The sequence below is a fragment of the Chiloscyllium punctatum genome, chromosome 34 (assembly GCF_047496795.1).
Source record: "Chiloscyllium punctatum isolate Juve2018m chromosome 34, sChiPun1.3, whole genome shotgun sequence".
NCBI lineage: Eukaryota > Metazoa > Chordata > Chondrichthyes > Orectolobiformes > Hemiscylliidae > Chiloscyllium > Chiloscyllium punctatum.
In genome coordinates this window covers 66,802,311-66,874,399 of record NC_092772.1, presented here as the reverse complement: position 1 = coordinate 66,874,399, position 72,089 = coordinate 66,802,311, and the positions used below count along the sequence as shown (strand labels likewise).

At 41.3% G+C, this 72,089-nt stretch overlaps 1 long non-coding RNA gene across 3 annotated transcripts; it reads left to right on the top strand.

Annotated features, from left to right (window-relative positions):
- Window positions 1–16,038: 16,038 nt before the first annotated feature.
- On the top strand, window positions 16,039–46,637 carry LOC140458920 (uncharacterized). Of its 3 annotated transcripts, XR_011953746.1 has the most exons (6): window positions 16,039–16,094; window positions 16,807–17,022; window positions 17,134–17,240; window positions 22,698–22,823; window positions 29,267–29,375; window positions 36,226–46,637. It is a non-coding gene; the product is annotated as an uncharacterized lncRNA (long non-coding RNA). The 3 variants fall into 3 exon arrangements; XR_011953747.1 differs by lacking the exon at window positions 22,698–22,823; XR_011953748.1 differs by lacking the exons at window positions 22,698–22,823; window positions 29,267–29,375.
- Window positions 46,638–72,089: the final 25,452 nt, after the last annotated feature.

Sequence of the window (72,089 nt, the reverse complement as noted above, 5' to 3'; positions counted from 1 at the left end):
TAATACGCATACACACACATACAGAGCGAGTGGAGGACACCCTCACAGACTGCAAGAGGGGCACACACACACACACACACACAGCGAGGGTGGGACATTCACACAAACAGCGAGGTTGAGACATGCAGACACAGCGAGGGTGGGACATGTGTTCAGAAAGCGAGAGGGGACACACACACACACAGCGAGGGGACACACACACACACAAAGTGAGGGAGTGTGACAAGCAGACATACACACACAGAAACACACACACACACACACACACAGAGGGAGGGACACGCACACACACTGAGGGATGGACATGATCACACACAGCGAGGGAGGGACAAACATACACAGTGAGGAGAGTTACACACACACAGCGAGGGAAGGGGACATACACGCATACACACACACACAAACACAGAACAATGGAGGGACTCGTGCACACACAGGGATGTGCGTCCTCGGACGTGTAATCGTCCAGCTCTCACTCCAGTGTGCTCCCTCACAGGGTCACCGTCTCTGTGACTCCCAGACGTGTAATCGTCCAGCTCTCACTCCACTCTGCTCCCTCGCAGGGTCACCGTCTCTGTGACTCCCAGACGTGTAATTATTGTGGTTCTGTTCACAGAGTTGGGAATTTGTGTTGCAGACGTTTCGTCCCCTGTCTAGGGGACATCCTCAGGGAGCCTCCTGTGAAGCGCTTCTATGATCTTTCCTTCGCCATTTATAGTGATTTGTATCTGCCGCTTGCGGTTGTCAGTTCCAGATGTCTGCTGCAGTGGTCGATATATCGGGTCCAGGTCGATGTGCTTATTGATTGAATCTGTGGATGAGTGCCATGCCTCGAGGAATTCCCTGGCTATTCTCTGTTTGGCTTGTCCTATAATAGTAGTGTTGTCCCAGTCGAACTCACGTTACTTGTCGTCTGCGTGTGTGGCTACTAAGGATACCTGGTCGTGTCGTTTCGTGGCTAGTTGGTGTTCATGGATGTGGATCGTTAGTTGTCTTCCTGTTTGTCCTATGTCGTGTTTTGTGCAGTCCTTGCATGGGATTTTGTACACGACATTGGTTTTGCTCATGCTGGGTATCGGGTCCTTCGTCCTGGTGAGTTGTTGTCTGAGAGTGGCTGTTGGTTTGTGTGCTGTTATGAGTCCTAGTAGTCGCAGTAGTCTGGCTGTCAGTTCAGAAATGTTCTTGATGTATGGCAGTATGGCTAGTCCTTTGGGTCGTGGCATGTCTTCGTTCCGCTGTCTTTCCCTGAGGCATCTGTGGATGAAATTGTGTGGAGTTTGACCCCACCCCGCAGCTCACCAACAGGATAAACAAGACACTGAGAAACCTACAATAAAAACGGACAGATAACCATGTTTGACCTACAGAGAATGAAAACTGAAAGCAACAACATCCCCAGATTCTATGGACTACCTAATGTGCACAAACCAGACATCCCACTCAGACTCATATTATCACTACCAGGGACACCATCACACAAACTGGCTAAAGAACTACAGCAGAAACTGAAACACCTGATCAGCGGATCCAGACACTCTGTACAATCGACACAGGAATTCTTGGACATCATCAGAAATATACACATAGAAAAGGAAGAAACCATGGTCTCATTCGATGTAATGGCACTGATCACCTCCATCGACAAAACCCTAGCCAGAGAAACAATAGCCAACCTGCTGGACATACAGAACAGACAACAGGACGGTGAACCTATCAACAAAGACGGCATACTCAAACTACTGGACCTGGGCCTCACAACACACTTCACATTCAACAACCAAATATATGAACAAATCAACAGCACCCCCATGGGCTCACCCATCTCTGCACTCATAGCAGAAGCGGTAATGCAAAGATTAGAACAAACAGTCTTACCACAAATTCAACCCAAACTCTGGGTCAGATACATGGATGACACCTTTGTAATCATTAAAAACACAGAAATAGAGAACACACACCGGATCATCAATGCCACAATCACAGGAATCCGATTCATGAGAGAGGAAGAAAAGGACAACCAACTCCCATTCTTAGACGTGATGGTACAGAGAACAACTAACGGAGAATTCACCACAAAGGTTTACAGGAAAGCCACACACACAGACCAAATCCTAAACTACTAAAGCAACCACCCCAACACACACAAACGAAGTTGCATCAAGACACTGTTCAAAAGGGCCACAACACACTGCAGTACACCAGAACTACAAAAAGAGGAAGAAGAACACCTATACAATGTATTCGCCAAAAACGGATACCCCCACAATTTCATTCGGGATTGTCTGGTTGGATTTGCTCGACGACTGTCCTCTGATATTGATCAGGGCAGTGCAGATGATGTGGTTTATATGGAGTTCATTAAGGTCTTTGACGAGGTCCCACACGGAAGGCTGGTCCAAAAGGGAAGATCCCATTGGATTTAAGGTAAGTTGGTAAATTGGGTCCACAATTGGTGGAGGGTTGGTTTTGGGATTGAAAGCCTTTGCCCAGCGGGTGTACCACAGGGATCTGTGCTGGAACCATTGCTGTTCAACATGGACATTAATCACTCGGATGTGAAAGCAGAAGGTAACATTAGTAGGTTTGCAGATAACCTGAAAGGTGAGGGTGTTGTCCACAGTGAGGGGGATGGACTCAGGCTGCAGTCTGATATCGATCAGATGATAAACTGAGCAGAGTAATGACAGACAGAGTTTACTTCTGATCACTGTGAGGTAATGCACTGTGGGAAGTCTAATAAACGAATGATATACATCATGAATGGTAGGTTCTCCTGGAGAACTGAGGAACACAGGGACCTTGGTGGGCAAGTCCCTGGATGTCTGAAGGTGTCAGCACAGGTAGACAGGGTGGGGAATACACATGAACTGGGAGCAGGAGGGGGACCCACATCTGGTGGGGAACGTTTCTGGAGCTGCTCGAGAGGATTTAAACTCGTCTGGCAGGGCTGGGTGACCCCAAAGGGTCGTAAGGCCAGAAAGAAAGTTGAAGCTGGTACAAATGTTCAAGAGAGGAATATAAGGAGACAAGGGAGGGCAAGGACATAGCAGACAATGAGGGAAAACTGGTGGATTAAACTGCAGTTATTTCAATTCAAAGGGCCAGACAGATAAGGCAGATGAACCCAGAACATGGATGGGAACATGGGATTGGGATCCCATAGATATTACAGAAACACAGCTGAGGGAGCAACAGGAGCAGCAGCTCAATGTTCTGGAGACAGATACTACAGGAAGGATAGAACAGGAGGGAAAACAGGAGGAGAGCTGGTGGGTTTGATTGGGGGAAAACATCCCAGCAGTACCTAGAGGGAGGATTCATGTAGGATCGCCCAGTTAAACGATATTAGTGGAACTGAGAAATAAAAATTGGTCGTTAGTTTTCTACGGTCAGACTACAGCGATAGGCAATGGGAGATGGAGGAGCAAATATGTCAGGAGATTTCAGATATCTCTTAGAATAATAGGGTTGTAATGATAGGGGATCTTAACCGTTCCAAACCTGGACTGGGATTGTTACTAATTTAAACATTTGGTTAGAAGGAATTTGTTAAGTGTGTTCCGAAAATGTCCAGTCATTATGTAAGTGGCCCAACTGGAGAATGGGGCTAAACCTGACCTCCCCAAGGTCGGGAACGGGACTGAGGTGTTAGTGGGGGAGCACTTTGGAAACTTACCACAACTGTATTAGTTTGAAAATAGCGATGGAAAAGGACAGGCCTGGTCCACAAGTTAAAGTTATTCAATGGAGCAAGATAGTATTAGACATGAATTTTTAAAGTAGATCTGGGGAGGCTATTTGCAGATAAAGGGAAGTCTGGCAAGTAGGAATATTTTAAAACCGAGATAAAAGGAGCGTTCAGCGATAGCATGTTCCTGTTAGTGTGCAGCTCAATGCTGACTGAATTAGGAAACACTGGCTGAGTTTCAAGGCTGTGGTCAAGAAAAAGGAGTCACATGTCAGATATAACTGGCTGACTCAAGTGAATCCCTTCGGGAGCATCGGGGCTGTAGAAGTACACTTAGGATGGAAATCAGGAATGTAAAAAGGGGACATGAGATAGCTTTGGCAGAGAAAGTCAAGGAGAATCCAAAGAGACTCTACAAGTGTATTAAGAGCAAAAGAAGAGCTCGGGACAAACCCGGTCTCCTTAATGATCAATGAAGGCAACGATGTGTGAAACTACAAGATCCAAAACAAATATTTCCCTTTGGAACTTACTGTGGATAAAGACTGGGGCGCTCAGGGAAGTAAACAGTGTTTGGCCTGACCACTATTGGAATACTGTGTGTAATTCTGGTCTCAATGCCATCGGAAGGATGTCGTGGAACATGAAAGGGTTCAGAAGAAATGACCAAAGATGTTGCCAGGGTTGGAGGGTTTGTGCTTCAGGGAAAAGCCTGAATAGGCTGGGGCTGTTTTCACTTGAACATGGGAGGCTGAGGAGTGAACCGATAAAGGGTGTTTAAAATCATGGTGGGCATCGACAGGGTCAATAGACAAGGTCATTTCCCCAGGCGAGGGAAACTTTTCAAAGGGGTCTAAAGGACAACTGGCTCCCACAGAGTGGATGGAATAAGCTGCCAGAGCAAATAGTGGAGGCTGATAGAAATACATTTAAAAGGCATGTGGATGGGTGTATGAATAGCAAAGGGTTCAGAGGGATATTGGGAAAATTGTGGCAAATGTGACTAGAAACGTCATGCAGGAGTTGGTCCGAAGGGCCTGTTTCTGTGCTGTACATCTCTATGACTCAATGTCTTGAAATGAAGTCCACATTATAGAAAAGGAGGTGCTGGAGGTTTTAAAACACAAAGGTAGATAAATCCCCAGGACCTGATCAAATGGAGCTCAGGACATTGTGGGAAGCTGGTGAAGAAATTGTAGGGCCCCTAGCAGAGATATTTGTACCATAGAGAGCTATGTGTGATAGGCTGTTAGACTGGAGGGTGGCATTGTGGACAGTGAAGAAGGTTTTCTGAGATTACTAAGGGATCCTGATGAAATGTGTGAATGGCTGAAAAACTGTAGATGGATTTCAATCTGAATAAATGCGAGGTAATGCATTTGGTACAACAAACACAGGCAGGGCTTATACAATTAATGGCAAGACCTTCAGTAGTGTTGTAGAACAGAGGGACCTCAGGGTTCAGCTACATAATTCTTTGAAGTTTGCAACATGGAGAGACAGGATAGTTTAAAAAAAGGTGCTTGCCTCACTTGCTTTCATTGCTCAGTCCTTTGGATATAGGAGTTGGGAAGTCACATTGAGATTATACAGGCCATTGGTGAGTCCTCTTCTGGAATACTGTGTCCAGTTCTGGTCGCCCAGTTATAGGAAGGATATTATTCAGCTGGAAAGGGTTGGGAGGAGATTTAAGCCAGGGAACTACAGACTGATGAGCGAGACATCAGTGTGGGTCAGTTGTTGGGGTCATTCTGAGAGGTAGGCTGTCCATGCATTTGGAAAGATAAGGCCTGATTACGAACAGCCAGCATGGCTTTGTGCGTGGGAAAACATGTCCCACAATCTTGACTGGAGTTTGCTCAAGATGTGACCAAAAAGATAGACGAAGGTAGAGCAACAGACGTTGTTTCTGGCTTCTGCAAACCCTTGGTCAGGGTGTAGCATGATACATTGGTTAGTAAGGGTAGATCACAAGGGATCAGGGAGAGCTAGCCAACTGGATACAAAATGGGATGACAGTGGGAGACAGAGGGTGGGGGGAGAGGGTTGTTGTCCAGACTGGGGCCTCTGACCAGCAGTGTGCTGGAAGGATTGGTGCTGGGACCACTGTTGTGCACTACTTACATAAACAATTTTCTGAAAATATAGGAGTCCCTGTTAGTATGTTTGTGGATACCAAGATTAGTGGAAGAGTGGGCAGGGAATATAGTTATCGAAGGGGATGGTAATCAACTGGGCCAAGGAATGAAAGATGGAATTTAATTCAGGTATTGGATTTAGTTAAGACAAACCAGGGAGGACGAACACGGGTAATGGTTGGGCTCTGGACAGTGTTGTAGAAAAGAGAGAGACCAAGGGGTGTAATTACATTGTTCCTTGGACTGGCATCACAGGGCAACAGGGTGTTGAAAGCGGCAGTTGGCACACTTGTACTCAATGCTCTGATCAATGAAGACATGAGTTGCTGATATTGGTAACTCTGTCGTCAATATTTCTCCTGGGCAGAGGAGGCCACGGGGTGACCTTTGACCATGTCGGGTCGATGTAAGGTGAATTGCCAAGGGTAGGTGAATCCAAAGCTAGAGGCATAAACGTGAGGTGAGAGAGCAAGGATTTAAAGAGGGAGCTGAGGGGCAACATTATCCACAGAGGATGGTGCATAGACAGAATGAACTGCCAGAGGAGAAAGTTTGAAGGGATATGGGCCAAACACAGGCAAACGTGACTCATTCCATTTCGGAAACCTTGGCCGAAGAGTCATGCCGCACAGAAAAAGACCATGTGTCTCCAGTTATTGGAGGAGGAGATATCGAGACAAGGCATGTTGTAGAGACTGAAGCAAGTTACAGCGATACGGATGGTCATCTGGACTGGAGGCTTCAAATATGTGAAATAATTGGTGAGGGGGAGGAGATGACAGAGATAGGAACTGTTATAGGAGTTAGAATGATTGAAGACACTGGTCCTCAATACAAGCCATTGATACAGTGTTGGAGAGGGAATAGGGAACAGAAAGATCACAGGCAGCATTACCACCCTCTCGTGGGAGGCCTGCTTTCTCCCCAGTTGTTCTGATGCTCACTAAGAAAGCACAGGCCTGGACTGATAACTGGCAAATCCCGATGCTGTCTCATTACAACAAAACTTGCAGCAGGCGTGGTGATTGAGCCTGGGGTGTGTCTGTACTGTGCTCCCCCTCCAGCACTTTCTCGATGTCATGTCTTGTTAGCTGATGTTTGGATCCCCCTTATTACTGTCTGCTCTGTGCACTGGAATGATCTTACCTGGCAGCAGGATTTATTGAAGACTCCCGACCTCCCTGACTTTGTCTTTCTGACTGACCAACCATCGTCCCAATCAGCAGTGGGCAAGTCTATTGAGTCAGGAACTCCATGAGTACCTGTAGAAGACACAGAAATAGGCAGTATGGGCAATTAGACGAATGCTTTGAGGGTTACACATATAGAATGGCACTGACCCCACAGAGATCTGGAAAATCCCATTCTCCATTCCTGACCTGTGCTGCCTCATCTCTCTGGAGTGGAGAATTCTGTTGGCTCAGGATGTGGAGTAGCTTCAAAAGTGAGAGACGCTGACAGAGGCAGCAATTAGACCCACACAGTGAGGGATACCACATGGAGAGGTACTGAGTCACATCACCAGAGTGCCGGGTCAAACAATTGTGCAGAAAGAAAGGGTTTTGATTCATGTTGCTCTGGGATATACAAACTGTGAGCAGGTGAGGTGATGGCCTAGTGGCATTATTGTGTGACAATTTATCCAGAAACTCAGCAAGTGTTCTCTGGACACAGGTTCAAATCCCACCATTGCAAATGATAGAATGTGAAGTAAATGCTTCAAAAACGATGCAATTAAAAACCTGTAAGTGAGTATTAAACAATTGCTGATGTTAAGAAAAAGTCATCGGGTGAATTCCTGTCTTTAGTGAAGTAATCTAAGATGGGACTGGGATATCACAGGTATTACAGAAACAACAGCTGAGGGAGGGACAGGACAGGCAGCTCAATGTTCCAGGGGACAGATGCTGCAGGAAGGACAGAAGGGGAGCTGAGAGAGGAGGAGAGCTGCTGGTTCTGATGGGGTGAAACATCCCAGCAGGACTGAGAGAGGATATTCCTGCAGGATCGCCCAGTGAAGCTGTGTTCGTGGAATTAATCAATAACAATGGGTCTGCCCTTTCCTCTGATTGTTCTACAGACTCCGAGAGCCCCGCCCTCCTGCTCCTTGACCGTCTCAAGATGGCGGCCATTAGCGCTCACTCTTCCCTCAAACAAATGGCGGCCGTGACCCTGGGCCGCTTCCCTGATCAGAGACCGCCACCTCCTTACACGGGCCTGGAGGGTCTTCTACGAGTTTTTTTTAACCTTTATCCAGGACTTGTGAATTCTCTCCGCTCCTTTCTCCCAGCGAGGCTCCCACACACGGGCTCTGTGCGCCGCTTTCTGAAGCTGATCGCAGCCGCTGCCGGAGAAAGCAGCTCCATGTCTCTCTCTCTCTGTGCCCTGACCAATGTGACACTGCGCATGCTCTGCATAGAAACAAAACTGCGCGTGCGTCTGAGGTTATCAGTGAGTTCATAGAGAATATTCATATCTGCACAGACTGATGGGTAAAATATTAGTCATTAACAATTGCTTTGTCGAGTTATAATCATGGAGATGTATAACATGCAAACCGTCTGGTCCAAATCAACCATACCGGCCAGGTATGTAAATTACCAATCGTACTGGGAGTTTGAAAATAAGTTTCTTACTCGAGTCGTGTAAATCGATCGGAAATATGTACGTTATCAGATTTACATTTAAACTACAGTATTTTTTAAAACCTCACATTGATTTATGAGAGACGTTTAATGCTCCACTATGTCGTGAGAATGATCAATCCTGTAAATAGTTTGCTCTCTGACCAATGAAGCGTTCACTCCCGAGAATACTTTGGCTCCTCTTCCTCATTCACTATGGTTAAAGGACCGGCCACTCCTCGGTCCTCCTGTTCCGCCCCTTCCTCCCAATTGCAGAGTTGATTCAGGTGTGACTGACCAGGCAAGGGACAAAGGAAGTTCGAGTTGATGTTTTGTGACGCGGTGAAAATATCCCGAATCTTGGACCGAGAGGCCTGGGTTCAATTCACAGCTTGTGCAGATGTATGCAATAACAACTTTTAGCAGGTTCATCAGGAAAACCAAGGCAAGTCAGGAGCAGAGTGAAAACAAGAGAAAATGCATGCAATGTGGTGGGGCTCTCAATGCTCAGATGATTTGACTCTTTACCAAGCGTTTCAGGGTCCCAGTACAGACTGTTGCACTGCTCTTAGTGCACAGCCAGATACCACGATTGTAGGGCAAAGTGGTGGGATATAGAGGTTTAGCTGCATTGAACTCCATTTGCCACCATTCAGCCCAATTCTGCAGTTTATCCAAGTCCCCCTGCAACCTGCAACATTCTTCCACACTATCCACTACTCCACTGACTTTCGTGTCGTCTGCAAATTTACTAATCCATCCATCTATGCCTGCATCTAAGACTTTTATAAAAATGACAAACAGCAGTGATCCCAAAACAGATCCTTGTGGCACACCACTAATAACTGCACTGGAGGCTGATTATTTTCCATCATCCACCACTCGCTGCCTTTTTCAGAAAGCCAGTTTCTAATCCAAACTGCTAAATCACACTCAATTCCATGTCGCTGCATTTTATCTAACAGCCTACCATGTGGAACCTTATCAAAGGCTTTACTGAAGTCCATGTATACCACGTCAACTGCCCTACCCTCATCTATATGCTTGGTCACCATCTCAAAAATACTCAATGAGGTTTGCGAGACACGACCTGTCCTTGACGAAACCATATTGACGATCTGAACTCATATTGTTGTTTGCCAGATGATTACAAATGGTGTCTCTTATAATCCTTTCCAAAACCTTTCCTACAACAGAAGTAAGGCTCACTGGTATATAATTACCTGGGTCATCTCTACCGCCCTTCTTGATCAAGGGCATAACATTTGCAATCATCCAGTCCTCTGGTACTGAACTTGTAGGCAATGACAACTCAATATCAAAGCTGAAGTCTTTGCTATCTCCTCCCGAGCTTCCCAGACAATCTACAGATAAATCCCATCTAGCCCAGAGGACTTGTCTACTTTCAATCCTTCTAGAATTGATAACATCTGTTCGTAACTAACCTCGATCCTTTCTAGTCTAACATCTTCTACCTCATTATTATCTACAATATTCTAATTTTCCTGAGTGAAAACCAATGAGAAATGTTTGTTTAGCACCTCTCCGATTTCCACAGTGTCCACACTCAACTTCCCACTTCTGTCTTTGATTGGCCATATTCCTACTCTATCGTTTATTCCTCACATACCTATAGAAAGCTTTAGGGTTCTCCTTTATTCTATTTGCTAAAGACTGCTCATGTCCTCTCTTTGCTCTTCTTAACTCTCTTTAAATCCTTCCTAGCTGATCTGTAAGTCTCCATCGCCTCATCTGTACCATTTGTCTCATCAACACATAAGCCTCCTACTTCTTCTTAACAAGAGATGCAATTTCTGTAAACCATGGTTCCCTTACCTTATCACTTCCTCCCTGCCTGACAGGGACATACCTATCAAGGACATGCAATATCTGTTCCTTAAACCAGCTCCACATTTCCATTGTCTGCATCCACTGCATTTCGCTACTCCATCCTATGCATCCTAATTCTTGCATAATCGCATTATAATTGCCACTGCCCCATCGATAAGTCTTCACCTGTGGCATGTACCTATCCCTTTTCATCGCTAAACTAAACATAACTGAATTATGATCACTCTCTCCAAAGTGCTCACCTACACGTAAATCAAACACCGAGTCTGGTTCATGACCAAGCACCAGATCCAATGTGGCCTCCCCTCTTGTCAGCCCTTCGACATCCTGTGTCAGGAAACCCTCCTGTACACATTGGACAAAAACTGATCTATCCGACATACTAGAGTTATAGCATTTCCAGTCAATGCTGGGGAAGTTGAAATCCCCCATAATGACCACCATGTTACTTTCACTCCTACCCAGAGTAATTTTTCTAATCCTCTCTTCCCCCTCCCTGGAACTCTGCGGCGGCCTATAAAAAATCCAAGCAGTGTGACCTCCCCTCTCCTGTTTCTAACCTCAGCCCACACTACGTCAGTAGACAAGTCCTCATCAAAAGTTCCCTCAGCCACCGTTATACTATCCTTGACTAACATGACATCCATGGGCCCATTGCGGTGCTTCAAATTCCATGAGGCAGCCATACTGTCTATGACAGACAGACTCAGTCTGGAACCTCCTCTATCCTTAAGACCTTACGCACTGCCTACGCTCCTCCATTTCCCCTTTGCACGTTCCCTTTTCAACCCACCCCATCCCACCCCACCTGCATCACTCCACAATTGGAGCTGTCAAGGGCAGAAGTGTGTAGAAAACCCTCCAGAAACTTCTCTATCCTCTTTTAAGATGTATTTTAAAATCATTCTCCTTAATCAATGTTTTGATCATCCATGAAACACCTTCGGAGATTTGCCATTATGAAAGAGTCCATACAAAGCAAGTAGTTGTTGTTATTGCTGTACATTAGGGGAAACAGAAATGATGCTTTCAAAATTCTAACAAGAAAGTCACTGATAGGCACAGTGTGTCGGCCAAATAATAACATCACATTGGGATGGACAATAAACAAAGAAATAACTAATGCCTGTAAAAATGGCATGTCTATTACCTTGGGTGATTTTAATCTACATGTAGATTGGTCGAACCAGCTCAGTCAGGGTAGCCTTGAGGAGTTCATTAAGTGTATACATGATAGTTTTTTTGAACAGTATGAAATGTAACCGACAAGGAGCCAGCTATCCAACATCTGGCCCCCGTGCAATGAGACAGGAATAGTTAATGACCTCAGAGTTAGGGATCCTCTTGGAAGAAGTGATCACTGTATGGTTGAAGTTACAATACATATGGAGAGTGTGAAGATAAATTACCTGCCCTTGATCTCTTCATAGCCAACTGCCACTGTGACATTAACCACCTCAACTTCTCCACCCCTCTCACCCACTTCAACCTCTCACCCTCGGGTCGTGCATCCCTCCACTCCATCCGTTTCAACCCCAACCTCACTATCAAACGGGCAGACAAGGGAGGCGCGGTAGTAGTTTGGCGCACCGACCTTTACACCGCTGAGGCGAAACGCCAGCTCGTGGACACCTCCTCCTACTGCCCCCTTGACCATGACCCCACCTCTCACCACCAAACCATCATCTCCCAGACCATCCATAACCTCATCACCTCAGGGGAGCTCCCAAGCACCGCCTCCAACCTCATAGTCCCTCAACCCCACACCGCCAGTTTCTACCTCCTACCCAAAATCCACAAACGTGACTGTCACGGCCGACTGATTGTCTCAGCCTGATCCTGCCCCACCAAACTCATCTCTGCATACCTCGACACAGTCCTGTCCCCCTTAGTCCAAAAACTTCCCACCTACATTCGGGACACCACCCACGCCCTCCACCTTCTCCATGATTTTCGTTTCCCCGGCCCCCAACGCCTTACCTTCACCAGTCCCTATACACCTCCATCCCCCATCACGAAGAACTCAAAGCCCTCCGCTTCTTCCTTTCCCGCCGTACCAACCAGTACCCTTCCACTGACACCCTCCTTCGACTGACTGAACTGGTCCTCACCCTGAACAACTTCTTTCCAATCCTCCCACTTCCTCCAAACCAAAGGAGTAGCCAGGGGCACCCGCATGGGCCCCAGCTATGCCTGCTTCTTTGTAGGATATGTGGAACATCTTCCGCAACTACACTGGCACCACCCCCCACCTTTTCCTCCGCTACATCGATGAATGTATTGGCGCTGCCTCATGCTATCACGAGGAGGTTGAACAGTTTATCCACTTCACCAACACCTTCCACCCCGACCTCAAATTCATCTGGACCGTCTCAGACTCCTCCCCCCCTCTTCCTAGATCTTTCCATTTCTATCTCGGGCGACCGAATCAACACGGACATTTACTATAAACCTACCGGCTCCCACAGCTACCTAGACTACACCTCCTCCCACCCTGCCCCCTGTAAAAAACGCCATCCCATATTCCAAATTCCTTCGTCTCCGCCGCATCTGCTCCCAGGAGGACCAGTTCCAATACCGTACAACCCAGATTGCCTCGTTCTTCAAAGACCGCAATTTCCCCCAGACGTGGTCGACGATGCCCTCCACCGCATCTCCTCCACTTCCCGCTCCTCCACCCTTGAGCCCCGCCCCTCCAACCGCCACGAGGACAGAACCCCACTGGTCCTCACCTACCACCCCACTAAACACCATATACAGGGTATCATCCATCGTCATTTCAGCCACCTCCAAATGGACCCCACCACAAGGGATATATTTCCCTCCCCTCCCCTATCAGTGTTCCGAAAAGACCACTCCCTCCGTGACTCCCTCGTCAGATCCACATCCCCCACCAACCCAACCTCCATTCCCGGCACCTTCCCCTGCAACCGCAAGAAATGCAAAACTTGCGCCCACACCTTCCCCCTTACTTCCCTCCAAGGCCCCAAGGGATACTTCCATATCCACCACAAATTCACCTGCATCTCCACACACATCATTTATTGCATCCGCTGCACCCGATGTGGCCTCCTCTATATTGGGGAGACAGGCCGCCTACTTGTGGAACGTTTCAGAAAACACTTCTGGGACACCTGGACCAACCAACCCAACCACCCCGTGGCTCAAAACTTCAACTCCCCCTCCCACTCCACCAAGGACATGCAGGTCCTTGGACTCCTCCATCGTCAGACCATAGCAACGCGACAGTTGGAGGAAGAGCGCCCCATCTTGCGCCTAGGAACCCTCCAACCACAAGGGATGAATTCAGATTTCTCCAGTTTCCTCATTTCCCCTACCCCCACCTTGTCTCAGTCAAATCCCTCGAACTCAGCTCCGCCTTCCTAACCTGCAAACTTTTTCCTGACCTCTCCGCCCCCACCCCCACTCCGGCCTATCACTCTTACTTTGACGTCCTTCCACCTATCGCATTTCCAACGCCCCTCCCCCAAATCCCTCCTCCCTACCTTTTATCTTAGCCTGCTGGACACACTTTCCTCATTCCTGAAGAAGGGCTTATGCCCGAAACGTCGATTCTCCTGTTCCTTGGATGCTGCCTGTCCTGCTGCGCTTTTCGAGCAACACATTTTCAGCTCTGATCTCCAGCATCTGCAGTCCTCACTTTCTCCTCCAGTGCGAAGATAAAATCTAATACCTTGGTCCTGTGCTTGAACACGGGGAACTAAAATAGAATGAGGCAGAACCTGGATAAGGTAGACTGGAAACAAACATTTTATGGTGGAACAGTTGATGAGCAGTGAAAGATTTTCAAAGACATTTTAGGAAGTGCTCAGCAAAGGCATATTCCAGTGAAAAGGAAGGACTGTAAGAAAAGGCGGTGGACAAAAGATACGGAATTTTACACCAGTTAGTTTATTCTCTGTAGTTGGAAAGATGTTTGGGTCTATTATCAAGGAAGAAATAACAGGGAATCCCGATACAAATTGTCCCATTGGGCAGAGAGAGCATGGATTCACAAAGGGCAGGTCATGCTTGACAAATCATTTTGTATTCTATGAAGACATTTCGAACAAGGTGGACAACGGGGACCCAGTGGATGCGATGTACCTGGATTTCCAAAAGGCCTTCAACAAGGTGCCACGCAAATGGCTGTTGCATTATATAAGGGTGCATGGGATAGAGTATTAGCATGGGTAGAAGATTGGTTGACTAACAGGAAGCAAAGAGTGGGGATAAATAAGCTGGTTTATTCTGGCTGGCAATCAGTAACTAGTAGCGTGCCTCGAGGATCAGTGTTGGGACTGCAATTATTTAGAATTGATACAGATGATTTGGAGTTGGGGACCACATGTAGGGTGTCAAAGTTTGCATATTAGACTAAGATGAGTAGCAGAACAAAGTGTGTGGAGGACTGGGAAACTTTGCAGGGGAACATAGATACATTGAGTGAGTGGGCAATGGTTTGGCAAGTGGAATATTATGTTCATAAATGTAAAGTCATACTCTTTGGTTGGAGTAACATTAATAAAAAGATTATTACTTGAATTTTTAAAAAGTTACATAATTTGCTATGCAGAGGCACCTGAACATCCTTCTGCAGGAGGGTTAGTCACCAGGTATAACAATCAATTCAGAAGGCAAATGGAATTTTATCCTTCATTGCTGAAGGGATTGTGTTTAAAAGCAGAGGTTATGTTCTCGCTACAGTGGGTGCTGGTGAGGCCACACCTGGAGTACTGCATGCAGTTTTTACCTCCGTGCGTGCTCAAGGATGCACTGGCCCTGGAGGGGGTGCAGAGGAGGTTAACTATGTTGATTCCGGAGGTGAAGGGTTTGACTTAACAGAGACTGAGTAGATTGGGATTATATTCATTGGAATTCAGAAGAATGGATAGATATAAAATAATGAATGGAAGAAATAAAATAGAAGTAGAGAGGATGTATCCACTGGCAGACGAAGCTCGGACAAGAGGGCATCACCACAAGGTTAGAGGCAGCAAATTTAGGAGTGAATTGAGAAGGAACGTCTTGACCTCGATAGGAGTGCATTACCCAGGGAAGTAGTTGATGCTAGTTCAATGAACGGTTTTAAAGCTAAGTTAATTTTTTTAAAAAGAAATAATTAATTAAGGAATATGGTGCGAACGTGGGTAAATGGTTCTGCATCCACAAAATGATCAGCCATGATCTTATTGAATGGAAGAGCAGGCTCGAAGGGCAGGACGGCCTTCTCTTTTTCCTTGATCTTTTGTTCTTATATTATGCATGCCTCCATCACTCGTGACTTGGAGGGGCTGGTGTTGGATTAGGATGGACAAAATTAAAATTCACAGAACACCAGGTTATAGTCCAACCGGTTTATTTGGAAACACTACTTTGCCGGTCCTTCATCAGATGGTTGTGGGATTTTAACTTTGTCCCTCACTCTTGTAATTGAGAAACAGCAACAAAAGCCACGAAGCAGTGCACAAGCTTCAGCCAACAGTTGGTTTGTGGACAATGAAGAAGGTTATCTCAGAATACAATGGGATATTGATCAGATGGGCCAATGGGCTGAGGACAGGCAGATAGGAATTAATATAGATAGATTAGGTTAGGATATCTGGTTGGCATCGACAGGTGTGATTGATGTCAGCGGCGGACCAATGGAAAGGCAGGGGCGGAGCTGGAGGACCTGGCGGGGCAGTTGGTCCTCCGGCCAATCAGGGAATAAGGACGGGACTAGACTATACCACGTGATCATCCTCGCGGTGGGCGCGGATGTTCAGTGTGTGTGTGTGCGGAGAGCTGTCGGTAAGGAAAGAAATAAACAGCAGGAAGCGGGAGGGAAATGGTGTTGGTATGGTCTGAGAGGTTTTACAATCATTTGCTGCACATCGGAAAATATAAATTTGAAACTTACAGTTCCGTTTTTGCAGCAAACGGGAATATGCCTCGTTGAGTAATCGGCCCGAGTGAGCGCCGCCATCTTTATTCGGGGCAATGATTCACTGGACACGTGCGCGGCCGCCAGCTTTGTAGGGGGCAAAGTTCAGAGGGATGTATGTACAGCCTTCCCTGGTAAAAAGAGTCATAGGGCAGGATTTACACAGAGCACATTCAAACCCAGAGAAATGGACTTTTTTCTGGATTTGTTTCGTCATTCATTTAAATGATTTGGATGTGAATAGAGGCCGTATAGTTAGTAAGTTTGCAGGTGACACCAAAATTGGAGGTATTGTGGACAATGAAGAAGGTTATCTCAGAGTACAGTGGGATATTGATCAGATGGGCCAATGGGCTGAGGAGTGCCAAAAAGGGTTTCATTTAGGTAGATTAGGTTAGGCTATCTGGTTGGCATAGGTTGGACCGAAGAAGTCTGTTTCTGTGTTAGACATCTTTGACTGTGGGATCATAAAAGTGAACTCTGCTCTGGTTCACCTCTGGGTTCTCTGATTATCTAGCTTCTTCAGTCTCTCGTGGGTATATTTTTGCTCTGTATAGTATTTTACTATTACTTTCACAGCTGCTTTGTAAATGAATTGAAAAATGTAGAGCTGGAAAAACACAGCAGCGCAGGCAGCATCCGAGGAGCAGGAGTATCAACGATTCGGCATAAGCCCTTCTTCAGGAATGCAAATGAATTGTCCACTGCTGCCCGGCTCCTGACCGTATGATGTTCCATTATCAGTTTATCTTTTCCACAATATCTTTGACGGTCAAGAATTCTTTTTTCCAATAAGTGAGTGCATTTTCCTTCAATTTTCTGACAGTCAAATACTGCACCATTTTCATTCCCTGTAATTCATATTGCACTCCCTGAAACATCAACTGTGTATTTCTCCTTCCACAGAAACCAGTGATCAATGCCAAAGCCTTGTTGCCTGTGGAGAGGGTGATGTTTGACTTCCTTGTACTGCTGCAGTTTGTGTGGTGAAGGTGCTCCCACAACGTGGTTGGGTAAGAGACATTACAGATTATTCACTCAGCGATATTGAAGAGTAGAAGATATCTGTACAAATCATCATGGTTTTAATTTCACAAAAATATTATTGAGAACTTTTGACATAAGGCTACAGATGGAGAATATTGTGTCCAGTGACCAAAACCATTGCCAAATAAGCAGTTTTTCAAGAATGCCTTAAAGGAAGAAAGTAGATCTTAGAGAGTTAGAGTGGGGATTCCAGACCATGTTCCCTTGGAGTCTATAGAAACAGTCACACAGGTGAACTCAAAACTAAACACATCATTGAGAGTCTGAACTAAAATGAGTTATTGAGATATGAAAAGGTGTGTGGTGCAGGGAGATAGGAATAATTACAGCCAGCAATTAATTCAAAGGTGCGAAAGTAAATTGTTGTCACTTATAAATGGGAGTCTTTTGATTGATCAGCAAGTTTTGGTACAAGTGAGCACTTCGGCAGTCGAGTTTTCAATATTCTTGAGATTATCGGGAGGGTGACTGTGGGATGCTGGCCAGGAGTGGGTTTAGACAATGAAATCGAGTGTTAACAAAAGGAATGAATGAGAGTTTCAGCAAATGAGCTGAGACTGTGGTGAGGTCAGGTGATATCACTGAAGTCGAAATAGTGGACTTGGAGGGGGTCCGGCCTGTCATCCTCACCTCATTCAGCTGTTTGTCAGTTTGTGAATCAAGTGTGTAACAAGCTCAGGAACTGAGTGGCCCTGGCAGAACCCAAAATGGGCATCACTGAGCAGCTGCGTGACAGCACTGTTGATGACACCTTCCATCACGTCACTGCTGAGCGAGTGTGGACTGATGGAGGGGAATTGGCTGAGTTGGATCTGCCCTGTTTTTTTGTGTTGGAACATCCCTGAGCAATGTTCCACAAAGTCGGTAGGTGCCAGTGTTGGAGCAGTACTTGCCTTGGTGGGCAGCAAGTTCTGGAGCACAGACAACATTATTATTGCCAGAATATTGGCAGGGCCCATACCTTTACACTGCTTATCCATTTCTTGATCTGATTTGAAATGAGTTTTCAACCAAGTCGATTCATATCTGTGATGTCAGGGACCAATGGAGAAGGCTCATCCACTTGGCACTGCTGGCTGAAAATCGCTGCTAATGCTGTCCTCTTATCTGTTGCATGAATGTGTGAGACCCCTCCATCAGTAAGGGTGGGGATATCTGTGATGCTTCCACCAGTGAGTTGTTTAATTGTCCATCACTATTCTTGACTAGGTGTGGCAGAACTGCAGAGCTCAGATCTAATCTATTGGCTATGGGATCACTTAGTTCTATTTAGTGTTGCTTGTGGTGTTTGGCATGCAGGTTTGGTAGCTGCACCAGGTTGGCCCTTTATTTTTAGGTATGCCTGGTACTGTTCCTGACATGCTCTCCTGCATTCACCATTGAACCAGGGTTGATTCCCCTGGCTTGATGTTAATGGTTAAGTGGGGGATATCAGGCCATGAGATTTCAGATTGGGCTGGAGTACAGTTCTGCTGCTGTTGTTGGCCCACAGTGAGGCAGAAGTTGCAGGGTCAAGAGGGCTGATTGTGTGGTTGTATTTTCCAGTGCATTGGTAGATGTAATGTGGTCCATCCAGTTTCATTCCTTTGTTGAAACTGTGCAGTGATTAATACAATGAGTGACTTGATGGTCCACTGTCGGGTTTCTTTCCCTCAAGGACATTGTCAATAGCAGAAAAACATCCCCAATGGTTCCATGGCAAACAGTAGATTCTTCATTCCAGTTAATTTTTTCTTGACTTCAGAGCCACCCTCTACCAATTTGGGATTCAAACCTGAACTTCAGTTGTATATTTTAATATTCTTGATAAATACGACAGGTTTGTTCACTTATTTTTAGAATCACTATCACAGGTTTGTTTTTATTTCCAAAACAATAAACAAATGTCCATTATCCTGTCTCCTCCATCCAACAACAAGAGTGAGGAGCACATGGAGTTTCTCTGTCAATAACATTGAAACAATCCGATCAGCTGCCTCTGCTTCTTTCCTCCCTCTCCACAAGCCCACCAAGCCATTCTGCCTCACAAGGATGCTCCTAAGTCCTAAACTTGCATTTCCTAGAGTCCCTTGTCAAGCCTTATTTGAGGTCATCTTGGCCATTTACCCGAGTGTAGCTAAATCATGGACATTCCAAATCTCTGTCTCATCCTCCTGCTTGTCACCGTCATTTCTGCCTGCACCTCCCCCCCACCCCCCGCCTTGCAATTCACAGATATTGTTCCATGAGCTGTCTGTCTGTCTTTTCTGGTTATGTCCTTCTCTCCAATTCTGCTAAAACCTAATATTTGACCTCACCATCATTGGAAAATCCTGCTCCATCTCCACTCTCCCTTTCTGAATTCATTGTATTTGGTGTCCCTCCAGGATCTATCCTTAGTCCGTCCTGTTTCTCACCTACATACTGCCACGAGGTAACATCGCCCAAAAGCACTGTGTTAGGTTTCACATGTACACTGACAATGTCCAGCTCTCCCTCCCCATCATCCCTCTCCATTACTCCACTATTACTCAGTTGTCAAACTGCTTACCACGCTTCGATTAGCTGCAATTCACTCCAATGAAACACCGCAATTGTTAAACCCATTGCCTTCAGATGCTATTCCAAATTCATTTCCCTTACTGCTGTGCCCCTCCCTCTCACTGGGAAGTGTCTACACTCTTCACAATATTGCTTTCATATCTGACCCCAAGGTGTCCTTCTGATCAGACATCTACACAATCACAAACACCAGGAATTCCAATCTCTAAAATGCTGCTTGTCTCCTTCTCACCCCAGCTTCATTGCGACTGAAACCCTAACCTGTGTCGGTGTTGCCTTTAACTTAACAAATCTGAAACAGAATCCTTGATTCCGCGACTGACCCAGAATCTGGTTCAAGACTCACCCGTAATGGGACACATCCTCTCCATATTTACCCTGTCAAACCTCGACAGCATTCTGTATGTTTCAAAGAGATCATCTCTCATTCTTCCAAAGTCCAGTGAGTATATTCCCAACTTATTCAGCCTTTGCTTACAGGATAATCCCTTCAAAACAGGGATCATCCCAATGGATCTTCTCTGAAATGCCTCCAATAAACTGCTCTATTTCATGAACTAAAGTGACCAAATCTGTTCACGTTACTCCAGATGTGGTCTCAGTTGCCATTTGTTTAGTTGCCCGAAGGTATATACTCCAAACTCTTATATTGCAAACTCTTTGAAATAAGGGACAGCATTCCATTCCCCTTCCTGATTCCATGTTGTAACTGTGTGCTCGCTTTCTGTGTTTCCTGCTCATTTTCCCCCAGTCCCCTTGTGGTGCAGCTTTCTACAGTTTATCCCAAGTTATACTCTATTTGCCAACTTGTTGCCCAGGTTTCCTGTGAATATCTCTCTGTAAACTGTTTATAATCCTTTTGGAACTTTCCTGTTATGCTTTTTCTCGGAGATTTCCCCCCTCATTATTCGAAACATGTACTGTGAGCACTGGGCAGTGGGAAGCATGCTCAGTTGCTATCTTTCAGGGATACTCTGTTTCATGACTGGTAGGACCTTGTTGCCCATTGGTCAGAATGGAGACAACTTGCCCATCAAGGTGCATGAGCCTTCCACACCCCCATGTCTTATTGATGAGGCACAGCGGCAGAACGGAAGGAAAGAAAAGGAAGGAAATCCTGCTCTCCACATCTCACTGAATCTTGGGACATTCTGTCTCATGTTCAGTCACATGAAGTCCCAAGGTGGAAACTCATCAATACCCACATAGATTTGCCCTTGAAGTTCCTGCTAACCTCCGCCAGGGGTAATGTGTACAGTCCTCCTGGGCCAGGAGGAGGGGATTGTATGAGTTTCAAACTTGAACTGACAGTGACGGATTTTATAAACTTGTATTACAGGCAGATATTCAGATGGTAATCTCCGTCACTCTAACGCCAAACTCTGACAGAATTACTCCATTCATCAGGACCTGGATATTCATATTGTGTGAGAGTATTGTGTTCCAGATCAATACCATTTGCTGAATAAAAGATCTCCTTTGAATCAAACCATCCTCTCAATAGATCTTCCCAAATCTTCAACATGTGTCCTGTAACCCTTGTATAATGAGCTGATGGGTCTAAGGTTTATTATTACAACGTGTAACTTTTGTAAACCACTTTGTCACAGCTCGCCAAATTTCCTTTGCTACAAGGAGAACTCCTCAGTTTCCCCAAACCCCTGATTCCCCAATGTCTGTTTTCTCTCTATAAGGTACACATCAGGATTGTGTTGGAACATTCTCCACTTGCCTGCATCAGTGCACCCCCCCCGCCCCAACAATATTAAAGAAAGTGAACATCCTCCAGGGTAAAGCACTGTACCTGAGTGGTTTCCCATCCACCACCTTCAGCATTCCCTTTCCCCACCCTCGAGGGACAGTGGCATCACTGTGTAAAAGACCAAGTCAGCATTGTCCTACCCGACCATAGGACTGCTCTCTCATTATAGAGAGATATCTGGTAGTGGTTAACCTGAATATTACCACAGCACATGCAAGGGGAGAGGTTGAAAAGGAGAGTCCATTAATTGCGGATGGTTATTCTTGATGTGTATTAGCAACACACATGTCACGTGAACAATTAGTGTTAAAAAAGCCCCACAAATTCTGCAACTAAAATCCCCCATTCCTTGAACCATCCTGGTAAATCTCCTGTGCCCCGTCTCAGGGACCCTGCCATCCTTCACAATGTGTGGGCGATCTCTGGTTCGCACAGACCCAGCTGCTCTGAACCCTGTGGGTGATAGCATAGAGCAACAGTTGCACTAAACCTCACTGTCTGGAAGAGAGTGAGAGACAGAAATCCCGAAGGCATTTAAAATCTATTTAGGAACACACTTGCAATGCCAAGGCTGACAGGTCTATGGGCTCTGTGCTGGAAAATGGAATTAAAATAGTTAGCTGGGAGATTTCTTTACAGCATAAACCCAATGGACCACAAAACCGTTTTCCATCCTGTAGACCACAGACGCGTAATATAGGAATATGACAAGCCACAAATAGCAACCGGGTCAGAGAAGGTGATATTAGAATAGGTGATACGTGATTGATTAATGTTTTTTGGAGGAAAATGTGACAGAGGTTAAGCGGGACATTGTGGAGCTCAGGGTGCAGGAATCTGAAATAGAAATGGGTTATCCTGAAGGCTGGAATTAAAGAAAGGCACATCACAGAGATTTGTGAGGGTGGAAAAGATTAAAGATAGAAAGTGTGTTGAGACTGGAGGAGATTAGAGGTTGGAGGATGTTGCAGAGATTGAGATGTTTTTGATCCCAGAGATAGTGATAGTTCTGAGGCTAGAGAGGAATTACAGAGATAACGATGAGTTGTTCGCTTTCCCAACACTACCTCTTTACTGATAATGATTGTTTCTCTGTCATCATCTGCCACATCCTCCATAGGCCTGCGACAATGAGAGTACACAGACAGTATGTTCCTGTTAAGGCCAAGGCTGGGAGGCGTCGAGAATGCTGCATGACCTGAGAAATTGAGGCTCTGGTCAAGAAAATGAAGGAAGGATATGGCAGGTACAGACCCCACTGTGTTTGTGTGAATCCATAGAGGACGATAAGGGCAGTCGGAGTATACTCACGGGAAACCAGGAGGCAAAAAAGGGGACATGAGATAGCTTTGGGAAATAGGTTTAAGGAGAATCCAAAGAGATTCTACAAATACACTAAAGAGAAAAGAATAACTAGGCAGAGAATAGCCACCCTCAAAGATCAACAAGACTGTCTATGGAACAGCAGGAGGTGGGAGAGATTTTAAGTATTTGATGTCAGATTTTAATGAAAGGGGATATGAAAGTTAGAGAAGTTGGACAAATAAATAGTGATAACTTGGCAAGTGTACATATTACAGAGGAGGAGGTACTGGATGTCTTAAAATGCATAAAGGTGGATAAATCCCTGGAATCTGATCAGGTGTATCCCAGAACTTTGTGGGTAAATAGGGAAGCTTTTGCCGGGCCCCTCGCTGCGATATTTGTATCATCGATCGCCACAGGTGAGGTGCTGGAAGATGGGTGCCAGTATTTGAGAAAGGTGGTAAGGAAAAGCCAGGGAACTATAGACCGGTGAGCCTGAAGTCAGTGGCAGAGAAGTTGTTGGAAGGGATTCTCAGGGACAGGATTTACATGTCATTGGAAAGGCAAGAAATGATTCGGGAGAGTCAGTATGGCTTTGTGCATTGAAATCAGTACCTTGGACTTGAGAAAGACACAAGGTTTCACATAACACACTGGTTAGCAGGTTCAATACCATAGAATTCTGGCGGAACTAGCTGTTTGAATACGGAATTGGCTGGAAGGTCAACGAGTCAGAGATGGACAGCACAGAAACAGAGACCCGTCGGTCCAACCAGTACATGCTGATCAGATATCCCAATGTAATCTAGTCCCCCCTGTCAGCACCCGGCCCATATCCTTCCTATTCATATACACATGAAGATGCCTTTTAAATGTTGCAATCGTAATGGCCTCCACCACTTCCTCTGACAGCTCATTCCATACACGTCCCACCCTCTGTGTGAAAACGTTGCCTCTCAAGTCTCTTTAAAGTCTTTCCCCTCATACCATAAACCTATGCCCTCTTGTGCTGGAATCCCCGACGCCAGGGAAAAGACTTTTTCTATTTATCCTACACATGCACCTCATGTTTTTATATACATCGATAAGATCACCTCTCGGCCTCCGACGCTGCAGGGAAAACAGCCCCAGTCTATTCAACCTCTATTTAACCCCCCAGCCTATCTCAAATCCTCCAACCCTGGCAACATTCTTGTAAATCTTTTCTGAACCCTTTCAAGTTTCACAACATCCTTCCAATAGGAGGGTGACCAGATTTGTACGCAACATTCCAAAAGTGGCCTAACCAATGTCCTGTACAGCTGCAACATGATCTCATAACTCCTGTACTCAATACTTAGTCCGATAAAGGCAAGCATTCCAAATGCCGCCTTCACTATCCTATCTACCTGCACTCCAAGGTCTCTTTGTTCAGTAACACTCCTCAGGACCTTACCATTAAGTGTATAAGTCCTACTAAAATTTGTTTTCCCAAAATGCCACTCCTCAGCCCATTCACCCATCTGATCAAGATCCCATTGTACTCTGAGGTAATCTTTTTCACTGTCCACTACACCTCCAGTTTTGGTGTCAACTCACTAACTTTACCTCCTATGTTCACATTCGAAGTCATTGATATAAATGACGAAAGGTAGTGGATCCAGCAGTGATCCTTGTAACACTCCACTCGTCACAGGCCTCCAGTCTGAAAAGCGACCCTCCATCACCACCCTCTGTCTTCTGCCTTTGAGCCAGTTCTGTATCCAAATTGTTAGTTCTCCCTGTATGCCATGAGCTCTAACCTTGCTGAGCAGTCAGTGTCATAGTGGAGGGTACTTTTTGGACTGGAAGCCTGTGATGAGCAATATGCTGTCAGGCTGGGTGCTGGGTCCACTGCTTTTTGCCATTTATATAAATGATTTCTATGTGAATATAGGAGCTATGGTTAGTAGGTTTACAATAGACGCCAAAATTGGAGGTGCAGTGGACAGCAAAGTTACCTGAGAGTACAATGAGACTCCGATCAAATGGGCTGAGGAGTGGCAGATGCAGTTTAATTTAGATAAATGTGAGGTTCTTCATTTTGGAAAAGCAAATCAGGGCAGGACTTCTACACTTAATGGGAAGGTCCTGGGGAGTGTTGCTGAACAAAGAGATCTTGGAGTGCAGGTTCATAATTCCTTGAAAGTGGAATCATAGATAGGCAGGGTAATGAAGAAAGTGTTTGGTGTACGTGCCTTTATTGGTCAGTGCATTGCGTACAGGAGTTGTGACGTCATTTTGCAGCTGTACAGGACATTCATTCAGCCACTTCTGGAATTCTGCTTTCAGTCCTGGTCTCCCCGCTATTGGAATGATATTGTGAAACTTGAAAGGATTCAGAAAAGATGCAAAGGTGTTGCCAGGGTTGAGGGATTGAGCTATAGGGAGAGGCTGAATAGACTGAGGCTGTTTTCACTGGAGAATCGGATGCTGAGAGGTGACCATAGAGGTTGATAAAATCATTAAGGGCAAACAGCCAGGATCTTATTCCTGTTTAGGTGAGTCCAAAACTAGAAAGCACAGGCATGAGGGAAAAGATTGAAAAGGGATATTAGGGGCAAAGTTTCAAGCTGAACGTGGCACGTGTATGGAATGAGCTGCCAGAGAAAGTGTGGAGGCCGGTACAGTTACAACATTTAAAAGGCATCTCATTGGATATGTGATTGGGAAAGGTTTAGAAGGTTATGGGCCAAGGGCTGGCATATGGGACGAGATTAATTTAGGATATCTGGTCGGCATGGACAAGTTGAACTGAAGGGTCTGTATCTGTGCTGTACATCTCTATGATGCTAATAAATTAAAATTAAGATAGGTTTCTCTTTTATGGAGAGTTACCAGAAGGCCAGACAATTCTCCTTAGAGCTGAGAAGGTTAAGCAGTGATTTTGACCAGGAGTTGATTTGTTTCCAGGGTATTTCATTTACAGAGAGACAGAGTGAGAAATTTTTAACGTCACAATTTTTAGTAACTATTTTCAGGTGACTGGCAAATAATGCAAAGAAAAATGTCAAGATTTTTTTACTCAGTAAGTTCTGAGCATCTGGAACAGTTTGACCAACAGCTGGATGCAGATTCAGTAGCTATTGTCAAAACAATTTTGAAATTTAACATTTTTAAGGAAGGATTTGGAGGGCTATGTCCAAATGGGAGGTGAGTTGTGATAGACTGGCACCATCTCCAGAGGAAGAGAGTACAGCCCCAATGGGCTGAATAGCCTCCAGTCCCTGTGCTCTGTGATACTGACCCATTCACTGTGAATGATGAAGCTCATCGCAGGGCAGAGCCGTAGAGATGTACAGCATGAAAATAAACCCTTTGGTTAAACTGGTCCATGCTGACCAGATATCCCAACCTAATCTAGACCCATTTGCCAACACTTGGCACATATCACTCTACACCCTTCCTATTCATATTACCATCCAGATGCCAAATCGTTTAATTGTACCAACATCCTCCACTTCCTGACAGAAGATTCCATACACGCACCAACCTCAGTGGGGAAAAATATTGTCCCTCAGATCCATTTTAAATTCTTCCCCTCTCATCTTAAACCTACACCCTCTCATTCTCGACTCCCCGACCCCGGGGAAATGACCTTGTCTATTTATCCTACCCAGGCCCCTCATGGTTTTATAAACCTCTATGAGGTCACCCCTCAGCCTCTGATGCACCTGGGAGGATCCCACCACTCGGGTCACAATGGGGCCTGGCTGATTGACACAGCTTCAAACCAATAGGAGAGTTGGCATGATCCTCCAGCCAATGGGAGTGAATGAGGGGTGGGTCCAGCAGGCCAACACATGACCATCAGCTTTGCAGGCGCAGTGTCACTGTGAGGGGGGACTGAATGTGAAGGAGTGGGAGAGACAGCAGATACTGGGAGAGAGATGGAGTTAGTGTGGACTGGGAAGGTTGATAAACACTGTTTCAGTCTGCTGGACCTGAATTAGATACTCCGGGTAAATTAGAACCACAAGAACTTCGGATGCTGTAAATCACACACAACAACCAGAAGGTACTGGAAAAGCTCAGCAGATCTGGCAGCATCTGTGAAAAGAAATCAGTTCGCATTTTCGATCCAGTGATGCTTCCTCAGGAACTGATGTTACTGAGAAAAAAAGAGTCTGTTTTTACGCAGAAGGTAGGGATTAAGGAGTAAATGATAAGCGTGGATAGAGTCCAAAGAGAGAGATAGGAGCAGTTGGACAGAGGAGTGAATAACGATCGGACGGGGGGGAGAGTGAATAGCTGTTTATGGGGACTGTTAGTGGCTAACCATAGGTAGTGTGTAATGGCAGGCTACGTAATAACAAGGCCTGGTATGTGGGGTAGGGGGCAAAGACACTAGGACGTGGGAGAGTTCAGGACCTAAAATTATTGAATTTGATGTTGAAGCCAGAGGGTTGCAGGGTTCCCGATTGGGAGATGAGGTGTTGTTCTTCCAGTTAGTGTTAAAATGTGGTGCTGGAAAAGCACAGCAGGTCAGGCAGCATCCAAGGAGCAGGAGAATTGATGTATTGGGCATGTCAGCACTTCATCAGAAATGTGGGTGGGGGAATACGGCTGAGAGATAAATAGGGAGGGGTGTTTGGGGTTGGGGGAAGCAAGCTAGGGAGGCAATAGGTGGTTGTAGATGGAGGGTAGTGGTGAGAGGGTGGAATGGATAATTGGAAAGGAAGATAGACAGGTGGGACTGTTCAAGAGGCCAGTGCCGAGTTGGAGGGTTGAATCTGAGATCAGGTGGGGGGTGGGGGATGGGAGATGAGGAAACCTTCATGCTGTGTGGTTGAAACTTCCCAAGATGGAAGATCAGGTGTTCTTCCTCCAGGTGTCGGGTGGCTCGGATTTGGGGATGGAGGACTTGCATGTCCTTGGCAGCGTGGTGACGGAGGGGGTGGGGGGGAAACCAAAGTGGTCGACTACAGGGCGGTGGGGTTGGTTGGTGCATGTGTCCCAGAAATGTTCCATGGAATATTCCACAATTTGGCGTCCTGAGAGCAAGGGACACAATCGGTGAGGTGTTTGGGTGGGCAGGGAAATCTCTGCTGGATGTAGGAGGATCCAGTGGTGTCTTGGATGGAGTTAAAGGGAAGGTGTGGGCACAGGTTTTCCACCTCTTGCAGTGGCAAGCGAAGGTGCTTAGAGTGGAGTGTGGGTTGGTGGGGAGTGTGGATCTAACGTGGAAGTCACAGAAGGTATGGTCTCTGTGGAATGCTGAAAGGGGTGGGGAGGGAAATATATCTCAGGGGGTTGGATCTGATGGTGGAAAGAGCAGAGGATGATGGGTTGTATCTGGGTGGAAGGTGAGGATGGTGGGATTCCATCTTTGTTGCATTTGAAGGGGTGGGGTTCAAGGGCAGTGGTGTGGGAAGTGGAGGAGATACACTGGAGGGCATTGTTGACCACATGGGAGGGGAAATTGCAGTCCTTGAAATAGGAAGCCATTTGGTATGTTCTGAAGTGTTCTTCCAGCTTGCATCAAACTTCACTGGAACACTGCAGTAAGCATGAGACAGAGATGTTGGACAGGGAACAGTCTTGTGTGTTAATGAGCAGGCAACTGGAAGCTCAGGGTCTTTTTTGCAGCACAATGTAGATCATCAGCCACCATTTCCACCACCGCCACTGAGATGCGAGAAGGTTCCTGTCTCCTCCATTAACAGCTTTCCACCTTCCCACTCCTTTGTCTTTCCAAATGTTCCTGTGTCTCTTTGGGCTCTGTCCCCACCTATTATTTACTCTTTAACCCCTATCTCCTGTAGCCCAAAGATCTGTAGGTTCGGTGAATTGGCCCAGCTAAGGTTCCCGTAGGGTTCAGGGATGTGCATTAGTTCGGGGGAAATGGAGAGTAATAGAGTAGGAGAATGGGTCTGGGTGGGATAAACTTCGGAGGGTGGGTGTGGAATTGTTGGGCCAAAGGGCCCGTTTCCTGAAGGGATTCTAATTTTCCCAGCTGTCATCGGTTCTGAGGAAGGGTCACTGGACCCATGATGACCCATGGTGTGTGTAGAAGGCGGAAAGGGGAAAGTGGCAGCAGAAACCGGATGAAATGTATCAGTGTAGACTGGGAGGGTTTAGTTACACTCTGGGCAGGTAGTTAGTCTGAATTAGAAACTCTTGGTCCCACGTTTGCAGCAAAGGGGAAGATGGCTTGGGCCTCAGGTAGTGAGAAGTCCTGGGTTATGGCCACCATCTTTATTTGGGGCAAGGTACAGCAAGGAGCATGAATGTGTCCTCTTCCTGGGTGGGGGCGGGGTGATTTGAAGAGGAGCATTTACACATCAAACACATACCAAGAGAAGTGTTTGTCTTCACTATTTATCTTGCACTGACTGAGCTTTGTTTTGTGAATTCATTTTATAGGATATTAATTGAGGATAATTGAGACTGGGATCTCAATAAACAAGTTTCTCCAGATAGCAGAGTCCTCAGGATCTGAATATCATTGGGATTTAACTGTGGAACGAGAAAGGTTTGTCTGTTCTGTCTGTGGGAAAATATATCTTCAATATTTTTGTCAAGCCAAAAGCAGAACGATGTTCAAGTTCATGGTTGGATCATCCTTTGGGTATGTGTTCAATTCTTGGCCCTCTAGCTGTGGAAGGAGGTATTGGCCTGAGAGAGAGCACAGATTTATCCAAATTACACCTCGTCTTTTTGCAGGAGCTGTCAGATTTAGTCTCACTCATCCACTTTATAATGTTAATCTGTAAACTCCCGACTTCCAATTCTCTGCAAATTTCTCGTGGACTCAAATTCCAGCACCATTTCAGGTGGAACGTTCCAGATTCTGACAACTGTCTGTTCATTCAGAAACTGCTGAAGTCCATTTTGACTCTGGGGTTACAAAGGGCTGAATTGAAAGATGCAATGCTGGTCTGAGCTCCCATTGAGATGCATTGGAACAGTACAGGCGGCTGAGGGAAGTGTAGGTGTGAGCAGACAATGAAAATGACAGGGCTGCACTGTGAGGGCTGCTTGGCTCAATGAGAGTGTTCTGGAGTTGGGTGTAAATAGTGAGGTGAGACAGGGAGAAGGTGAAGCTGAAACTCAGTTTTAGTTCAGGCCGTTCAGGAATTCACAGTCCCAATGGAAACAGCCAGTTTGTCAGTGATACCTGTGGAGTATTTAAGTTTTTAAAGTATGACATATCAGCTTAAGTAAAGATATTTTTTTGTTATTATAATGGACATGTTTGAAGTGAAGGAAGGTTACTCACTCATTTAAATTCTCTTAATGGGAATAACTAGATGAATGTAGAGAGACGTTGTGACAGGAGCCCTCAGACCTGTGGTGTGCTCCTCTTGTACAATGTGGGAAATAAGGGCCGCTTCCAGTGTCCCTGACGGCTATGTGTGCAGGAAGGGTTCCCATCTGCAGTTACTGGGAAACTGCTTTTCAAAGCTGGAGCTGAGAGTAGACTCACTGTGGAGCATCTGCAATACTGAGTATGTTATGGACAGCACGTTTAGTGAGTTAGTCACACTGCAGGTGAGGGTTACACAGGCAGAAAGGGAATGGGTGAACATCAGATCGAGTAAAAGGCTCAGGAAGTGAGTACAGGAGTCCCCTGTTGTTATCCCCTTCTCATACAGATACTGTATACCGCTTGGGATTCTGTAAGGGCAGGAATGGGTGGGGTGGCTTCTTGGGAAATCAGCATCAGCCAGGTTCATGACACCACCGAGAGCTCTGCTGATGAGACCAAGAGGAATGATAGTGGCAGGGTTATAATGACAGGGGATTCAATAATCAGGGGTACAGCCTGGCACTTCTGTGCCCACAGACATGAATCCAGGATGGGATGTAATCTCCCTGGTGCCAAGATCCATGATATCATGGAGTGGCTGCAGGACGTTCTGGAGCTGGAGGGTAAACAGCCCATGGTGGTGCAACACACAGATACCAACGACATCGCTAAACAGAGGGATGAGGGCCTGAAAGCTGGATATAGGGAGAGCAGAGATACATTAAAATGTAGCTCCTGAAATGTAATAATGTCAGACTTACTCCCAGTGCCATGTGCTAATGAGAGCAGGAATGAGAAGGTAGATCAGCTGGATGTGTGGCTGGGGTAATGGTGTAACCAGAGAAGGGTTATGATTCTTCAGGCACTGGGACCGTTTCGGGGACGGACCTGTACCAGCCTGACCGGTTACCCCCGGGCAGAGCTGAGACACATCCGTTGGGACTTTTACCAGTTCTATTGGTGAGTTTGTAACTAGTCTGGCAGGGGAATGGGAACTAAAGTGTAGGCTTAGATGGGTCAGATTCAGGACAGGGAATGGGAGGTAGAATATTAGTGATTTTTAGATTAGATTAGATTACTTGCAGTGTGGAAACAGGCCCTTCGGCCCAACAAGTCCACACCGCCCCGCCGAAGCGTAACCCACCCATACCCCTACATCTACATCTACCCCTTACCTAACACTACGGGCAATTTAGCATGGCCAATTCACCTGACCTGCACATCTTTGTGACTGTGGGAGGAAACTGGAGCACCCGGAGGAAACCCACGCAGACACAGGGAGAACGTGCAAACTCCACACAGTCAGTCACCTGAGGCGAGAAATGAACACGGGTCTCTGGTGCTGTGAGGCAGCAGTGCTAACCACTGTGCCGCCCACTAATGTAGTTAGCGGCTCAGAAAGCCAAAGGAAAGGAGGATTAAACGAAGATTGAGTCCCTCTTCATCCATCAGTCCTGACATCCCAGGAAGGTGAGTCAACAAAATCTGGAGCTTTGTACATGTCGATGACTCTGTGCTTCAGCAAAATGGTGGAAATCTGCAATAAAAACAAAAAGCGCTGGAGATCCTCAGCAAGTCTATCAGCATCTGAAATGGTGACAGATGCAGGAAACATTGCAGCTTTGAAGTGTTTAGATGATCACACCAAGCACTACAATATTGGTTACATGCTGAGTGCCAGAACGTGGAACTAGCATAAATAGGTGCTTGATGACCAGCATGAATACGATGGGGCTGGAAAGGTGACGTTTCGGGTCAGGGCTATTTATCAAGACTGACAAAGGGTCCTGACCCAAAACATCAACCTTCCTTCTCCTCTGATGCTGCCTGACCTGCTGCACCTCCCCAGGTCCACTTTGTACAGACTCTGACTTCCAGCATCTGCAGTCCTTAACTATCTTCCCATCCCAGGACTCATCTGGTGATCCTCCTTTACACACTCTCAATAACCAGGAGAGCCTTCCTTGGAAAAGGGGAACAAAGGTGTATACAGTACTCCAGGTGTGGTCTCACCAAGGCCCTTCCAGAAAGGGATCCCTGTCCCCATCTTATCCATAATGGTCATCAAGCACACATGCCTGGTGTGATCATCTCAACACTTCTTCAAGGCTGCAATGTTTCCTGCATCTGTCACCATTTCAGATGCTGCCAGACCTGCTGAGGATCTCCAGCGCTTTCTGTTTTCTCTGTTATAGAGTATTGAAAGGGGGGATTTGCAGTTGAGAAATTCAAATTGAACTTCATGTTACTTGATCCGTGCCGATCTGAATATCATTGGCCTTTTCATCTGGAAGGAAAGGTGTGTATTCTGTCCGTGGGTGAATATTTCAAATGTCAGTGTGACTGGAAAAGTACTGAGACAGCGAAGTCCATGTTAGTGTGGGGTCTTGGTTTTTGAAAGTCTAAAAAATCATGGCACATTTCCCTGGAATAGTCAAGCCACAGATTGGTTTTGTATGAGGACAATTAGCCATGAAACCAGAAAGACCAAAGGATTCCTGCATCATGGAAAAATCTATGAAAATGGGATTGTTGTAATGGAGTGAATTATGTAATCCATTGGTGTTGTCACATCGGTTCCAGCGCCGTAGGGAAACACGGGAAATGTGATGAATGCAGTGTAGGTTTCAGTTATTCAACTGGAAAGGTGAAGAAGAAATTTACAAGGATGATGCCAGGTCTCAGGAGTCTGAGGTACAGGGAGAGGTTGGACAAGTGAGGACTTTTTTGTTTAGAGCAGAGGACACTGTGGGGGAATATTTTATAGAAGTGTATAAGACCATGAGAGGCATGGGTAAGGTGAATGAACTCGGTCTTTTTCCCAGGGACTCAAGTGTTGGAGGGCATCAGGTTAAAGTTAGAGGAGAAAGAATACATGGGAAACTGAGGGGCAACTGTTCTACACAAAGGTGGTATGTATATGGAATGAGCTGCCAGTGGAAGTGGTTGAGGTGGGTATATTAACAACAAGTGAAAGACATTTGGACAAATACATGGATAGGAAAATTTCAGAAGCAGATGGGCCAAGTGCAGGGAAATGGGGTTAGTGTGGATGGACATTCTGATTGGCATGGGCCAGTTTGGGCCAAAGGGCCTGTCTCTGCTGCAGGATGCTATAACTCTAAGTGCATTTGCTATTTCTCCCCCTAATTCTGTTGGTATCATGGTATGTATTCTATCAGGGCAAGGAGACTTGTTTACCTTTAGCTCCATTAGCTTGCCCAGCTCTAACTCTTTCACGATCATGGTTATTATCTAGGTCCTCACCTTCCTCAGTCTCCTTATCAATTACTGGCATGTTCTTCGTATCCTCCACTGTGAAGCCTGACTGCTGTGTGCTCATATTCCTGAACCCTGCTGGATAGGAATAACCAGGCACAGAACTCTGAGAGGTCTTCTTTGAGTCTTTTATTGATGAAACATGGCAGTTACATGGATAGTGTACATGCAAAACACCTCCAGGCAGCATCAGGTAACTCCCCGCCTGTCGGATGTGCCACTCCCATTCTTAAACCTTTGTGGTTTGGGACCTTGAATAGAGACTGTCTCTCAGTATTATCTCCATGGCAACGGCAGTTAGAAAGTCGAGGTCAGTTCAGCACTTTGTGGTTAACCACCCCCGCCCCCCCAACGCCCCCGTGGCTCCCTCAAGTACCTGACAGGCAGTTCAGTTTCCGTGGGGCTCTCTATCAGGATGCTGATGTGCAGGAGCCAGGGTTGGGGTGGGGTGGACAAAGTTAAAAATCACGCAACACCAGGTTCTAGTCCAACAGGTTTATTTGGAAGTACAAGCTTTTGGAGTGTGCTGTGATTTTTAACTTGATCAGGATTATCTCTATGGTAACAGTTAAGTGCTTCAACAATTACAGAGGCCATGTGTTCCCCACACAATAGGTTCCCCTCGAGCAGTGTAAACTGCTATTCTGTCCCTGGGGATAGCTACTCATCACTTTTTATCCCCAAATCCATCATGCTTTCTGTTGATCTTTGAGGTTTTAAAATCTCTGAATTTATCCTTGGTCTTTGCCAATTTGTATGCCTTCTACTTCAATTTCATAGACTCCCTTATTGCCTTAGACATGGCAGATTACTCCTTTTCCTACAGTCCTTCCTTTTCACTGATATATACTTTTGCTGAGAAATTTGAAAAATTACTTTGATATTCCTCCACTGTCTGAGAACTGTCCCACAGTAAAGTCTTTGCTTCCAGTCTGCATTAGCCAACTCCTGCCTCATCCTATTGTAGTCTCCTTCGTTTAAGCACAGGATCTTGGGATTGGATTTAATCTTCCCGCTTTCCATCTGTGTTCTAAATTCTATCAGACTTATCACAAGTCTTTTTATCAGATTATGAGGTGAGACGATGTTTCCTGGGAGTTTTGGGTTTCATTGTCAGCGACCACCTTGGCTTTGTAATAAAGTACAGGATAGATATTCACAACACAAGGTCTAAAATCATAAATCACTGTCTCCCCTCAGTTTAAAATTGCAAAATCATTATCTCCTACACGCTTCCTCACTATCTAAGTTTGGAACACTAATCCACCTGACTATCCTGCTGTTTCTGAAGATCTCCTTTGGTGAAGATGGTGAGTTTTGGATTCATCTTTCTGGTTATTACTGTAAGAAGATAAGCACTGGGCACAGGAGAGGCAATGCAGCCCTTCGAACCAGCTCCACCATTTAATACAGTGATGATTGAGCTCACCTCTGTCTCAACTGGATTTTCCTGCCAGCTCTCTCTCACCCTTCAACCCATTGTAAATTCAACAACTGTATCTCTTCATTAAATTGGCTCATTGTCCTGGCATCCACCGCATTTTGAAAAGGGAATTCCACAGATTCACAACACATCGAGATAAGTACATTCTTCCTCATGAGGATAGAATAGAGTCCCTATAGTGCAGAAACAGGGTATTCATCCATCGATTCCACACCAACCCTATGATGAGCATCCCATTCAGACCCACCCATTCCCTGTAACCCTGCATTTCCCGTGGCTAATTGCCTAACCAGCACATGCATGGACCCTGTGAGCAATTTGGCCTGACCAATCCACCTAACCTGCACATCTTTGGACTGTGGGAGGAAACTGGAGCACCGAACAAAACCATGCAGACATGGGAAGAATGTGTAAACTCCACACAGTTGCCTAACGCTGGAATCAAACCCGGGTCCCTGACGCTGTGAGGCAGCAGTGCTCGCCACTGAGCCACCTCTGCTTAAAATCTGCTGCCCATTATTACCCTCCCCACCCCACAATTGGCTGAATGTATATTCCTTACGTCAGAAGTCCGGGTGTCTAAGTGGATGTCTCAGTAAATCCCAGTGACAGCCCACATGTCCTGTGTGTCTGAATAGATATCCTATAGACAACACCCTCCAGCCCACACTTTCTTTCACTTTCCAGGGGCAGGTCCCCAGAGGCTTCATGGGGACTACAACTCCCACAAGCCCTGAGGCAGGGACCACACGTGTGTGGGGAAACCCAGCCATGTACATGGACAGAATGTGGACGGGTTTTGGAGCATGTTCTTTGGGGTAACTAGCAGAAAGCATTTCACACTGTGAATGGCTGGAGAAGGGACGCATCTGCCTATAATATTGATCTGTTGGGGGGGTCAAAGTGACACTACGCCTAGATGGGACCAAGTTCCATTCGCAACTTGTCATAACAGTGGGAATTGACCAATGGGAAACAAGGAAGAATCTGACCCATTCTCCCAGCCTGAAGGTTCCTCTTCTGTCCAGGATCTGCCACCTCCCTTTCTGTTTCCTTTTGTTTCATTCTGCTGTTACATTATTGACTTGCAGCAACTGAAGTGAAAGGAAGTGAACCCAGAAAGTGTGCAGACTCTAACCAGGCACGGGAAGTGGTGGCAGAGACCTGTTTATCAACAACTCCATGAGAATGGGGAGGGTGTACTTTAGGGGGTAGCAGAGTCAGAATGGTAGGAGAGAGTAAGTGGGCTGGAGGGTTACAGCTTTGGGGGGAGAAAGGGGAAAAAGATATTCCAGAGAAACTAGAATTGTCTGTTCTGAATTTCTAAACTGTACATATTCCTTTATACAGGGTGCTAGATAGTGAAGATTTGCAGACTGAAATCTCAAAATCACATGCAGATTGTGATTAAGTTAACCAGTATTTGATGAACCAAAGATGGAGAATCACTCGGCCAAAATCCTGCAACACTCTCTCTCCCAGCATTGTCGGTCTATCTGCGCCAAATGGACTGTGAATGGTTCAAGACAGGAGCTCACTACCATCTTCTGAAGGGTAACGAGAGATGGGGAATAAATGCTGGCTGAGCCAGTGATGCCCATATCCTGGAAATGGGTTCTATCTCTAGTTGCTGAAACCCAATTGATGTTACTGCAGGATGATGAGGGAGGCTGAGTGCATCCTCCAGGAGGCAGCACCATCACATTACCACTGCCTACACCCACACAGTAACACCACAACGCCAATGGAACAAAAGGCAGTGAGGCTAAAGGAGGACTGAAATATAGTTCTTCAAGGTAAAGTCATGAAAGGGGATTGGAACACAGCAGGAACAGGAGACTGAGCTGGATGGTCAGCTGTTTCCCATTGAATGGTGGAGCAGGAGTGAAAGGCTGAATGGTCTCCTCCTGCTGCTATCTCCCAGGTATGTATATAGTCATGGAGCACGGGTAGGAAGGAGTGGGCAGGGATTCTCCAGGAGATTGCACTTCCACATCAGTTTTCAGTGAGGGATGGTTTGATGGATTTTATTTAACATTTATCTTTAACACAAGGTTTCTAAATTTTGGCTTTAAAATGTTGCAAAAGCTTTTTGCACCGCAAATAAAATTAAAGAAAATAACGTAAACTGTCTGAATATAACAGTTTTAACGCTTTCAACCTCCTGTAAAACAAAATCCTGTCTATTCCCAGACACCATCACTTTCCAGCTACTCAAACTCCAGGGAAATATTCCCTCCCTGTCTGAACCTTTGGTTTGATTTAACTGCTTTTCAGTTGTCATTCTGTGAGGTGTGAAGCGTTCTTTTTCCCCATTTCTCTGACCCAGAAATGTGAGTACAGCAACCTTCCCACCATCAAAATTATCATTCTGCCATTGTGCTTTTGGTTAACCTATAATCTCCAGCAGTGCAAAAGTGAGGACTGCAGATGCTGGAAACCAGAGCCTTGATTAGAGTGGTGCTGGAAAAGGCCTCTCGCCAAAACGTTGATTTTCCAGCTCCTCGGATCCTGCCTGACCTGCTGTCCTTTTCCAGCACCACTCTAATCTACACATATAATCACCAGCAGTAAACCATTTGTGTAACCAATTGAATATTTCCAAACAAAGCCTATTACGGGTCAAGCAAACCATTACAAGTGACAGAGTGAGAAGGGACTAAATCAAAGTAGAGTTGTGGGAAGGGGGTAGCGGTGGAGATAAAGCACTATATCCCCTGCGGTGCCCATCGAGAGCATTGATCCACACTACATGCTCCTTCTCCAAGGACACCCTGCTGTGTAGCCTTTATCCTCAATCATCGAATAAAATCCCTACAGTGTGGAAGGAGAGCAGTGGCCCATCAGACCCCACCGACCATCCGAAGAACATCACGCCCAGAGCACTCTAACAGTGTAACACTGCATTTCCCATGATGCACCTATTCTGCACAATCCTGGACACTGGACAATTTAGCACAACTGATCCACCTAACCTGCACATCTTTGGACTGTGGGGAAACCAGAGCACCTGGAGGGGACCCACACTATCACGGGGAGAATGTGGGGACTCCACACAGGCCGTTGACCAAGGCTGGACTCCAACCTTGTACCTGGTGCTGTGAAGTAGCCGTGCTACAATCACAATTTAAATCAAAACGGATGATCCCTGCTCATTGTCGCATTGCTGTTTGTGGAGACTTACTGCTCAGAGAGACATCCTGAGGTTCAGAAAGTGGCAATGTAAGTTCAGTCACCTCCAGCCCAGTTAATGTGGTTAACAACGACATCAATACTCCAACAGTGTCATCATGTACAAGGTCCACTCCTGACTCTGATGGACAGTAACATCAGAATCAGAGTCCTGCAGTCCACATGGAGCAGGTGGATGACCACGTCCCTGTGAGCACTCACTGGGCTCTCAATCGTGTTGAAGATGCAGCAAATCCCGTGTCACACAGAGGGGTGAACAGCTCCTACCCAGTGTGAACACGCTGGGGTCTCAGTGGGGCAGGATGAATCACTGAATCCCCTCTCCCACACTGACCATCTGAATGTCCTCTCCCCCTGTGTGGGCTCACTGGGGATTCCGCAGGTGCTGCATTTGAGTGAATCTCCCCCCACACTGGGAACAAGTGAATGACCTTTCCCCAGAGTGAGCTCGCTGGTGTTTAAGCAGATCAGAGGACTGAGTGAATCCTTTCCCACACACTGAGTAGGTGAAAGGCCTCTCCCCAGTGGGAATGCACTAATGTCTCCGCTGGTGAGAGATTTGAATGAATCCTTTCTCACACATGGAGCAGGTGAAGGGTCTAAATCCACTGTGCTATCTCTGGTGCCTCAGCAGATTGTAAGATCGAGTAAATCCCTTCCCATACGTGGGGCAGGTGAACAGCCTCTCCGCAGTGTGACTGTGTCGGTGGGTGTCCCACTGGTAGGGGTAAGAGAATTCCTAATTCTAATTGAGTACGTCCTCCTGTTTTCTCGTTTGTTATCGACAATCGCATTCCCCTCGCACCAGAGCCTGTTCCAGTGTTACAGAAACAACAGAATGGTCAGCTACAGCTGGTCACCTGACTGATCACTGGACACGAACGGTTCACTCTCCACAGATGCTGCCAGACCTACTGAATTTTTCTAGCAATTTCTGATTTCCCAGCATTTGCAGATGTTTAGTTTTCCAAAACTCATCTTGTGTGTTTCAGAGGAGTTTATTGATGAAATTAGACGGTTTTGAAAGTTGTACATTAGGTCACACATCAGCTATGATCATCATGAATGGCAGAGCAGAGTTAAGGGGCTGAATGGCCTCCTCCTGTTCCAATGAAAGTTACCCATCGGCAGCTTGTTGTTACATTTCCCCTCACTGCTCACTTCACCTCCATGTCTAACACACTGTTACTGACTGAACAAACCTGCTCATGTTCAGTGGCTCCCTCTCCTGCCACCCGAGTTTAACTCTCATCATGGAATGCTGTCTTGTATTACTGCAGGAATGCCCACAAGGACTAATCCTGGATGTTCAACGTTTGGGAGAAGACTTGTAGCTTGGGTGCTCATTGTTGTGGTTCTGTGTGCCGAGCTGGGAATTTGTCTTGCAAACGTTTCGTCCCCTGTTGAGGTGACATCCTCAGTGCTTGGGAGCCTCCTGTGAAGTGCTTCTGTGCCGTTTCCTCCGGCATTTATAGTGGCCTGTCTCTGCTGCTTCCGGTTGTCAGTTCCAGCTGTCCGCTGTAGTGGCTGGTATATTGGGTCCAGGTCGATGTGTTTGTTCATAGAGTCTGTGGATGAGTGCCATGCCTCTAGGAATTCCCTGGCTGTTCTCTGTTTGGCTTGCCCTATAATGGTAGTGTTGTCCCAGTCGAATTCATGTTGCTTGTCATTTGTGTGTGTGGCTACTAAAGATAGCTGGTCGTGTCGTTTCGTGGCTAGTTGGTGTTCATGGATACGGATCGTTAGCTGTCTTCCTGTTTGTCCTATGTAGTGTTTTGTGCAGTACTTGTCCCATGCAATGATCACGCAGTTTTGTCAATTTGTATTTTAAAGAATTGTCATGAGATTCCTGTTTATTTAACAGTATTATTCATTTATTCTATTCTTATTTTAAAATATTGTTTAATTTCCAGTTCATTACACACAGAAACTACCTAATTAATTCCCATTCAAATTACAACAATAAACAGCTGATTAGTTTTCATTTGAGAAACTACAATGAGACACAATATTGCAGTCCTACCGTCCTGAGTGGGAACATTATGAAAGGAGCTTATGGAGCTGTGGTAGTATCTCTATTACTAAACCCAAGGGAAGGTTTCAACTCACACCTCCAACAGAAATATACCAAGAGCTGCTCTGAATGTTGATGAGAGAGTACCTGAGCACAGACTGAATTGCTATTCAATACAACATTAGATCTGCTTTTATCTATTATATCAATAATCACAAAATCTGATACTTATCAGATTGCCAGGTTACCAAGAAATATGTGTTGGAAAATTCGCTTTAGCCACTTTGCTTTTACAAAAGACTTTCATCTATCCCTGTTTTCTCTAAGTGAAAGAAATCTGAAGAAGATTTTCACTTTTACGAAAAAAGGGGACATGTTTCCCATATAAATTAATGCTTCTTCGACTAACGCCTTTTCAGATTATGTAAGGTTTCATAATAATGCTTTAATTTCGGATAGTGGGGATATCTGTATCGAATTCTGTCGCTTATAAATTCCTGGAGAATATTTGAAACTGTTGCAGAATTCAAGATTACGATGTCTAAGTAATTAGATTGATTTTTTTTTGTTACAAAGGGGCAAGTCCAAACAATTGAAACACATTAAACATTGTTCTCTCATGCTATAAATTTGAAATAAAGTTGATACCTTCTTCAGTAAACTAACAAACTCTACCATCTATTACTTGTCAGTCAGCTGATTGCCTACTTTGTAACTAAATGTTGTGATTCATCTAAATATTACTCTGTCCTTTGATCAAAGTGAATTTGTAATTGTTGTTCAGTTTATGAATTGTCAGATACTTGTGTTTATTTTTCCATTCACCTGTTCATTTTGACCGTAAGATTGAAATGCTTTGAAAATATTGGAGTTTATCATTTAAAAATAAGGTTTGCACATCTCTCACATATCTCATTTCTTGTATTATGATTCAAGAATGTTTTCTGGTGGAATTCAAGTAAATTCCAGACATTTGTTCACTTCAAATAAGGTCTTTAACACCCAGTTATCAATCTGATGTTAATGTTTCAGCTGGTTACATTGACATTGATTAGGTACTCATTCAGAGAGATCAACTGACAATTATAAACTATTTGCAGGATTATTGAATTGAAAGAAAGATTCAGACGTGCAAACATTTTTTGGAAGGAATTGCTTTTTCATTCAAATGTGTAGGCTTTTCAAGAATTCTATATCGCCTTTCACTGGTTTTCTTGAAGAGAAATCAAATTTATAATTCATGTGAATGCAAATGTGTTCGTATTTTGAAATTTGCATCAGATTTAAGAAGAAAAAGAGGAAGAATTAACATGAAAACTTCAGTGAATAGAAAGCACAGTAAATTAAATTGACAGAGGCAACTTTTAGTATTATCTCTGAATATTCAGTCAAATATTTCTAATGTCAAAAGAGAGTGGTGCCGGAAAAGCACAGCAGGTCAGGCAGCATTCGAGGAGAAGCAGAATCGACGTTTTGGGAATGAGCCCTTCATCAGGAATCTTTTCTGATGATGGTCTAATGCCTGACAGGTTGATACTCCTGCTCTTTGGATGTGCCTGCCCTTTTCCAATGCTACAGCTTTCCTCACTTTCTCCAAATATGTTAAATGAACACGAACTGAAAATGTTCGCGTCAGCAGTTGAACAAGACCAAATTAACACATTTTTTGCAATATTTATAGTGAAAACCTGTTTGAGAACATGCAACAAATCAGATCAAACAACATCTCTTGCCGTTAGAACCCTTGACCATTCATAATAAAGTATAACCATGCTTTGAACAACCAGTATGGTGTATAACTACTGAACTGAAATACCAGAGGACAACAATTGCATTTATTGGAGGGAATGATAACCAGATCTTTTATGTGATAATGGTGATTGATCTCAGAAACAATAACATTTTACTGTGATTATTCCACTGAACAGTACTTAGATGGTCATGAAGAGCTTTGTGCGGCTTTATGTGCAGTGTTTTGTGTGAACGTTGATTTCAGTAACATTGAGATATTTTACAAGATTGACAATTGACAGTTAAAGATAAGTTTTAAATGCAACATTTTAAAAAATTGTCAGTTTTGTTTAGCAAAACACAATTCTAAGTTTATGGAATCCCTACTGTGTGGAAACAGGCCATTTGGCCCAACAAATCTACACTGACGTTCCAAAGAATAATCCACTCAGCACCATTCTGCTCTCCGATTACTGGACATTTACCCCTGACTAATGCACATAACCTACACATCCCTGAACAGAACATGCAGCTTAGCATGGTCAATGTACCTAACCTGCATATCTTTGGATTGTGGGAGTTAACCAGAACATGCAAACTCCACAAAAACATGTGGCCGAGGATGGAATCAAACCCAAGTGCATAACACTGTAAGACACGAGTGCTAACCACTGATCCTCTGTTCTCAATGCCTAACCCCATGCAAGAAGTGAGATAAGTGAGAGACGTGCAAAGTCAAATTTCAAATGAACACTCTCTGATGTTGCCAAAGCGTATCAATCTTACATTCAATATGTATAGGTGAATCGAAAACAAAAAATAGAAATCCCTGACAAATCATGAATGAACAATAATTAGAAAATTAATATGATCAAAGGGAACAACAATATTCAGGTGAATTGCATTGTTTAAATACAAATTTGGGAATGAGCTAACTAATGAATAACGGGAAGTGACATTTGTTTATTTCACTGATGACGAAATTGACTTGCTTTTCATCTTTGTAACACTGCAGAATAACAATTTATGTGCCTGAAATGTTTGAATTAAGCTCTTCCCAATAAAAGAAATCAGTACAATCACATTGACTTCTTCATCTTTAAGACTGCAACAATATCAAATACTTTCCAGGAATTTAGAACTAGCAGAATTAGTTAATTTGGTTTCTTGGGAACTCAAAGAGAATAAACAGCAGATTCTGTGAATTAGTCATTCAATGTGATTATTCAGCTGAAGACAACATCCCATCTTTGCAAAAATGCTCAACTTTGAAAAATTCAAAATCCATTGTCATTGTTTAATGAAACAATACAGAAATGTTAATTCTTTTTCATTTGACTTAACAAAACGCAGGAATTATACATGATTTTGTGTCATGAAAAATACTTCAATCTTATGATGATTAGAAATACAGTAAATGTTCGCATCAAAGTGAAATATATTTAAATGAATTCAATTATGTTTCTGCGGGTAAAATAAGAATTAATATTAACAATGATTGAGAGATTGCACACTATATTAGTTATTCATGTAAAGACCCATAATTCCACATTCACAGCACGTACTGGATTGAATAATTATTAGGTATGAGCAACAACTGAATTATAAAATTCGATCAATGAATTTAGAAATAATGAGAAATCTCGTTTTGCTATGTGACTGAGGAATATGTGCAAACAAACAGGAATTATTGCAATGAAAAGTAATTGCAGGTCTGTGAATTTAAATTCTGTGATTACGGAGATCATTCAAATAAGCAAACATCAGACATTCACAATTAATGTTGGATGGGAAGTCCTTAGATCCACTGTGGGAAACTTGACCTGAAAATAAAGTTTCATATTGCAATGTTGGTACTCAGAAACAATTGGTTAAATTAAAATGTGAATCTCACTTTACTTGTTCAAAAGACTTTCTTAAATAATTGCACGATTATTACCATGACAATGACTTGATAATGTTGCTATATGAGCAATTAAAATGATTCAATATTTCAAAATATTTGCTGTTATGTTGATTGGATATTTATTAAAATTGGTAAATTGTGGAATAAAATATAGTAACTAGCTTTATGAATTGAAGAAAAAATGAGCCATTCAGTGATTATAGAAATTTTTTTCTTTCTTTACTAAAAACTGAAGGTAACACAAGAAATATAAATTTCTATCAAATGGTTTCATCATAGAGACATGTTATTTTAATTTAGATGATAAATATTATGGTCAGAATTCAGACATTTTTGCCAGAATTTGGAAGAAAGTTAATAGATAATGAAAGTGAGCATGAAAGTGAACAAATGATACAGTCAATGACATTTGGTACATAAAGGAATTATAATAATTGTTCATTATTGTACAGTGATGAATAATGTTGGAATAGAAAAGACAAAGAATTAACATGTTCAAAACAGTTCTTTTCTTACAATTAAATGAAACCAATAATCATTTTGCAAAGCACGTGATTTGGAAAAAAAAACCCAGTCATTTACTGTGTTATATAAACTGAAAACTACTTCCATTTTGCAAAAATGGAAACTTTCCCAAATTCAAAACTTAGGTTTGCTGAATTATACAACAAAAACGGTTGTAATTTGAAATATCTCTTGCACACAAATTTAAAATAAGTAATCTTAAAGATTTTTAGAATGACAAAACGTTTGTTGTTTGCATGATTGTATTACAGTCAATATCCGTGATAAAGTAGAAGCATTGTTTTAAACAACATAAATCATCTTTAAGTACTGAACTGAAATAGAAGATATCAGTTCCACTTGTTGCATGGAATAGTAAACAAATGCTTACTGTTGTCATTGGTTTCAGGAGCAATAAGGTACTTACTCAGGTTATTCTACTGAACAATAATCAGATGGTGATGGAAGTCTTTGTGTTGCTTTATGTGTATTGTTCAGTGTGAACATTGGGTTCGATAAAATTGAGGTATTTGCATGAATTAGGAACAGAGTGATAATTGGGTGCGAATGATCTGATTTAAAATCAGACAGTTTTTGATATTTACGAGGATTGCTGAATGAAACGTTCTTAAACCATCATGCAATCAATGGCATAAGTGAGAGATATGCAAATTGAACTTTCAAGTGAACACACCCTGATATTTTCACACCATTTCAATGTCACATTCAATATAAATAGATGACTGGAAAGCTAAAAACAAATCTCACACAATTCATAAACTGACCAGTAATTAAAAATTGATAAATAATAGCAAGTGACATTTGTTTATTTTACTGAAGAAGTAATTGATCTTTTCTCATATTTATAGCACTGGAACATAAAATTCTGTGTTGTTTTAACTAAGATCTACAGAACAAGAGAAAATTAATGACTATCATGACTTTGTATATTTCAGCTTTATGACTGCAACATTCTCAAATATTTTCTGAGGAATATTGATTGAGTGGAATTAGATACATTTTGCTATGTGTAACTAGAAGAAAGTATATAGCAGATACTGTGATTATTGGAATGGACGATGAGACCTCCAAATAATCTACTGATATTGTGATTGGATATACAGTAAGTGTCAGAATCAAAGTAAATTATAATCAAATCAATTCAAAAATGTTTCCAAGTTTAAAATAAATACAATATTCACAATGATTGAGAGATTGTACATTGTAATGTCCTTGCAGTATTTATTGTACAGAAGCATAATTCCACATTTGTAGCCATTACTGGATTGCACAATTATTAGATATAAGATATATTAGCAACAAACGGATTTTAAAAATATATATTCGTGAATTTGAGAATAATGAGATATCTCATCTTGATATTAGACTGAGTGATATGTAGAAATGAAGAGTAATATTGCAGGGAAAAGGAATTGGAGTTCTCTGAATTTCAAAGGCTGAGATAATTGTTATATTTCACCTGAGCAAAAATCAGACATTTACAAAGAATTTTGCAAGGGATATTATTGGTCGTTTGGTATGTACATGGGCCTGAACAAATAGGTATTAATATAGTAGCATTGACAACAAGAAATAATGAATGGAATTTTCAAAAAAACACTGCATTTTTACCAAGTCTATGTTAAATTGCTGTGCAATTATTGTAATTGATAATTGCTTTTAGAATCCTGACAGATAAATTGAATTAATATTTTGAAAACACTTTGCTCTGAAGTTGATTGGATATTCATTAAGATTAAGGAACTGAAACTTAAAGCATAAAACTTAGCTGGATGGTGTGAAAAAATCATTCAGCAGCAATTGAATAAAATGATTTTGTTTAAAAATGCAGGCAATGCAAGATTTATATGCTTCCAATAGTTTTCTTGAAGAGTCATGTCAATTTTGTTGATGTAATTTTTACCACAATAAATGTTCTGATATTTATTTTAGAATCAGGAGGAAAAGAATTAGGCCATGAAAGTGACTATTATTGTGAACAAAATACAGGGTCACTGACATTTGATACGGAAAGGAATTCTCATAATTGTGTGATTATTGTTCACTGACATCTAATATGGGAGGAAAAGGAGAATTGTCAACATTTCCAAGCAATTTTTTTCTTATTATGAAATGAAAATAAAAATAATTTTGTAGGGCAATTTGTTTGAAAAAAGGAAAGAGTCATTTCATATGAAATTTGAGCTGAAGACTCGTTCACGTTTCCCCCATTGTAGTCTTCACAATAATTTAAAGCTTAGTGTTGGTTGAACAAAAGAACAAACGGATATAATTGAAATGTTTTCTTGTACACCAAAAAATAGTAAATGTAAAGCAATTTTATCATGAAAATTATATCGCTCTGAATGTAATCATTTCAAACACAATAAATGTATGTGTTGAATTGAAATGTCATCATAGCTGTAGAATTGTTTTCACTGGCAGGAAATGAGGACTCAGGAATCTGAGCTCAGCCATGTGGAAGATGTTTACCCATGCAGCAATCAGTTAATGAAGGGATCATCCCCGGAAGCCCATCTCGGAAGGGAGATCCATAACACACTGTAACATGTACAGTAAAAAGCAGCATTTTTATGGACTTTCTGCATCACAATGGCCACATGCAATGTGGTTACAGCCCTTCCCTCCTCATCCAGCCACCCAATTGAAACACATAATCGCAGATGGGCATTCTAATGGACATCCCCAGATTCCTATTGGGATCTTTCCATGTATCTTATTGACTTAGATTCCAAAGCTATTCCTGAACTCCCTCGGGCCTCTCAGGATACCTTATCAGCTGGGACATTTTGAGTTCTGCTATTCATTATATTTTATTTTATCAAAACCAATTACTCCTCATATTGTTCACTGTCTTAGTTATATATGTACAAAGAAATCGAAAAGACAGTTAATTTTAGCCTACTTGCTATAATATTAGTAATATGACTTGTGTTATAAAGTTCGTTATATTGTGTAAAATTATACAGCTACTCGTTCTTTCAGGACTTTATAATTAATGAGCAATCAACATCATACCGTGAAGTTAATTCCTAAAACTAGCTAACTTCAAATCTCGTTCTAAATGCTTTGCTATAATGTTTTTAGTCGGCATTGGTTACATATATCAAACTTACATTGCAAATTTCCCCTATTATTCTCAAGAATCTGTAATTAGAACCTATGTTTAATATTCTGAGTTACTGTAAAATAATAACTATATCTGACAAATGAACTCTTCTGTTGTCATGATAGCTGCTTCGTGAGTTAACTGGGCTGCACCCTACAGCTGCTGTTTAGTCATTTACTGGGACAATTATCCTTTCATTTATGAAGATCAGGATTGGTCATTTGTCTGTATGTCGGCATGCTCTTATTAAGAAATGTCAGGAATGCTGTCGTCCTGGCATTGGAGTAGGTCCATTGGTAGTGTGCTTTCTTTTAATTTAAGGCTGGAACAGAATGTTAGTCTAGTTTATCACCCCCTGACACCTTGTGTTTTAGTTCTAAGGTAGGCTGCCTGTTTTTGATTGTCAGGCATTTTGTACGAGCCAATTTGGACCATTCTATTCCAGGTGGGGCAGGCCATGCCCAGAACAGTAAATCAACTAAGATTCAAGTATTGAAATAAAAATCACCATTCGCTACCATTGGTTTCTGTACAATGCAATACGTTTACGTTACTGAGCCTTATTTTCACACTTAAAGCTAGATATACTGGATTTGATCAATTCTTAAATATTAGATATAAGTAACAATTAATCTTAAAAACATTTCATAGCAACACTTAAAAATGTTTAGAAATCTCATATAGCTGCCCTTCATGTGTAAAAATGAGCAGCATTTATTGGATGTAAAATAATCAGACGTCTCTTAATATGTAAGGCCGAATATTAATCCAATGATTTCTGTGAACATTCAAATGAGAAGGGAACAGATATTATCTGTGAGTGTTGGATAAGGAATCATTAATTAGTTTGTGTTTGTGTTATCCTGGAATAAGAGAACTATTATTATTCTTTTAATATTGACACTAAGAAATAATGGATAAAATTAACATGTGAATTTGACGAAGTTTGTTACAAAACCTAAACTGAATTACTATGTGATTTTTGGAATGGCAATGAATTGATAATTAATTTTAGAACTTTGGCAAAGTAAATGATTCAATATTTCCAAATGGATTTGCTCTGATGTTGACTAGATATTTCTTCATCTGTCAGCTGAGAATGAAAATTCTGGCATGATGACATGGAAAGACATTAGACATTCAGTGAACGTTGATCAGAAATGGTTTGTCATTCACAATTCTCAGATCTTCAAGATTTCTATCCTTGGTTTCTCTACTTTTCTTCTGGAGAAATATAATATATAATAAGAACAAATTCTGCATTGTATTTAATTCATGCAATTTTTCATATCATCAATATTTAGACATTTGAGTCAGAATTATAATGAAAATAAGTCAATAAGGAAGATTTATTTTCAAAGAAACATACAGTCAACAGCATTTATCAACGTATTTGTTTCAATATTGTCTCTGAATAAACAGTTAAATACGTTTAATGGGGATCTGTTGACAATGTAATCAACCACAATATCATTTTTATCATAATTTTTGGATTGGAAATCTATCAGAAAAAAAATCCTATATTCAGGACTTGCTTCATCTCGATACATGTTGCACGTAGTATCCTCAGGCATAAGTAATAAGGTGTTATCAATAATCTGGGAAAGACGTAGTGTGTAAATTATAATAAGGTGTCTCTTACATATGTTTGGATCTGGTGAGACTGTGATGTTTGCTATGATTATTCATCCTGAGAACAATAAGGTACGTACAAAGTGTTTTTCACCGAACAGTAATTAGGTGGTCATGAAGACCATTACAAGTACTTTGATTTCAATAATGTTGAGCTGATTTCCATGATCTGGGAAATGTTTCACAACATTTACCAAAATTCTGGATTCTAAGCATTCAATGGGTTTCGTGCAAACACCCTTCACTTGTCGTCATTCTCAAGTGAGGTGTCTGATGCTCAGCCACTGGCTGGAAGTCAAGGTGCCAGGAAGTCTGCTTCAACCTCTCCAAAACACAGCTCTTGGGCTGGTTGTAACAGGATCTCCCGAACCTTTGTGAGCTCTTTGACCGGGCTTTCCACTGTTTTCTGGAGCTGGTTACTTTGTCTACTGTTTCCTTTAGTTTGACCTTTTTTTTTAGCTCTGCTTTCCCCAGCTGTAGGAATATTTAGAATGTTCAATTATGGGCCACTGGTCACTTGACCTTAGCGGACAGATAAAATATGGTTCACTTATTGTTGTAATAACGAATTGAGAATGAATCTTTGCATTTTAATAAATAAAATGTTTCAATTTTATCAGTGGTTTACATTGACATTGATTAGATAGTCATTAAGAGAGATCAACTGACAATTATAAGCTATTTGCAGGATTATTGAATTGAAAAAGGATACAGACGGACAGAGATTTTTTTGGAAGGCATTGCTTTTTCATTCTAATATCTTTGTTGTTCAAGAGGTCTATGTAGCTGTTCATTGGTTCTCTTGTCCAGATGCTAGTTTATAATTCATATTGCTTTTATTGTGCCCGGAGTTTTGAGATTTGTATCAGATTAAGAAGAAAACGAGGAGCTATTAAAATGAGAACTTGAGTGAATAGAAAGCACAGTAAATTTAAATTGCAGAGGAAACAGAGAGTATTTGTTTCAAATAAGCAAATATTTTTTATGTCGAAAGTGTGGTGGTGGAAAAGCACAGCAGACCAGGCAGCATCCATGGAGCCGGAGATTCCCGATGAAGGCTTATTCCTGAAACATGGTTCCTCCTGCTCCTCAGATGCTGCCTGACATTCTGTGCTATTCCGGCACCACATTCTTGACTCTGATCTCCAGCATCTACTTTCCTCACTTTCTCCAAATATTTGTAATGGACATGAACTGAAAATGATCGCCTCGGCAGTTGAACAAAACCAAATTTACACTTTTTTGTGCAATATTTGGACTGAAAATTGTTTGTGATCATGCAACACATTAGGACATATGAACACCTCTTCTGTTAGAATCCTTTGCCATTTATAATAAAGAATAACCACTGCTTTGAACAACCAGTATCGTGTGTAATTACTGAACTGAAATACCAGAGGACAACTTCTGCATTTATTGGAGGGAATGATAACCAGATCCTTACTGTGGCAGTGGAGATTGATCTCAGGAACAATCAGATAGTTATTCTCATTATTCCACTGAACAGTAATTAGATGGTCATGAAGACCTTTGTGTGGCCTCATGTTTAGTGTTTTGTGTGAGCAATGATTTAAAAAAACATTGAGATATTTTACAAGATTTAGGAACACTGATAATCAAGTGTTCAAGGTATTAACTAAAGTCAACTTTAAAAAAGTTAGAATTGCTTAGAGAAACACAATTAAACTATTGTAGAATCCCTGTTAGCACAGTGTGGTAACAGGTCATTTCGTTGAAAAAAATGACCCTCCAAAGAGTAACCCAGCCAAACACTTTCCCAACCATATTCCTCTACATTTACTGCTGACTAACATGCACATCCCTGAACACAATGTGCAATTTAACATGGCCAGCTGACCTAACCTGCACATATTTGGATTGTTGCAGGAAACCACAGCAAAGTCACATAGACTTGGAGAGAATGGATAAAGTACACAAAGACAGTCACCGAGGATGGGATCAAACCGAGATCCCTGGCACTGTGAGGCAGCAGTGTATATGCAAAGACAAATTTCAAATAAACACCCTCCGCTATTGTCAAAGCATGTAAAATTTACATTCAATACGAATAGATGAATGGAAAACAAAAAAAACTCCAACAATTCATGAATGAAAAATAATTAGATATTTAATTTGATCAAAGGTCATTCCAATATTTAGATGAATTGCAATTTTTAATAACAAATGTAGGTAATTAGCTGACTAATGAATAATTGGAAGTGGCATATGTTTACTTTACAGACGAAGAAAGTGACTTGGTTTCCCCCCTTGTAACACAGCAGAATAACAATGTGAATGTCCGAAATGTTTGAATCAAGCTCTTTCGAACAAAATACTGATCACTTACGATCACTTAGCTTTTCACTTTTAAGACCGCAACATTCTCAAATATTTTTTCAGGAATTTAGAACCAGCAGAACTATTTAATTTCTTTTCTTGGGAACCCGAAGAAGAGAATAAACAGCACATACTGTGAAAAAGTCATTCAATGCGAACATTCAACTGAAGACAATATTCCTTCTTTCAAAATATGTTCAACTTCCAAAAATTCAAAATTTATTGTCATTGTTGAATGAAACAATAAAGAGATGCTGATGCTTTTTCATTGGATTTTGTTGCATGAAAAATGCTTAAGTCTTAAGTGTTAGCATTGAAGTGAAATATATTTACATTAATACAACTATGTTTCAACAGGTAAAATAAAAATTAGTTGTTACAATGAATGAGAGATTGTACACTGCAATACATATGAAGAATTAACATGATTCAATATTTCAAAAGCACTTTACTGTGATGTCGATTGTATATTTACTAAGATCAGTGAACTAAGGAATAAAACATAGTAGCTAGCTTTACGTATTAAAGAAAAAATGAGACATTCAGTCATTATTGAACAAAATTCTTTTCTGAACTCCAAAATATATGCAATATACAAATTGTGAATTTCTTTCCACTGGATTCCTTGTAGAGATGGTACGTTGATTAATATTATAATCAAAGTGTCAGAATTAGGAAGAGAATTAATAGATCATGAAAATGAGCATGAAACTAAACAAACAATGAAGTCACTGCTGGGTGGTATATAAAGCAATTGTAATAATTGTGTCATTATTGTACAATGATGAATAATGTTGGAATTGAAACAACAAAAAAAATCAACACTTCTTTCTTACAATGCAATGAAAGCAATAATCATTTTGTAGCATGCATGTTTGGAAAAAGCAGTCTTTTAATATGAAATACAGTGAAGACTAACCTTTTTGCAAAATTGTAAGAAGTTCATAAATTCAAAATGTAGCGTTTGTTGAATTTGCAACAAAAATTGTTATAATTTGAATTGTCTCTTGCACACACACAACAGAAGAGGAGCTTAAAGATTGTTAGAATAGTTAAAAAAAAATGTTTCCAGTGTTCTTGTATTACAGTCAATATCCATGATAAATTAGAATAATTGTTTTAAACAACATAAATCGTCGTTAACAACTGAACTGAAATATAAGATATCAAATGCACTTACTGCATGGACGAGTAAACAAATGCTTACTGTTGTCATTAGTCTCAGGAACAATAAGATACTCAGGTTATTCCACTGAACAGTAATCAGCTGATGATGAATATCTTTGTGTCGCTTTATGTGCACTGTTTTGTGTGAACATTGACTTCAAGAAAATTGAGATATTTACATGAATTAGGAATAGATTGGTAATTGGGTGTTAAGGATCTTATTTAAGATTAGACTTTTTAAATAGTTGATAGAATTGCTGAGCAAAACACACTTCAGACATCATGCAATAAATGAGATAAGTGATTGTGAGAAACGAAGTTCAGTCACTTCAATAACTTCAGTCCGGAACAAGACCTGAATCAGTAGTATCGTTTATTACGCTGTTGCAAGAGGGGTGTGGTGTCCACTGTCCACAAGGCACACGCACACACTGAATTTAACGAGTACACAATATTTATGTAATTCGTTTCTCTTCCCTCCTCCTATTGCTCCTCCCCTGTTTACAACTATTTCTAATCTAAACTGGCTGTTTATCTCTGAATTCATCCAGCCTGGTCCCTGACAAAATGTTTATCTCTGGCCTCACAAGGCCGTTTGACCACCTCCCTCTGTGGTCTTATTGTTATTTATCCTTCTTCACTGCCATCTATTTCCATGCTAACCAAAGCATAATTTCTTTTTATTCTTTATTTACACCGAGCCTTATGACCTTTTGATGGTGTTATTTTGTTCCTGCTGAAGCGGGAAACAGATGCTTGTAACTGTTTGTACAGGCATATCTAGCTTAACCTACACCCCTCCCCTCACAGCACCTTAACTATTTGTCTATAACATCTCCCATTATGTGCAGACACATTTCAATCTTGTATGCACATTTTAGCTAATACAAAAACAATAATATATTTCCTTCACATAGTTTTCATTCTTGTTAACTCAGCTCTTGGCTGAAACAATTATACACTGGTGCGAGTTCATTTACCTTGAATAAACAATTATGATTGCAGAAGTAACACTGCTTTACATATATCCCACAGTGATAAATATGCAAAGTCAAATTTCAAATGAATGCACTTGGATATTTTCACAGCAGTTCAATCTCACATTCAATATAAATAGGTGAGTGGAAAATGAAAAACAAATTTCACACAATTCATAAACATCAATAATTAAAAATTGATAAATAAAAAGAATTGGCATTTGTTTATTTGACTGAACAAGAAATGTATTTTTTCTCCTCATTTTTATAGCACTGGAGCATCAAGTTCTATGTACTGTTTGAACTCAGCTCTTCAGAACAAAAGAAAATAAATTAATATCATTACTTTGTATATTTCATCTGTATGACTGCAACATTCTCAAATATTTTCCAACGAATATTGATTGAGTGGAATTAGATACATTCTGTTATTAGTGACCTGAAGAAAATTAATAGCAAATATTGGAATGAACAACAGATGGAAGCATATCTAATATTAAATTGAAAGGCAATTCATTTGATTCTTAGATATTTTCTAACCAACATTCAGAGCTGCTCTGGCACAACTCTGTGCAAGGTGGGAATTGAAACTGTACCTCCTGGTCTGGTAACAGAGACACTATCAGAGCTGCACAACATTCCTTCATAATGTTCCCAACTAGGCTGGGCAGGTCTATAATAACATGCTCACTGTGGTTACTCAAGTGAAAAATAATCAGATGTTTATTGTGATAATTGGATTGTAATTAAATGGATGGATCCTGTGTGTAATGTACTTAAAATTAAATAGTAATTTACAATAATGATGGGAGTTAACAGATGTCTTAATTAAATATGATTTTTATGATAATTTGTGGAATAACAACTTGACAGATGTGTGATTACTGTAAATTGATAAATAAAAATGAATACAATCATTCTACATGTTCATAATAGTTTCTCATTTTATAAAATGCAACATAAATTTTGTTTGTTCTACACGTAAATTGGAACAAAATGATGACTTGGTCAGTCAATGTTACTATTCAGCTGAAGACAACTTTCATTGATTCTGAAAATGTCTGGTTTCTAAGAAGTCACCATTTCCCGTGAGTGTTTAATGAAACAAGAAAGATGTCAATCCTTTTTTTGTGTACTTCAAAAAAATTCATCGGAATTTAAATAATTTTGCACAAGAAAAATATTCAACTATTATTGTGATTAGAAGCACAATAAATGTTAACATTGAAGTGAATTAAAACCAAATCATTTCAGGAGTGTTTCCAAGTTTAAAATGAAAAGCAATATTCACAATGATTGAGAGATTCTACATTGATAAGTTCTTGCAATAGCTATTATATGGAACCATAATTCCACACTTACATCCTTCGCCAAATTGAACAATTATTTGATATTAGCAACAAATTGATTTTAAAACTACTATTAATGAATTTAAGAATAATGAGGTATCTCATCTTACTATTCCACTGAGTAATGTGCAGAAATGAAGAGAAATATTGCAGTGTAAAGTAACTGGTGTTCTCTGAATATCAATGCCTGAGATGACTGTGATCTTTCAAATGAGCAAAAGTCAGATATTTACAAAGGATGTCGCAAGGGCAGTTATTGGTCTTTTCTGGGTGTATTGGCCCGACCAAACAGGTTTTTATATTGTAGCATTCACAATACGAAATATGGAAAATATTAATAACATGCTAACTTAGACTTCGTAACAAGCACAAAGTGCTGTGTAATTATTGTAATTGTTAATTGTTTCTAGAATATTGATAGATAAACTAACTTAATATTTTGAAAGCACTTTGTTCTGACATCAATTGCGTCATAATTAAGATTGATAAACAGGAAATTAATGTATAAAAAGTCGCTTTAATAATTATAAAAAATACTCAAACAATTGACACCGTTCAACATTGGGTTTTTTTGTTGAGTCATGTTTATTTTTTTTAATTTTTATCATGATAAATGTTTAGACATCTATGACAGAATAAGGAAGAAAATAATTAGACCAGGAAAGTGAGTACTATTGTGAACAAAAGGTCAAATAAATGACATTTGGTACAGAAAATTATTTTGCACAAAATGACTGATAATTACGTGATTATTGTTCATTGACAACTAATGCTGGAAGTAAAAGGAACAGATTCTAACATTTCCAAAGCTGGTTTTTTTTCTTATAATGAAATTAAAATACAAATCATTTTGTATCGATTTGAAAAAAGTGTCATTTAATGTGATATTTGAGATGAAGAATCGTTCTTTTTCCCCCAGTGTAGTCTTTTCAATAATTTAAAATTTAGTGTTATTTGAGCTAATGAACAAATGGGTGTACCTTCATTGTTTTCTTGCGTACAAAAGAAGCACAGTCAACAACATTTTTAAGTTTCGTAGAGTTAATTAGCAAAATGCATTGAAGCTATCATGCATGAAGTGAGATAAGTGAGAGAGAGAGACAAATTAAATGTTCAAATGAACACGTCGATATTTTGAAAGCATATCAATCTTATGAATTATGAATTGGTGGATGGAAAATAAAAACAAATTCCTGACAATTCAAGAATGAATAGTGATAAGAAATTTAATTTGTTCAAAGCACATAACAATATTTAGATGAATTGCAATATTTAGTTACAATTGTAGGTGATCAACTGACCAATGAATAATATGAAGTTGCATTTGGTTATTTTGCTGAAGAGGAATTTTGACTGTTTATTTTTTCATCTTTATAACACTAGAGAATAAGGATTTATGTGCTTGAAATGTCTGAACTAGGTTCTTTCAAACAGAGAAAAAAAAAATCAGTGAGTATCATTTCTTAGACTCTTCCAACTTTAAGATTGCAACATTCTCAATTACTTTTTCAAGGAATGTTGAACTAGCAGATATGATACGTTTTATTAGTGACCTGAAGAAAATAAGTAGTAGATATGGTGATGATTGAAATGCACTGCAGATTGAAGTATATTTCATGTTGTTTTGAAAAGCAGTTCAATCTCTGCCAGGTATTTTCTCATGAATATTTGGAGCTGCTCTGACACGTCTCTGCTGAAGGTGGGAATTGAAATCATTCCTCCTGATCTTGTCGTAGAGACACTGTTAGAGCTCCACAAGGACCCTTCATAATGTCCCCACCCCCGGAAGGGTAGGACCATAGTCACATGCTAACTGTGGCATCACAAATGAAAACAAATCAGATGTTTATTGTAATAATTTGTATGGGAATTAATTACATATTTCCTGTGTGTAATGAACTGACAAAATGAATTAGTAATTTATAGTAAAGTTGTAACAAAGCAATAATGACTTTAATTAAATATGAATCTCATGAAGATCCATGAGAGGAAAAGAAGCCTAATCATTTGATCATTGTACACTGATGAACAAAAATCAATCAAATAGTTCCATATGTTCAAAGCAAGTTTTCACAGAATAAAAAGAAAATTAAAATGCTTTTGCAACATAAATGAATATGAAAATAAATGAATTTGTCACACAATATGATTATTCATCCGAAGACAACTTCCCTTCTTTCCCAAAATGTTCAAATTCCCAAAGTTCAAAATGTACTGTGACTATTTCATGGAACAATAGAGATATTAGCTCCTTTTGTTGAACTTCAAAACGTCACAAGAACTTTAAATTATTTTGTTCCATGAAAAATGATTAACTTGTATCGTGTTTATAAATACAGTAAATGTTAACATGTAAGCGAAACATAATTAAATCAATTCAACTTTTGTTAGGGTTAAAATAAAAATTGATATTTACAACACACACTGCAAATCTTTACATTATTTCATGCATGAGCCATAATTCCACAGATATACCCTGAACTATATTGAACAATGATTAGATAATAGCAGCAATTGGATTGTCAAAATTCTATTAAATTCTAATTTAAGAATACTGAGAAATCTTAGTTGATTATTTCACTGAACAATGCGGAGAAACGACCAGGAATTATTCTAATGAAAAGTCATTACAGTTTTCTGAACGCGTCAGGCTGAGATTACCGTGATCATTCAAATGAGCAATCATCAAATATTTACAATGAGGCATCGAATGGGAAGTCATTGGTTCCATTATGGGATCGTTCAGCTGAACAGTAAATTGATTTTTATATTGTAGGGTTCATACTCAGAAACAATTGATGCAATTAAAATGCGATTCTCACTATATTTGTTAGAAAGATTAACTCCAATAATTGTGCAATTATCATAATGGCAGTGACTGGAAAAATAACATTATAATCTGAAAAAATAAATTGATTTAATATTCTAAAAGCACTTTGCTGTGATGATTATTGGATATTCATTAAGATCGGTAAACTGAGGAATACAATATAATGGCTAGCTTTATGGATTCACAAAAATGAGCATTTCAGTTATTATTCAGCAGAATTGTTTTTGGGTCAAACATGCAGGATTACAAGAATGACATGTTACCATCCATTGGTTTGCTTCTTGAGACGTACTTTTAATTTATATACTTTTGATCATGACCAATGTTTCGATATTCCTGTCAGAAGTAGGATGTTAATAAGTAGATAGTGAAAGTACGTATGACAGTGAACGTAAGATACAGGGAACTTCCATAATTTTGTGATGATTGTACATTGATAAATAACTTTGGAGTAAAAAAAGTAAATCACCATGTTCAAAGCAGTTTTTTTGCTCATAACAAATTGAAAATTTAAAAAAATCATTCTACAGTGCACATGATTTGAAAACGCATCAGTCACCAGTCACAAAAAATATCGGCGCGAGACAATAAGACCCTTATGAAGGGGATTCTACTCAACAGGAATTCGAGGACCTTGAACATCTTCATGTCGTTCTTGCAAAGAACACTCTTATTATTCCTAAAGTTTTATTATCGTAAATATTTCAACATTTGTATCAGAACTAGGAAGAAAATGAGAAGCGATTCACATGAGTATTTTCATGAGTGAAAGTCAAAATAAAATTACAGTGCCATCTTTCATTATTTTCTCTGAATAAGCAGATAAAGATTTTAAAGGTGCAAGCTCAAAATGTTTTCACCTACAGGTTGTACTAAGCCAAAATACATCATTTTATTTTGCGATACTTCAACTGGATTGGAAATCTGCTATGTATGCTGACGTTAGCGTCCTCGCTCATTTGTAATAAAGCATTGTTATTGGTTTTAGTGAAATATTTCATGTGCAATTACTGAAGTGATATGTAAGAAATCAAGTGCATTTATTGGATGAAACTGCTCACCAAATGTTTATTGTGGTTCTTGTTCTCAGAAACAATAAGATACTTACTCAGGTTTAACTCTGGAGCAGTAATTAGATGACCAGGAAGACATTTGTGCAGCTGTGTGTGCCGTGGTCAGTGAGCATTTTTTTCAATTGCAACTATATTTTAAGAATATAGGAAGGGATTAATAATCGTGTGTTAAAGATCTTAATTAAAGTCATATTTTCTTTTAAAAATTACGAGAATTCCTTTGTGCAACAACAATTTGCAGATCTCAGTATTGGACTAGGGTGGACAAAGTTAAAAATCACATGACACCAGGTTATAGTCCAACAGGTTTATTTGGAAGCACTAGCTTTCAAGGCTATGGCTCTGCATCTGGTGATCTGGTCTTTTAGGAGAGACACTACTAGAGATACACAAGTGCCTTTCATTATCGTCCCAACAAGGAAGGTTGGGATTATAATCAATGGGATTACTCAAATGAAAACTAACCAGTGTTCATTCCGATAATTGGGCTGGGAATTAATTCGACTGTTTCTGTGTAATGGACTGAGAATGAAATAGTAATTCACTATAATAATGGTACTAAGCACATATGCTCTTACTTACAAATTAATATCAGAATAATTGGAAGCAAGATAAATCGGCATGAGCTTATTGTAAATTTATAAAAAATACAACTGCTGAATATGTTTAAAGCAGTTTTTCTTATAAAGAAAAAGATACAACAGAGTGTTACAAGGTGATATAAATTTAAGGTGATGGGTGGAAGGTATAGGGGAGATGCCAGGGGTGGGTTCTTTACCCAGAGAGTGGTGGGGGCATGGAATGCGCTGCCCGTGGGAGTGGTAGAGTCAGAATCATTGGCGACCTTTAAACAGCATTTGGATAGGTACATGGATGGGTGCTTAATCTAGGTTAGAAGTTCGGCACAACATCGTGGGCCGAAGGGCCTGTTCTGTGCTGTATTGTTCTATGTTCTATGTTCTATGTTCTATAATGAGAATGTTTAGCAGTCGGATGGAATCGGAAGAAAATGTCATTCACTGTAACTATTTAGCTGCAGACATCTTCTCTTCCTTCCACAAATGTATAACTTGCAACAATTCCAAATGTATTCTAATTGATAAAGGAAAGAGCAAACACCTGTAAATTCTATTTTTTGTTTACAAAAAAGTCACAAATTTAAATAAGCTTACTGTGATCAGAATTACAATAAATCTTTGTGTTGAAGAAAAATATAATCAAATCAAATCAAAATATACATCGATATTCACAATAATCAGTTTATGTACTGAGCCATATTTCCACTTTTCTATCCCTGACTGGATTGATCAATGGTTAGATATTAGCAATAACTAAATTATTAATATGCTGTCAGTGAACTGAATATTAATGAGAAACTTCACATTGCCGTTTGAACGAGCAATGTGACAAAATAAACAAAATAAACAAAATTGGTGAAATGTCATTAGATATCTCTTAATCGATGAGGCTGTGATTACTTTGATTGTTGAAATGAGTAGTATTCCAATATTTCCAATGAGCATTGGATGGGAAATTGATGCTTTTTGGTGTAGAGCTGAAATTTTTTTTATTGTAGTATTGGCGGTAATAATCAATGGATTAAATTATGATGCGCATCACACCTTACTGAATATTTTCAAGTTTTCTAACAGGTTTCTAGGCCAATCTTCAATTTAAAAAGGGTAATTTTGGCTCAGCACATCAATAACTGCAAATATTTTCAACACATCTCCAAAGTTATTAATCTTATAATTTAAAAAAATCAAAAAAATTACCTCTGTAAATGTCATTGACTCTATCTTTAGATTATCGTCAAGTTTGTTCTCTACTTATTTTCTTCCTATTTCTGACACCAGTGGCTAAATATTGATTAGATTAAAATGTCGTATGAGTGAGGTATTAGATTTCTCTGAAAGATCTGTGCAGCACAGGAATGGGTCCTTTGGCCCGTAACGTTGTGCTGAATATAATGCAAAAGAAACTCATCCCTTCTGCCTATCCTTGGTCCATATCCGTCCAAATTATCTAAATGAACATTAAATAGCCTTAATGTATCTGCCTCCACCACCAACCCTTGAAGTTCATTCCAGACACCTACCACTCCCTGTGTAAAAAGTAAATGCCCCTCACATGCCCCTTGAACTCCCCCCCCCCACCCCCCGCAACCTTAAATGCATGCCTCATAGTTTTGACGTTTCAACTCTGGGGAGAAACTTCCTGACTGACAACGCTACCTATGTATCTCCTGATTGCATAGACTTCAATCAATTCTTCCCCTCAGCCACCACCACTCCACAAAAAAGCAGCCTCTCCAAATCCAGGCAACATCCTGGTAAACGCCCTCTGTGCCATCTCCAAAGCCTCCATACCCTTCCTGAAATGTGGCGAACAGAAGTGAATACAATACTTTAAGTATGCCTTAACCAAAGTCTTACAAAGTTGCAAAATGATATCCTGACTCTTGTAACCAGTTCCCTGACGAATAAAGGCAAGCATGCCATTTCTCTTCCTTACCACCCTATCTACTTGCATGGACACTTTCAGGGAGCCATGGTCTTCAAAACCAACATCCCTTTGAACAACAAAGCTGTTCAGGGTCCTGCCATTAACTATCTACTTTTCCTTAATATTTGAGCTCCCAAAGTGTGACACCTCATACTTGTATGGATTAAGCTTTACCTTTAATTTCTCTGCCCATAGCTGCAGTTTATCTTTTTCCTGCTGCATTCTTTGACAACCTTCTATATTATTCACAACTGCACTGAACTTTGTATCATCTGCAAGCTTATTAACTCACCCAATTAGGTTTTAATTCATGTCACTTCTATATATTTGTATCGTAACCAGAAGGGTTCCAGTACAGATCCCTGTGGAAAAAAGACAGAAAATGAGGGAAATTTCTTGAATAAATGAGGTTTTTTCAATGACAAAACAATTCTGATGAATAATCTCTGAAGTTGTGATTTTTGTTTTAAATTAACCCAATATTTTAATTCTCAGTTTACTGATCTTAATGAATATCCAGTACAACCTGCTTTGAATATATTGAATCATTTTAAGTGTTGAGTTCTAACATTAATTATTATTTGATTGTCATTTCAATTCTCACACCATCATGAGATTCACATTTTAGTTGAATCCATTATTTCTTAGTGCCAGTATCATAATGAAATATTAACATTCTTTTCAGGTCAACACACCTGCAATCAACCAGAGTTTTCTCACCCAACACTCATAGTAACTATCTCATTCTCTTTCATTTGAATTCTTGTATTAATGGAAGGATTATTAATCAGCCTTATCAATTAAGAGATGGCTAATTATTTTTCACTTCAATATTTCAGTTTTTTCAGATATACTGCACAATTACATTGCAATAAGGATTTTCTTATCAACCTTAAATTTGGTTGCAGCCATTTTAAAACTAATTATTGCTAATGTCTAACTGGTAATCATTGTTTAAATGCAATATATCCAGCTGTCGATGTGGAACAATGACTCAATACATCAACTGACAAACAATATTGCACTCTACAATCTCGTAATCTTAGCAAAATAATTTTCAGTGCAGAAGCTTAGTTGGATTGAATTGGCTGTGAGCAAAAATACATTCTGAGGAAGGGTCACTGGACCCAAAGTATTAACACTGAATGTTTCCCACAGATGCTGCCAGACCTGCTGTGTTGTTTTCCAGCAATTACTGATTTTGTTTCTGAGTTCCAGCATCCACAGTTTTTTGCGTTCTTGTACTGATTGTATTTCACTTCAATGCTAACATTTCTATATTTCTGATTATTACAAAAGAGCTAACTATTTTTCACATTAAACATTATTTAAATTTCATGTGTTTCTTGTGTACACAAACCAGAATTAACAAATGTTTGATCTATTCTTTTACAATAAATCTTGAATTCTTAGAAATCACAATTTTGTGAAACTGAGGAAAGTTGTCTTTCGCTGAGTAGTCACGTTGAATGGCGAATGCTTTGTTTCCAAATCATGTGAGTTACAAAGCAGGTCAATGTTAATTTATGTGTATGAATAACTGCAACAAACATATTGAATTATTTGATTATCATGAGACTTATATTTATTTAAGATCATTGTCGCTTCGTTCCATCATTATTAGAAATTAGGAATTCTTTTTATCCATAACACACTGGAAGTGTCTAATATAATCCTAGTCCAATTATCACGATAAATATCTGAGCAGTTTTCCCTGTGAGTAACCACAGAAAGTATGTGATTATAGTCCTGCCCTTCCTGCATGGGAACATTATGGAGGGTTCTGGTAATGTCTGTACTAATAGATCAGGAGGCAGGCGTTCAATTCCTACCTTAAAGAGAGATGTGTCAAAGCACCTCAGAGTTGATTAGAAAATATCTAAGTGTCAATTGAATTACTTTTCAATCCAACATTTTCTCAACTGTTGTTGATTATAATGGTCACAATATCTTGAATTTATTTGCTTCAGGTCACTGATTAAAGTATAAATGTTATTAAGGTAAGGGGGAAAGTTTTAAAAGGCATCTGAGGGGCAACTCTTTTCACAATGTGTGTTTGGCATATTGAGATGAGATGTGAGAGGAAAGTCAGCGGCTGGTACAATTACAACATCTAAAAGACTTTCGGACAGTTACATGGACAGAAAACATCCAGAGGGATATGGGACAAACACAGGAAAATGGTACTAGTTTAGTTTTGGAAACCTGGCCGGAATGCCAATTTGGGCTGAATGGCCTGTTTCCGTGCTGTATCAGTCTAACTTTCTACAATTCAAACTTGACTGTGATATGTAAGGGAAAGCAAAAACGGGTATTAATTCTAGTTTGTGTCCATAAAAAAGTGACATGAATTTTAAATAATTGTGTCACATGAAATAGTTCACTCTCATTGTGATTAGAAATACAATGAATGCGAGCATTAAAGTGAAATTTAATTGAATTAATTCAACTGTGTTTCCATGGTTAAAACAAAAATTGATTTTCACAATGATTGTGAGTTTGTACACTGCAATATATTCACATCAGTTCACGTACTGAGCTATTATTGCACATTTATACCCCTTACTGAACTGAACAATAGTTACATATTAGCAACACATAGATTTTTGAAAATATATCAGTACACTTCAAAGAAGGAGATATTTAATGTTGCTATGTGACTGTGCAATGTGTAGACATGAACAGCAATCATTGCATTGAAAAGTAATTACAGTTCTCTGAACTTATAAGGCTGAGATTACTGTGATTATTCAAACGAGCAAAAGTCAGTTTTCGAAGCATGTTGGATGCAAAATCATTGGTTCCATTGTGGGATACTTGACCTGAAAACAATAGTATTGTTACAATGGATTAAATGAAACAATGGATTAAATTAAAATATGGATCTGACTATACATGTTAAAAAGACAAACAAATTATTCTGTAATTATTATAATGATATTGAATTCATAATAAATGTTGTAATCAGAACAAATAAATTGACTCAACATTTTAAAAGCACTTTGCTCTAATGTTGATTAGACATCATTAAGATCGGTAAACTGAAGACTAAAATCTAACAGCTGGATTGATGGATTGAGGACAATAAATGAGCCATTCGGTAATGATTGAAAAGAAATGACTTTTGCTCAAAATGCAGACAATACAGAAGGAATGTATTTCATTCAATTAGTTTACATGTAGAAACGTATGTTTTTAAATTATTTAATTTTATCCTGATTGATGTTCAAACGTTTGTGTCTGAATTTGGAAGAAAATAAGGTGATAACGAAATTTAATATCAGAGTGACCACAAGATACAGTCCATGACATTTGATAGAAAAAGGAATTTGCATAATTTTGTAATTATTGAACATTGATAACCAATTAACTCCTCAGGTACTGAAGCAGTCCAACCCCAAGAACAACAAGATCTGGACAATATCCAGGTTTGGGCTGACAAGGGGCAAGTAACATACATCCCACACAAATGCAGGCTGTGACCATCACGTATAAGAAATGACCTAACCCCCATCACTTGACATTCAATGCTGTTACCATCACTGAACACCCACTATCAACATTATCCTGGGGATAATCATTGATCAGAAACTGAATTGGTCTCACTACACAAACACAGTGGCTACAAGAGTAATTCAACTCCTGGCTCCTGAAAGCTTACCCAACAGCTACCAGGCACAAGTCAGGAGTGTGATGGAATACTCCCCACTTGCCTGGATTAGTGCCGCCCTAACAACACTCAAGGAACACATGGCCACTTCCATCTCGAAGGACAAAGGCAGCAGCTAGATGGAAATACAACTACCTTCAAGTTCCCCTCCAAGGTACTAACGCACCCTGACTTGGGAATATATGGCCATTCCTTCACTGTCGGTGGGTGAATGTCCTGGAAATCCCCACCCCAATGGCATCGTGGGTCAACCCACAGCAGGTAGACTGCAGCGGTTCAAGAAGACATCTCAGCACCAATTTCTCAAGGGTAACTAGGGACAGGCAAGAAATGCTGGGCCCAGCCAGTGACAACCAAATAACATCAAATAAATATTAAAATAATGTCTGCAAGATCAAAATAGCTCCAACTCTGTCCTAGCTACAATCTCTACCTCTTCTTATTGACAATGATAAAAGGTTACCTTGCTCCACTTTCTCCTCAGTACAGTATTCCCCCCAGCCCTCTCTTATACCAACCAGCAGCATTTCCATCACCAGCAGCAACTCCGCTTCAAATATTTTGTCAGTAACTTTTCATTAACTGGTTACTTCAATTACAATGCAATCTCTACAAACAGACCAAGTACCTTTTAGGCAACAACAAATTTTCTAACAACTTTTCTTGATCTCTCTCTGCCATTCTTTTTGGTTATATGAGGTAGGGAGGGATTGGATCACCACAGTGATGTAAGATATATGGAACACAGTGAGACAGGAAAGCTAGTATGGCTACGTTGACTCTTAGACCCCACACAGTGGAACAACACATTCACTGCATAATAAACACAACACAACATTTCAACCCGGCGTGACAGTAATAAAATGTGGATCGGTTGGACAGGCTGGATTTGTTTCAGCCGGAGTTTGGGAGAGTGAGGGGTGACATGACTGAAGTGACTAAGATCCTGAATGGTTTGTTAAGGAGGATGTGGAAAGGATGTTTCCTCTTGTGGGTCATACGTGAACTCGAGAGAACTGCTTTAAAATTAGATTCACCCTTTCAGGACAGAGATGAGGAGATTTATTTCCTCTCAGAGGGCTGTGCAACTTTGGAACTCTCTGCCCCAGAAGGTGGGCTCAATGAATATTTTTAAGACACTGGTTGATAGGTTCTTGTTAAGGGATGTTGGGGGAAGATGGAACACAAATCACTAACAGATCAGGCCTGGCCTTATTGAATGATGGAGTGGACTTGAGGGGCTGAAACTGCTTCTTTCTCACATGACACAGGACTAAGAGCTTTGTTGAAAATTCCTTCACTGGATGTAGGTGCCACCGGCTATGGGCAGCAGTTATTACCCAGAGGGCAGGTAAGAGTCAACCACATTGCTGTGGGTCAGGGGTCACATGTAGACGAGATCAGGTAAGGATGGCAGCTTCCTTCCCTAAAGGACATCAGTGACCGAGATGGGTTTTTCCTGACAATCGAGAATAATTTCATCAATAGACTCATAATTCTAGATGATTATTGAATTCAAACTGCTGAAACTGACTGACCATGTGGCTGGCAGTGAATCCAACACAAGTGAATGAAAACATTGCTCAGAGTCTGGTTCTGGAACATTCAATACAACCAGGAAATGGAAAGTGAATACTTAATTGAAAACAAGGCCACTGCTCTGTTAGAGAAAAAAATCAATGTTCAGTTACTGAACATTATTGACTCACAGAATATGCGAACCTGCAGAATCACAGTAAAAGGGAAAAGTAAACAACATTCTTGGCAAAGCCAGAATGAACCAACTGCTTGTATGAAAACAGCTCAGAACAAAGGGGCTGAATCCCCCACAAACTGACAAATCAGATTTGTAGATAGAGATTGGAAATCTTTAGAAAAAACTCTTTCCTGCTGATGGTGTGTGCTAGAAACAATTCTCAGTGTGAACTGCCACTTATTTCTCCTCACAAAAGGAGGTGTGTTGCTCACTTACAGACTGACTTACAGACAAAGGAAACCTGATCAGGAACTCGCAGGTTAATTAAGCTATTAGTGACAGACCATTGCACACAACAAGAGCTTAGACCACAACAGATTCTAGTGAAACCAACAGTGCAAAGAAAATGGCGAATTAGTATTTATAATCATGCAGCCTCTCTCAATTAAAATAATCCCAGTAAACTTCTCAACATTTTAAAACTATTAATATCAATAAATATGTATTTATTTCCATTCCTAATTTCCTCCAAAAAATGTATCTGATTATTCTCTTCAAAATATATTTTAAATGGTGTATTCCAAATCACAATTAATTTCCAATTATTCTTAGAGCAAAACAACTTGCAAACTAAGATAGTTTTCATGTCAATAATGACACTGGAAACTTTGTTATGTAGTTCAACCATATTTCCAAATATTGTTTTGGTTCATTATTGCAGTGAAGCTAAAATTAAAGTCTATTTATTTTCTCTGATATCCTTCCATTACTTTATTCCCTAAAAACAATGCCCATGGTGAAATGGGTGACAAACATTAAATAAAATTGAATTTTCATTGCAAGAACTTGTACAAAATATCACATATTATTCAGTTCATTCATTGTCGTTGATTATCTGTTATTTTCATTATTTGATCACGTCAAATTCACTTAAATAATCAAACTGGAATTTTCACCTCTATAAATATGTAAAGTGAATGTCAAATTATTAATATTTCAAGTAAAACCAAATTCACATTTTGCTCTGTTTTATTCCAGGAATGACAGGATGTGTTAATTATTATGGGAAACAGGAACAAGTGAAGATGGTGGCTCTCAGACGTGAGGCCTTAAAGCCAAAAGGCCAGGTGGTAGTTACAGTGGGGGAGGTACCTAGTGCCCCGCTCTCCTCAGAAGGCAGTGAGGATGGTGACACTGACTGGAACGGGTTAGATGGTGAAGCACCCACGTATGGACAGAGGGACAGCAATGGGTGGGATGACCCACCGCCCTATAAGGTCCAGAAGGCCGTGTCTGTGGCACCACTGGGCATCAAAGCTCAACTTAGACAGTAGGGAGCAACAAAGGGAACTGACAGAAACCAAACCTGAACCGTTCACCCGCTGAATAACAGATGTTGGTGAATGAACACCCAGCCTGATAGAGAAATGGCAATAATGCGCCTTATTGGGACAATATGGATGAATTAGTAGAGGTACACAGTCTCACCGAAGATGATGCACGGACCCTCCCTCGGCCTAAGATGCCCTGAAGTGTACAGCAGAAACTGTCCCTGTAATGAGAGGATGGGGTGTGAGCCGGTTCCCCCCCAGAGTACAGCTGATCAGTGGCTCCAGGCATTTACAGATATTACAGGGACACACTGGGGAGGGGACAGGCTGAATGGGCTAAAATAACCTTGGTGACTCAGGGAGCCAAGGGTAATATCGAGGATCATACAGAGAGGAAGCCTGAAGTGTGTAACAACCACGGGGATCACCAAACCCCAAACTGTGATGATGAATTTAATGATGTGTTTGATGTATTTAAAAGATGACATGGGACCCTATTTAACTGTAATTATAAATATGGGACTGCCAGTGGGAGATCATTCTAACCACATTCTGAATTGGGCCATGAGAGCTGAGGCAAACACAGAAACACAGGGGAATAGCTGCAGTACAGGGAGGGGAATCAGACCCACAATGTTACAAGGGAAGCAGGAAAGGGCACATAGACAAGGAACGGAGGCACAGAGAGGGAGGTTGTTCATATTGTGAGTGGCCTGTGTTCATGTAGGTATATGCATAGCCCGTGAATATTCATTGACGTGCTGTTAAGGGGCCAACACTTGCATGATTCTAACACCGGAGCATCTTTGTCAGTTACTGATAAGGATTTACTCCTCCCCCCCTCAATTACTAAAATGAGAGCAGTCGGAGAGGGAACCTGGGAAGGTGGATGAAGCAAACCTATCCCGATGTAGACCGGGAGTATGACAAAACGTATTCAGATATGGAGGTGTGAAACTCAAGAAGGGACCATTCTGGGAGTTGCTCCTATTTATTCTAAAATGGCAACTATTGACGTCAACACCCGAATTTAAACATGGGGATGCTCCAGCCAGGACTGGGACAGAAGGAAAAGGAGAGGCAACCTCTCCGGAGTAGCTACATTGCAGGGAGACTGGGAGAGTCAGAGAATCTGGTGGGTTATAGCTCAGACCCACTCAGTGGTGTGCGTAACTCAAACAGGAAAGTGGGTTGTTATCTATCGACCCTGGAGAGATTGAGGGCCCTCTCACTCCCCACACAAACGGGATCTCATCAAAGCTGGGGCTGAAGAGGCAGTAATTGTGACAGTGATAGATTGACAGAAACTGGAAATAGTCTTGGTCCATACCTGTGGACATTAAATGGCAGAAGAGAGTGGTGTTTACTGACCGAGGAGAACAGTCCGCCAGGATATATTACCTCAGGGATCCCGCAATATTCCAGTATATCCCACCGATGTGTGTTTGCTGGATTTAGTCACACTGATCTTACCAAGACCTCATCACCTCAAGCAGTGAGAAAGAAAATATCCAGATATTATACAGAGTATTGGATCAGGTTAGCCAGGCCAGGCTGAAAATTAACGCACAGAGAGTGCAACTGGGAAGGTAGGGAGAGACGGAACTGGGACATCATATTGGGGAGATCAAATCAGGAAGGGAGGGGGGACAGTCCCATCGGGAACAAAAACTATGGTTATAAAAATATCTACCCACATCAGGCAAACTTTAGGATTGTTTAATTATTGTGGGAATTTTGTTTTGGAATTATCCAGAAATAGAGAACCATCAGGAGCCCTGGCAGAAGCGCGGACATTAACCAGGGGTGAGGGAGGCAAAATGTACACGGACAGTCAGCATGCCTTTGGTATAGTTCATGACTGGGCTGGGTGAAGGTACATCACCCTGTCTGTGGGCCACATTGAGCATAAAGAACAGGGCAGAGAGTTAGTGGAAGCAGCTAACTTTCCCAGTGAAGCAGCAATAATGAAGATTAGAGCTCACATGAAAGTAGAAACGCCACACCAACGGGGTAATTGGTGAGCATGGGTGAGCATACTTACTGAAACAGTGCAGACATTTGAGGAGGATGCAGTGGCAGTAGCTACAGAAGCGAGAAAGGAAAGTTTAAAGACATTTGCAGAAACAGTCCCACAGCAGGAGAAACAGGAATGGGAAAAGGGTGGGGCAGTAATAGGACATCCAGCAGTGCCACTGTTTCAGACAAACATTATGAAAAACATATCATGGGATGGCCCATATTAAGCAGGATAAAATGCAATATTGGATGATCACTTACAGGGGTGTTCTGGAACAAGAAGGTTTTGTCGAAGGGGTGTAGTCTGTACACAGTGTGAGCCAGGGAAAACAATCAAGATAAAATGGAGGCAGCAGCAGGGACCCTGGGGCTCACGGGAACAATTACAGATGGATTTTACATACACCCCCATCCCAATCCCAGGGAAGGAAATCCTGCTGGGTCTTAATAAACAGGTTTACTCAGTGGGTGGAAACATTCCCCTGCAGGTTCTGACCAAGGGACACATGCGACAGGAATCGAAGTTAAGCAGCTCTGTGGCTTGTTTGGTACTGAGCAGAAATACCATCTCACATACCACCCCCAGAGCTCAGGGACAGGAGAAGGAATGAAGCAGACAATGAAAGCTAGTCTGACTAAGGCCCTGACAGAGACAGGCCGGGATGGGTTAGTGTACTCCCCACAATCCTAATGAAACTGACATCAACCCCAGCAAAGGGAACTGAGCAATCCCCCTTTGAATTAGTGACCGGATGGACTATGGTAGTGGGAGGGCAGGGGATGTATAATGGCAGGGATAGGGTGAAACAATTTGTGAAAGAACTGACAAAGCAACTGCATGAGCTGAGAGGGGAAGTTGCAGACGGACAGAGAATCAGAGACTGGGAAAGGGAGTTCATAAATATCCGAGCTGACATCCCGAACCCAGGAGATCGGGTCAGGGGGGGAAATATGAGTGGAATGTATGAAAGAAACACATCCAAATGCTGGACATGGCTGGGGGATCCACAGAATTCCAGAGAAGGAGCTCTGAATAAACATTGGTCGTGCTGCTCAGCACAGAACTCAAGGCTCCTCTTTGATACTTCTCCCAGTAACAGTTGTGCAGGGGGATGTTGCTGGCTGGAGGTCTGTGAGCAGTGCCTCTGTTCCACAAGGGTCAGAGCTGGGACAACTGTTGTTTGTAATATATATAAATGATTAGCCTGAAAATGTAAAAGATTTAATTAGCAAGTTTGTAGATGGCACAAAGTGAAGAAGTTGTGAATCGTGAAGAATGTTGTCAAAGGAAACATCAAGGACGAGATCAGTTGGAAGGTTATGCGGAGAAATTGCAGATAGATTTTAATTCAGACAAGTGTGATGTGATGCGTTTTGGGCGGCTCATTGTAAGAAGAATGTATACACTAAAAGGAAGTGCCCTGAGCAGCATTGATATACAGAGGGATCTTCAGGTGCAAGTTCACAGCTCCCTGAATGTGGTGAAGGAGGTGGATGGCAGGCTTGCCTTCTTCTGTCAGGGGAGTGAATATAAAACTGTCATTAGGCCCCCCTTTGGGGGATTGTGGGCTGTGTTGGGCACTGCATTATAAGGAGGATGTGGAGGCTTTGGAGAGGGTGGAAATGGGTTTACCAGGATGTTGCCTGGATTGGGAGAGGTTGGAAAATCTTGGATTGTTGTCTTTGGAAAGTGAGTGGCTGTGGAGTGATCCGAGAGGCACAGAGAGAGTGAATAATCTGAATCGTTTTCCAAGTGGAAATTACCAATTCCACAGGCCATAGATTTAATGGGAGAGGGGGCAAGTTTAAAGGAAATGAAAACCGAAAGAACAGCAGATGGTGTAAACCAGAAAGAAAAACAGAAGTTTCTGAAAAAGCTCAGCAGTTCTAGCAGCATCTGTGAAGAGAAATTAGATAACATTTCTGAGGAAGGGGGACCGGACCCGAAACTTTAATGGATTTTCCTTCACAGATGCTGCATGACCTGCTGAGCATTTTCAACAACATCTGTGCAAGTTAAAAGGGAGTTGTGTCAGACAAGTTTCTTCTGCAGGAAGTGGTCAGTGACTAGAATGTACTTGCCTGAGAGATGGTAAAAGCAGAAACAATCACAATGTTTAAGAGGCATTTGGACAGACAGATAAGCAGGTA